Source organism: Tenrec ecaudatus, chromosome 16 (genome assembly GCF_050624435.1).
Source record: "Tenrec ecaudatus isolate mTenEca1 chromosome 16, mTenEca1.hap1, whole genome shotgun sequence".
NCBI classification, from domain to species: domain Eukaryota; kingdom Metazoa; phylum Chordata; class Mammalia; order Afrosoricida; family Tenrecidae; genus Tenrec; species Tenrec ecaudatus.
This window is the reverse complement of record NC_134545.1, coordinates 29,907,170-29,977,150: the sequence shown is the minus strand read 5'-3', so window position 1 is coordinate 29,977,150 and position 69,981 is coordinate 29,907,170. Positions and strand designations below refer to the sequence as shown.

At 51.5% G+C, this 69,981-nt stretch overlaps 2 protein-coding genes and 1 pseudogene across 3 annotated transcripts; 1 reads left to right on the top strand and 2 right to left on the bottom strand.

Moving 5' to 3' along the window:
• Window positions 1-15,845: 15,845 nt before the first annotated feature.
• Window positions 15,846-46,913, top strand: PRODH (proline dehydrogenase 1). Its single transcript, XM_075533882.1, has 14 exons — window positions 15,846-16,118; window positions 28,176-28,384; window positions 37,148-37,182; window positions 37,544-37,693; window positions 38,692-38,756; window positions 38,905-39,021; window positions 39,528-39,607; window positions 40,237-40,318; window positions 42,172-42,264; window positions 42,375-42,521; window positions 42,641-42,816; window positions 44,462-44,560; window positions 46,213-46,301; window positions 46,387-46,913. The coding sequence occupies exons 1-14, from the start codon at window positions 15,846-15,848 to the stop codon at window positions 46,572-46,574; spliced, it is 1,803 nt and encodes a 600-aa protein (XP_075389997.1). The 3' UTR covers window positions 46,575-46,913.
• Window positions 46,914-47,362: 449 nt separating this feature from the next.
• Window positions 47,363-52,535, bottom strand: DGCR6L (DiGeorge syndrome critical region gene 6 like). 2 transcript variants are annotated; one of them, XM_075533883.1, is made up of 5 exons: window positions 52,377-52,535; window positions 52,133-52,293; window positions 48,832-48,932; window positions 48,018-48,170; window positions 47,363-47,771 (listed from the first exon to the last, which is right to left on the bottom strand). In XM_075533883.1, the coding sequence occupies exons 1-5, from the start codon at window positions 52,484-52,486 to the stop codon at window positions 47,688-47,690; spliced, it is 609 nt and encodes a 202-aa protein (XP_075389998.1). In that variant the 5' UTR covers window positions 52,487-52,535; the 3' UTR covers window positions 47,363-47,687. The 2 variants fall into 2 exon arrangements, with proteins under 2 accessions (XP_075389998.1, XP_075389999.1); XM_075533884.1 differs by having other exon boundaries at window positions 48,018-48,158; window positions 52,377-52,533.
• A 6,428-nt stretch (window positions 52,536-58,963) lies between these two features.
• LOC142428569 (ferritin heavy chain pseudogene) lies at window positions 58,964-59,359 on the bottom strand (annotated as a pseudogene).
• Between the last annotated feature and the right edge of the window lie 10,622 nt (window positions 59,360-69,981).

Genomic DNA, 69,981 nt, shown 5'->3' with positions numbered 1-69,981 from the left:
AACGACCCCAGAAGGAAACTATTATTGTTCTCACTTTACCATGGGGACATCTCATTGGAAACTGCACTCTGCCTTGTTCCTGAGCAATGATTTGTAGCCACCTGGGCAGTAAGTGTTGTGTCTGGGAGGGAAAGGGGAGTTGGGGTTATCACTGCTGTTGTGTTGTTGTGAGGTGCCAATGAGTGAGTCAGTGCCAACTTACAGCGATCCCACGTATAACAGAACGACACGTTGCCTGGTCCTGGGCCATCCTCACCACCTTTGCTGTGCTTGAGCCCCTTGTTGCAGCCATAGTACCAACCCATCCCACTGAAGGCCTTCCTCCTTATCACTTGTCCTTTAATTTACTTGGAGGGCCAGCTCACAAATTGAACCAGGGAGAGAAGGGCATGGTTGCAACTGAGCTAGAGTAGAGATAAAAGACAAAGTTGGGGTGTAGGGGGCACAAGGAGAAGAGACTCCAAGGCTCAGCGCTTTATTAGAGGTAGGCTTATGTCATGTACCCTGCCTCCTGGGACAAGTTCTTATACAAAGAGCTTTGCGTTAGTCCAGGTTGACTAGAGAAACAAATCCATATGTGAGTGAGAGAGAGCTTTATATAAAAGAGCAATTATATATTGAGAAAACATCCTAGTCTAGTCCAGATCAAGTCCATAAGTCTGATATTAGCCCATATGTCCTATATCAGTCGATAAGTTCCTCTTCAGACTCACACAGCCATGCAATGATGCTGAATGCAGGAAGATCACAGGCCAGCGGGTGAAAAGTCTTGTGGATCCAGTGGTGGTGGAAGCATCTCAGCACTGGCAGGGGTCTCCACGTGGTTCCTCCAGCTCCAGGGATCTGGCTCCATCAACGTTGCTCCATGTGTCTTGTCAGCAGGAAGACAAAGCAGAGTGTGGTCCTGGCCTTCACTGAGCTATTTATCTCTGTTACGCCTCCAAACGAGGTCATAAAGCTGTGACCTAATGAAGGGGAGGAAAAGAGAGTGGAGCACATCCTGGCCAACCAAGCCTTGACGACTATATCCCTGCTCAGAGCAGCCAATGCACAGAGAGGATCATATGGTCAGTCCCACTATGAGACACGACATCCCTCACTGACCCATAGCCCTACGGGGTACAACACTGGAGACACAGTGTGGGAATAGCACCCGATCTGACTCCACCACACTGAGGCAAAACACCAAGGGCGTTCAACAGAACAGGAAGGGGAGCAGAGCAAGGAAGTCCCGAGGGAATACCAAAAATAAACTTTGGGGCCAGGGCGTGGCCTCCCGTCAGACTCCACCAGAAAACACTCCTAAAAGTCAACATATAGACCTTGAACTATTTACAGGCTTTTCTTCTTTCTTTTTTTTGTCATTGGTTTGTTGCTGCTGTTGTTCCGTTTTCATTTGTTGCTTTGTCTTGATCTGTCTTGTTTTGGAGCATATTATTATCTCCACAGGTCTGTCTCAATAAGATAAGAAGGATAAACAATCTGGATGAGAAAATAATGGGACCGATGGTTCCGGGGACGTGTGAGAGGGGGAGGTGGGGAAAGGAAGTGGGTCTTAACAAACCCAGGGACAAGGGAACAAAGAGTGATCCAAAATCTATGCCTAGGAAGGTATAGGAGGCCTGGTAGGGCTTGGTCAAGAGTAATATAACTGAGAGGAATTACTAAAACCCAAATGAAGGCTGAACATGATAGTGGGACAAGAGGAAAGTAAAGGGAAATAGAGGAAAGAACTAGGAGGCAAAGGGAATTTATAGAGGTCTAAATACAGGCATCCACATATGGAAATATATTTCCATGTACATATGGAAATATATTTCTATATAATATACATATATAATATAATATATTTATATATAAAAGTAGGGAAATAGATCTTTGTATATATATTTATAGGTTTAGTATTAAGGTAGCAGGTGGACATTGGGCATCTACTCAAGTACTCCCTCAATGCAAGAACACTTTGTTCTATTAATCTGACATTCCCAACACAATCGCTGAAGACAAAGCGGGTGCATAAGTAAATGTGGTGAAGAAAGCGGATGGTACCCAGCTATCAAAAGATATAGTGTCTGGGGTCTTAAAGGATTGAAGATAAAGCGGCCATCTAGTTCAGAAGCAACAAAGTCCACATGGAAGAAGCACACCAGCCTGTGTGATCATGAGGTGTCCATATGATCAGGTATCAGTCATCAAAGAACAAAAAATCGTATCATTGTGAATGAGGGGGAGAGTAGAGTGGAGACCCAAAGCCCATCTGTAGGCAACAGGACATCCCCTTACAGAAGGGTCTCAGGGAGGAGACAAACCAGTCAGGATTCAGTATAGCAACAAGGAAACATACAACTTTCCTCTAGTTCTTAAATGCTTCCCTTCCCCCACTATCATGATCCCAATTCTACCTTACAAATCTGCCTACACTAGAGGGTGTACACTGGTACAGATAAAAACTGGAAACACAGGGACAGATAACCCTCTCAGGCCTAATAATGAGAGTAGCAATACCAGGAGGGTAAGGGGAAAATGGGAAAAAAGAGGGAACCGATAACAAGGATCTCCATATAACCCCCTCCCTGGTGAACAGACAACCGGAAAGTGTGTGAAAGGAGACATCGGACAGTGTAAGACATGACAAAATAATCATAATTTATAAATTATCAAGGGCAGGGAGGGAGGGGAAAAATGAGGAACTGATACCAAGGGCTAAAGTAGAAAGCAAATGTTTTGAGAATGATGATGGCAACAAATATACAAATGTGCTTAACACAATGGATGGATGTGTGGATTGTGATAAGAGTTGTATGAACCCATAATAAAATGATTTTTGAAAAAAGGTAAAAGTTAAAAAAAAAGAAAATGGCTATTTTGGATTCAACATAATTGGGGATACATTAACTCAGAGGAAAATGCTCCATGTAAATAAGGAAGTAGGAAGAAGTAGGAATTCCCCAACCAAAGGATATAAGCAAATATAGATGAGATATTTAGAAATAAGTGTTCAGTTCACCTATTTTGATCCTTGTTTAGATTTCTACAACCAGGTTTGCTGCCAGAGTGAATTCTGACACAAAACAGCCCTGTAGGACAGAGTGGGACTGCTCCTTAGAGCTCATGAGCCAAAATGTCCTTTGCCTTGCCAGTGTCGTATGTCGGACTCTAGGTGCCACCCAGGCTCTGGGGACATAATCAGCTCACTCCATCCTGATGGGCTCTTTGGAAACGGCGTATTGCTTTTTGTCTGTGCTGTTTATTTTACCTTCTCTGAGTCACGGACTTGAGGCCCTCCGTCCTTTTCACATGTATCCCAGACAGTTCTGTCCACTTTTCATGCCCCCAAGCCCCGTGTGAGGTCGGAGCGCTCTGCCACCAGGAGGAAAGAGCATATATTGGATAATCTGCTCTAAGTGCTCCAAACCAGTTCTAAACAGACAAGGGAAACATGAAGAGTACATTGATTTATCTGGGGAATTAAAAAAAAATCAGGGGTAGGGAGTTGGGAAGTAATGGGGAACCGATCACAATAATCGACATGTGCCCCCCCTTCTCAGGGGGACAGACAGCAGAAAAGTGGGTGAAGGGAGATAGCAGTCAGAGTAAGACATGAAAAAAAGAGAATAATTTATAAATGATCAAGGGGACATGAGGGAGGGAAGGTGGAGGAGGGAGCAGAAAAAATGAGGAGCTGATATCAAGGGCTCAAGTAGAAAGAAAATGTTTTGAGAATTATGATGGCAACATATGTACAGATGTGTTTGACACAATGCATATATGTATGGCTTATGATAAGAGCTGTAAGAGCCCCCAATAAAATAAAATGAAAAACAAAACAAAACTGTGACCTGATTGACAGGCTGAACTCCACCCCTTCACTCTTGATAGTCTCAAGTTGACGCCAGATTTTTTAAGTACCACAGGCCTGTTGACGATTACCTGAAGGCAAACAAAGAGCAATAATATTCTAGCTAATTTGTCTAAGGTCTGGAAGAGAAGATAAAGATAACTGGTATTTTGCAGAAGGCTGTGTTTCAGCGGGCTCCCAGGGAACAGGAAGGAAAGTGTCCACTTTATTTTAGGCGAAGGTCAGACCATGCAGTGCATCAGCTCCCCAGGTTGCGCTGTCAGTTCCTTCCCACGAGCCTTGTCTAAACCCTGGAATGTGGGGATGGGCCTTTCCTACTTGAGGAAGGAAATGAGTTCAGTCTGTCCTTTTACTGCACTCTGTCACTCAGACACCCATGTTCTGATCCAGGTCCTCCGCATTCAGAGAATATGGCACCAATATCTCCAGGTGCGGGAAACAAAAAGATTTCTCCCAAGTTGTCTCCCCCAAATAGATGCCAAACTTAGCTGCTTGTTAATGACTATACACTTGGAGGTCATCAGGAGTAGTTCCGGGGTTATTCTCCCTAAGGGTTATCAGCCCTCTAGAGCAAGCAGTCACCACTGTTTATCCCACAACAAGTAGGGTTCACTCCCTTCTGATAAGGACAGTAGTTGTCTGTTTCCTTGTAGGAGACCCCTGAGAGGTCAAGCCCACCCAAGGGTGACCAACTTTAGGCCACCATCATGAATCTAGGGTCCGCCCATCTTGTCACATGTCGGAGGAGGTCAGATGCTCACAGGCATCCTCCCAGAGGGTGATCAGTTGCCAGACTGCAGTAGGCCCCACTCCCTGCTGTTAAGAACAATGGACGCCTGCAGACATCTATTTGGTTCCAGTAGGTGGGGTTTACACCCTACTGATAATGGTTCCTATGGAGATCCAGAGAACAGGTCAAGCAAGGTTAAGCTGCCATCTAAACCTAGAATCCACCCTTCTTGTCACATGTACATCCCCAATCCCTCCTCTTCCTATTGCGTGTATGTCCCCAGACCACCCCCTCTCATTACTGTATCACCTATAGGACAGCCCCTTCCTGTGATGTATGTCCTCACCTGTAATTGGGCGGCTTGCATGTCCCCAGAGAATATAAAAAGCCTGGGCTAGCATTAAAGATCTCTCTCTCTCCCTCCACGTGGACCATCGAGTGGGGCTGAGGTGAGCATGCTACCATGACTCCATTTATTTCAATACTTCACTTCTATCTCTCATGCTCTCTATAACTTTACTATGATCTTTACTTATTATCGCTGTACAATTGCACCTACCAGACCCGTAATGGTGTGTTAGGGGCTGGCTTCCCCTGACAGTCACATGTATACCTCTAGTCTCTCCCCTTCCTATGTGCACACCCCTAACTCATCCCCTTCCTGTCACATTTATGCCTATCGTACATCCCCTTCCTATGATGTGTATGCCTATTGTACTGTCCCTTCCTGTGACATGTAATCATGCCCCCCTAAGCAGTTATAACCCTTGGTTAGCAATAGAGTGGGACTCTCCTGCTTTCGCTCTCAGGGAGTTCCCCACGAGGCTCACCAAGCAGGGATGGGATGAGCACGCTACTATGAATTGTGTCTGACTCCATTACTTCCATCTCTCTTCTATCCCTCATGCTCTCTATGACTTCACTATACTCTTTACTTATTATCGCCGTACAATTGCGCCTACCGGACCAGTGATGATTTGTTGGGGGCCCTCCTTTCCCCCACATCCAGGTTCAAAGACTTTGGCACATATTCCTTTCTCAGAGTTCATCTTAAGACAATCTGCTGCCACACTTTACCAAGCACAATACTCTTCTCCAGAGACTAAGAGGCATCCCTGGTGGCATAGTGAGGTACACATTGAGCTATTCAAACCTGAGAGAGAAAGATGAGGCTGTCTGCTCTCATAAAGAGAAGCCCAAAGGGACAGGTCTAGTCTGTTCTATATGGTAACTATGAGTTGGGATCAACTCAATGGCAGTAGTACCTTCACGAGGAGCTGCCAGAGTTTCAGGCTGGATTCCGAAGAGGATGCGGAACAAGGGATATCATTGCTGATGTCAGATGGATATTGACTCAAAGTAGAGAATACCACAAAGATGTTTATTTGTCTTTCATTGACAATGCAAACTGTATGGACCATAAAAACTATGAATATCCTTGAGAAGGATGGGCATTCCAGAACACTTCACTGTGCTCCTGCAGAACCTGTACATGGACCCAGAGGCAGTGTGAACAGAACAAGGAAACACTGCATGGTTTAAAATCAGGAAAGGTGTAAGTTGTATTCGCTCAACATACGTATTCAATCTGTATGCTTAGCAAATAATCAAATAAGCCAGATTAGAAGAAGAATGTGGTGTCAGCATTGAAGGATGGTTAGTAACAACCTGCCATATGAACCTTGCTGGAGGTAAGGAGGACTTGAAGCACTTGCCGATAAAGATCAAGGACTGCAGCCTTCGGTACTGGTTACTCCTCAAAGTAAAGAATCCAAATCCCCACAACTGGGCCAATTGGAAACATCCTGATAAACGGAGAAATGACTGGAGTTGTCAAGGAGTTCATCTTGGCTTGGATTCACAGTCAAGGCTCATAGAAACAGAAGTCAGGAGATCGTGTAACATTGCATTGGGTAAATGTGCTGCGCCAAACCTCTTTAACATGTTGAAAAGCAAGAACATTACTTTGAGGATTAAGGTGTGCCTGACTCAAGTCATGGTATTTTCCATTGCCTCATGCGCATGCAAAAGTTGGGCACTGAATAAGGAAGACAAGAAAAAATATGTTTTTGAATTTTTTTAACTGTTGTCGAGTATGTTTTTGAATTATACTGCTGGCGAAGAATACTGAAAGTTCCTTGGACTACCAGAAGGACAGATAGATCTGTCTTGGGAGAAGAACAGCCCAAATGCTCCTTCTAAGCAATTGCGGCGTGCCTGGTGATTTCAGACTGCCGACCTTGCACCTCATGTACTTCCGACAAGCTGTCAGCGGAGACCAGTCCCTGCAGAAAGCCATCACGCTTGGTAAAGTGGAGGGGAAGTGAAGGGGAGGAAGGCCCTCAGCAAGATGGCCTGACACCGTGGCTGCAAGCATAGGCTCAGAGAGAGCAGCATTGTGGGGATGGCGCAGGACCACTGTACATACGGTTGCTATGGGTTGGAACAGGCTCAATGGCAGCTAAGAACAACAATAACATTTCTAAAGTATGTGAAATGAAGTCTCCCAGCCTTGCTTTTGGGAGCATTCTGGCTGTACTTCCTCCAGGACCAATTTGTTTGTTTATCTGAGAGTCCCCAGTACATTCAACATCTTTCACCATCACCACCATTTCTGGGTGTTGACTCTGCTGCTATTGCATGGTAGCATTCTGGTTCTCAGGTGTTCAGGCCTGTACCAACCCAGGAGAGGGTTTCAGGACCCAAGCCGGCCACATTTCACACACACAGGATCCAGACATCACTGAGCACCCATCTTCAGCTGTAGAGGTACTGTTGAGCACGTGAGAGGGCCACCCTCCCAGGCTCCCTGTCACCTGGTCCTGGGGCTCCCTCCGGCCAGGACTCACCTGGTGCCAGTCCCCTGGGGTCCCCAGGAAGTTGGCAGGCTCTGTAGGTCAAGTGCACACCTGACTCTTGGAAAAGGTAGAAGGTGATCTGGGGACAGCAAACCTGGCTTCAAATACTGTGCTTGGACAAGTGGATTCTCCCCTCAGAGCCTCAGTTTCCCTGCATCCAAAGGGGACAGCAATCATAGTGATGAGGTGGCATTGAACAGCTCTAACTGCAAGGTCAGCAGTTAGAAATGACCAGGCACATCTCGGGAGAAAGACGAGGCTTTTTACTCCCGGAAAGAGTGACAGTCTCAGAGACCCACAGGGCCAGTTCTGCCCTATAGGGTTGTGCTGAGTCAGAATCGACTTGATGGCAGTGGATTTTGTTTTGTTTTTGAATCATAGTCCCCAGATGGGAAGACTGTGGAGCACACGCAATGTGTTAGTATATAGATGACACCTTGCTTTTATAAAGAAAGAATCTTGGGGGACAGGGGTGGTAGAAAACATCAAAATAGCTTTTCTTATCCAGGGATGGAAAGTAATTATATAAAGTGGTTGGCGTAGCAAAGCGTGATTGTGTCCATGAACACATAGTAGCAGATTCTGGAATCTAATAAACAATCTTGGCTCTGGAAATAAGCATTGTATTTTTATTAGCCCCGATGAGGTGGGGGCGGGGGCGGATACAAGTACCCAGCTAAATAAAGCTTGAATACAATCTGTGGATAACAAGAGAAAGTGCTGCTGAGGGAATTTATGTGTAGGGGTGGAGGGGGGCGGAGAACCAAGATTGGCACTTCTTGGGTGCAGTCCAAGAGCGGCCACCGGGACGTGGAATCAGACAGCAGCTGTCTGTTTCTCCAAGTGCAAGTCAGCCCCCATGACAATGCATAGTAAGTGCACCTCAAAATGCAGGGGGCCACGCACCTCAACTCCTGTCTCAGGATTTACAAGTATCTTTGACAGGGTTCCCATGCCGTGCATGCCTGGGGCTGGAGGGCAGACAAATATTCATAAGGTGACCAGCCATTCCAGGGAGGTCCTATATTTGTTAGAACTGCCCACCAGCTGAGGACGGAAGTGCACCAAGCATTGCCCAGGGAAACCGCTTGGACAGAAGGCAAGAGGCAGTGAGAAAGAAGGACGAACGGAAACAGACGAGGCAGGGAGGTGTGCTCCCGTATGGGGATGGCTATGAGTGACATGAACCAAAACACGTCTGGGCTGTGGGGTGGAAAATGGATCTGCTCCGTTCACTTTCACTTCCTTCACAATAAAATGTTAGCAACAACAGATCCACTGAGTTTTGTTACCTGGCAGGCAAGAGGAGCAATTCTGACTTGTGGCCACCCCAGGCGTGCAGACAACTGTGCCCCAGCCAAAGATCGGCAGACCTTTCTTCCGTGACATATCAGGGAGTGGTCAATTGCTTAATACTTGTCCCCACCCCCCTGGGCCTCCTCTCAGAACAGCAGCATGATGGACAGGGGTCTGCATGTATCAGAAAGTTTGGGGGGGGGCATCTCTCCTTGGCCACTCTATCAGCAGCCTTTTGTCTTGCTGATTGGCTTAATTGCCAGGTGACTCAGCCTGGCTGATGCTTTTGAGGTCCTCCATAGCTGAGCTAGCTCAGATTGGACACTCTGGGGTCCACTGCCGTCTCCTGGCTGCCCAACCCTGCTCTAGTCCACATCCTGGATAGACCCAGCCAATGGGGGAGAAGGGTCCCTTAGATTGCCTTGCTTTTTGAGGGAACACAGGAAAGCAGCCACATCACTGGGGCCTGCCTACTGTGAGTTTCCAGCAGGGCACAGAATTATTTTCTCAGCCCTGGTTGTGCCCCAGATTAAGCATGGGACTGCCAACAGACAAGTTTGCGGTTCAAATCTACCAACTGCTTCACAAGAGAAAGGGGAGGCAGTCCGTAATGAGTCATCATCTCAGAAGCTCTAGGGAGGAGTTCCACTCTGTCCTGTGGGGTCGCTATGCGTTATTGGAATGGACTTGACACTGGCAGTCATGTGTATGGCCTTGGGTTACTAACTTAAATGCTGGCAGTGAGTGACCCGCTGGGCTGCTAACTAGAAAAGCTGGTGGTTCAAACCCAGCAGCGATTCCAAGGGTGTCTGCTCTGGTAATGATTGCCAGCCTTGGAAAGTCGCAGGGGAAGTTCTACTCTGTCTTAGAGGGTCACTCCGACTTGGAACCAGCTAGGAGACAGGGGTTGGGAGGCACTATTCTTTGATTCACGGTTATACTCAGCTGGCAGCTTTGGGGCCAGCCTGCTGCCATGGCCATGGGAGCCTCCAAAGACGACGGAAAGAACAGAGTCCCTGTACCAGAGAGAATCAGCGGACATGCCTCCATCTCAGGAGGTAGCAGATGAGCTAGAACCAATGGTGCTGAAGGAAGAAGTCCAAGCTGCACTGAAAGCATGAGACAAAAACAAGGCTCCAGGAATTGATGGAACACCAGTGGAAATGTTTCAACAGGCTGGTGAAGCACTGGAAACACTCACCTGTCCATGCCAGGAAATTTGGAAGACAAGTACTTGGCCAACCGACTGGAAGAGATCCATATTTGTACCCATTCCAAAGAAAGGGGACCCAACAGGATGCTCAGATGTAGAACGATATCCGTGTTAGCATATGCAAGCAGAATTCTGCTGGAGATCACCCAACAACAGTTGCAGCAGTCCATTGTCAGGGAGCCGCCAGAGGTTCAAGCCGGATTCAGAAGAGGATGTGGATCAGGGCATATCAATGCTGATGTCAGGTCAATCTTGGCTAAAGCTAAGAATATGAGAAAGATGCTCACTTGTGCCTCACTGACCGTGCAAAATCATTCGACTGCGTGGATCATATTACACTCAGGATGACCTTGAGAAGAATGGGAATTCCAGAATATTTGTGGAACCCTGCCCATGGACCAAGAGGCGCATGAGACTAGAACAAGGGCACATTGCCTGGTTGAAATCAGGAAAGGTGTGTGTCAGGGTTGTGGCCTCTCTCCCTAGCTCTATGCTGATCAAATTATTAGAGAAGCTGGATGACATGAAGAGGATTCAGCAGCAGGACTGTTGGAGGGCTCACTAGCAACCTGCGACATGCAGATAACGTGAGGAGCACTTGAAGTCCTTGCAGATGAAGATCAAGGATTGCAGCCCTAAGAATGATTCCAGCATGGATTGCAACTCAGTATCACGAAGACCAAAACCCTCCACAACTGGACCAATAGGTAACAGCACAATGAATGGAGAAAAGATTGGAGTGGTCAAGGATTCTATCTTACGGAAGCAGCGGTCAGGAGATCGAGTGCTGCATTGCATTGGGAAAGTGTACTGCACAAGACTGAAAAGCACGGGTGTTACTTTGAGGTGCGCCTGGCCCAGGCCATATTTTCGATGGTCTCATACGCCTGTGCACGTTGGACATTGAATAAGGAAGATCGAAGAAGAATTAATGTATTTGAACTATGGAGCTGATGTAGAATATTGAAAGTAGCACGAACTGCCAAGAGGAGTCCTGGTGGTATAGTGGTTACATGTTGGGCTTAGCAGTTTGAGACCAGAGGATTAGCGGTTTGAGACCAGCAAGCACTCCTTGGGGAAAGGCAAGGCTTTCTATTCCTGTAAAGAGTGTCAGTCTCAGAAACTCACAGAGGTAGTTCGACATCGTCCTATAGGGTCATTTTGAATTGGCATTGACTCAATGGCAGTGAGTGTGTACTGCCCAAAGAACAAACAAATCCATTTTGGAAGAAATACAGCCAGTGTTCCTTCGAAGGATAGTGAGACTTGGTCTCGTGTATTTTGGACATGGTATCAGGAAAAACCAGTCCCTGGAGAAGGACATCATGTTTGATACAGTAGAGGAGCAATGTGATAGTTAGGTGTTTTGCGCCGACATGGCACAAAAGATATGGGTGGAGTCTCACCTGTCAATCAACATGTAAGAAGATACGGGTGGAGTTTAGCTGGTCAATCAGGTCACTGCTCTATGATCTTATTTGGAAGTGCCACTGAGATAAATGGTTCTCTCTCTCTGACTTCACTTCCCACTCCGACTCCTGTTCAAGCTCCATGATGCAGCCACTGCCATTGGCTCCATGCGACTCTGCACCCACGCCTTGTGATCTTCCTGCATTCTGCATCACTGCATGAGGCCGTGTGAGTCTGAAGAAACACTTATGGACTAGTATACAAGTATCGGACACATGGACTTGCACTGGGCTGGCATGTTTTATTGATGCATGGTTACTTTTTGAGATACAGCTCTTTTTCACACATATATGAGAGTCTCTGGATTTGTTTCTCTAGTCAACCCAGCCTAACATAGGCGGTGAAAGAGACAATTGACACAGTGGCTGCAACAATAGACTCAAACATAACAACATTTGGGAGGATGAGGAAGGACCAGGTGATGCTTCGTTGATGTTGTCCTTAAGGTCGCTAAGAGTCAGCACTGATTTGATGGACCTAACACCAACTGCCAAGAGAACACACAGTCGAGCATTCTCCTCCCTCCTGGCACATGCCTTCAGAAGGGAGTGGATGGTCTCCTCAAACATGATTTCTGGTGTCCTCGCTCTTGGCAAAAGGAGCCATGGTGACATAGTGGTTATACATTGGGCTGTGACCCACATGATCAGCAGTTCAAAACCACCAGCAGCTCTGCAGGAGAAAGGCTGAGGTTTCTACTCCCATGAACACTTACAGTCTCTGAAACCCACAGGGCTTCACGATGAGTCAGCATTGACTCAATGGCAGTGAGTTTGGGTTTGTTTGGGGTTTTTGGTCACTCCTGGCAGCCTGACACCTCCTCTGGAACCTCTCCAAGAGCATGCTGGGAGCAAATGCCACCAACACAGAATGCATAGGAGGCCCCCAGTGTGACGCTCACAGTTGCGAGGCAGCCATGAGGATGACTTGGAGGACTGTGTCCTGAGGCTGCGTTGCCAGTGCGCTGAACCCTGCCTGCTGAAGGCCGGCTAACCTGGCAGAGGGGCCTTCACCTGGCCACACACACCTTGTGTGAACTTCACCCAGCACTCTGAGTCACAGTGGGAGGGAGGTGGCTAAGTTCTGGTCTGGAGTTGATCCTGAGTGTTTTGGGGGTGGTGTGACAGGCTGGCTAGCTAGGTGTTCATGCATTTTGTCAGGAGTGTGAGGTTGGGAAGGTTCATAAGTTTTCTTCATCAGCAGTGCTGTCACAATCCCAGCCCCCCCAAATAGACTTGCATTAGACAGGGGCCCCTGGGCAGGTTGGAGCAATTGTCCAGAAAATGGGCTGAACTGTGTTTGTGAAAGAAATCGAGTCTGCTCTGGCTGCCTTCTCAAGCCAGAAGGGGTATCTGGGAGCATCTGCCCTAATGGGCAGTTTCTCTGGTCACCTGGTGCCTGGCATATGCTAAGTGATTCCCCAGGGGTGGAGATGGGTGGGGGTCAGGCCCCGGGAATCCTGTTTGGCCAGCGGGTGTAAGAGGACCTGCCACCCAGGCTAGCCTGACAGAGATGAAAGAACAAAAGGGGAAGGGGAGACAACACCAGACAATATTGGGAAGCTGTGTTTTGGCCTCCTGCCTTGCTTGCAGAGGGACCTGGCAGGCTGGCTCAGGACACTTTGGCCTCAGGGTGCTGGGTGAAGGCTGGTGCGTCCAGGGTGACATGGGAGCCAGAACAGCACCTGGAGGATGAGTCTGGCTACGGACCTGGTTAGGAACCCAAAGCCTGAACCAAACCTCACACCATTTGCCCCGCATCCTGTCTTTCATCCAACATGTTGACGTGGCAATGTGATAAACTCCATCAGAGTCACCAGCAACAAGTGAAGAAAAGGGGGGTGGGGCTGAAGAGGGGTTGCCAAGCCATGGGAGTCAGGGAGGATCTGCCAGGCATATTGGCACTAAGCAGGAAGAGGAAGGAGCCCAGCACCAAAGGGACACGCCTAGGCTCAGAGGAGGGCTCAGGCAGGAAACGTGTGCAGCCGTGGGCCAGGCAGCAGCTGGGGTCCCTTGAGTATTTGCAGGAAAAGGGAGGAGGGAGGATTATGACAAAAGGACAATGGGGAGACCCCTCCCCAAGGACAGTCTTCATCCCTGAGAATCTGGTGGTCACTGTGAGTCCCCGGGCTGGGAGATTTAAGGAACTCTGAAGGTTTAGGGGGTAATCTGCTGGCTGCTAAACACAGGGTCAGGGGTTCAAACCCACCAGCTGCTCTTAGGGAGAAAGATGAGGCTGACTCTTCCTGTAAAGATTTAGTCTTGGAAACCTAGGGCAGTGGCTCTTATCCTTCCTAATGCTGCAACCCTTTAATACAATTCCTCATGTTGTGGTGACCCAAACCATAAAATTATTTTCATTGCTACTTCATCACTGTAATTTTGTTACTGTTATGAATCGTTATGTAAATATCTGATATGCAGGATGTATTTTCATTGTTACAAATTGAACACAATTGAAGCATAGTGATTAATTGTCATGGGAAGCCAGCCCCTAACACATCATTACTGGTTCGGTAGGCGCAATTGTACAGTGATAATAAGTAAAGATCATAGTAAAGTTATAGAGAGCATGAGAGATAGAAGTGAAGTATTGAAATAAATGGAGTCAGACACGATTCATAGTAGCATGCTCACCTCAGCCCCACTGGATGGTCCACGTGGGGAGAGAGAGAGAGAGAGAGAGAGAGAGAGAGAGAGAGAGAGAGAGAGAGAGAGAGAGAGATCTTTAATGCTAGCCCAGGCTTTTTATATTCTCTGGGGACATGCAAGCCCCCTAATAACAGGTGAGGACATACATCACAGGAAGGGGTTGTGCTATAGGTGATACAGTAATGAGAGGGGGTGGTCTAGGGACATACACTCCACAGGAAGAGGAGGGATTGGGGGTATACATGTGACAAGATGGGCAGATCCTAGGTTTAGGATGGCGGCTTAACTTTGACCTGTTCTCTAGATCTCCATAGGAACCATTATCAGTAGGGTGTAAACCCCACCTACTGGAACCAAATAGATGACTGCAGGCCTGTCCATTGTCCTTAACAGCAGGGAGTGGGGCCCTCTGCAGTCTGGTAACTGATGGCCCTCAGGGAGAATGCCTGTGAGCATCTGACCTCCCACCACAATTAATCACAAAAACAATATGCAATTATATATTGTGAACTATTTATTTCTAATTACAAATAAAGGAGATGTTGTCTTGAAGCAGTGTAGCATGGGTAACAGTCTTCATGCTGGGTACTTGTATGTGGGTGTATCTGCATGTGGGCGGACCGCCTGGAGACTAGAGGAGACATTTTCGATGGTCTTAGGCGACCCCTGTGAAAGGGTCGTTCGACACCCAAAGGGATCGTGACCCACAGGTTGAGAACCGCTGCCCTAGGGCGCAGTGTGTAATCTGTCCTCCAGAGTAGCTAGTTGAGTCTGAATCCATACAGCTTGTTGCCGGGATGCCACTGACATCTAGTGGCTAGGGCTACCAGTGGACATTCCACAGCGCCAAGGACAGCGGTGACACAGTCAATATGTCCCAATCAAATGCACTGGTGAGACACAGAACGAACGGTAAGCAAGGCGCGGGGCGGGGGCGTCCCACCGAGGGGCCCACCTTGCTCAGCACCTGTGGGGTGCAGGCGGTGGAGCGAGGGGGCGTGAGCGCTGGATGGGAAGGGGCAGCCAGGGGTGTGTTTGTCTCACACCACGTGAAGGGGAGGTCTTCAAAGCAGAGGTGGGCAGTAGGGGGAAGGCAGGGAGGTGGCCAAGGCCAATAGGACCGGATGCTGGGAGTTGAAGAGGCAGTAGGGCGGTAACCAAGGAAGAAGCCAGGGGGCTGCGGGGGGAGTGGGAATGGGTACTAGTGGGGTGGAGGGGGGGGGCAAAGGGAGACTGGGGGCGGGGTTCCAGTGGGAGAGGAGTGAGGGATAAAGCAAGTTTCTCCTTCTCACGCTCCTGACTCAGGCCTGGTACAGCAAAACTCCTCAAAGTCCTTGTAAACGGGAGGCAGCCTATGAGCCCGTGCCGTGCGACCATGCGGGAGGGGCCCAGTTGTGCCAGATAGGCGGTGGCACCAATAGGCGTGCTCCGGGCCCACCCGGCCAGTTCCCGAGCCTGGACAGCCCAGGAGAAGCTGCGCACGTGGGCGCGAGCCCGTCTTCGAGGAGCTGGGTCTGCGACGGGGAAAACGGGGGGATCGGACAGCCTAGAGGACTCGGTTTCACTCCCGAGGTGGCCTCGGGTCAGGCCGGCCGGCCTGCTGGGCGGGGCTTGCGGCGGGACGCTGATCTTCCGAGCGCGGCCGGAGGCGGGGTAAATGGTGGGCGGGGCGTGGGCGCGGCCGGGCTCGCCGCGCTCGGAGGGGCGGGGCCAGGGCGCGATGCCTACTTAAGCGGCTCCGAGGCGCGCGCGCGCGCTTCCCCGCGCCATGGCTCTGAGACCGGTGTGCGCCCTGTTGCGCGCCGGCGCCCCGCGCGTCGTCAGGCTGTCCACGGCCTCCGCGGCCCGCGATCGCCCGGCCGACACCCCACGGGCCGCGGCGGGCCGCGAGGCGGCGGAGAGCCCGCGGCGGCCGTTCCCAGCGGTGGACTTCAGCAACCCGCAGGAGGCGTACCGCAGCCGTGGTACCTGGGAGCTGGTGCGCAGCCTGCTGGTGCTGCGTCTGTGCGCCTCGCCCGCGCTGCTGGCGCGCCACGAACAGGTGCCGGGGGCGCCCCGGGACGCGGAGCGAGCGGCTGGGGGCTCGGGCAGTGGGGGGAGCCGGCCACCCGCTGTGGGACCCAATGGATTGCCCTCCATGTGAAAACGGCTCTGGCGGTTGTATACTCCGCCGCTAACAGCAAGATGGGTAGTTGGAACCCACCCAGGGCTCCTAGGGAGAAAGAGCCGCCTCTCTGTAAAGGTTACAACCATGAAAACGCTGAGGGGCTTTTCGACTCCATCCCCTTGGGTCTCTGTGAGTTGAAAATTGATCCAGTGGCGTCCAGCGACAGCAAAACGAAAAGATCAGCGTGACTTTTCAGATACATGTCGTTGAGGAGGCTCACTGCCCCTGTGAGCTTCTGAGGCTGCAGCTCTTTATGCGAGTGAAAGCGCCATCCTTTTCCTCGGCAGGAAGGTCCTGCCCGGTGCAGTCTCCTCACAGTGGCTCCGTGAAAACGCGACACTTGCGCGGGCCTGTGCTGCCCCTCACAATTGTTGTTAGGCTGAAGCCCACTTGAGGGCTGCACCCACATCCTCTACTTCGCAGACCCTCTGCTTTCCAACCAGCTTGACGGCCTTCTCCAGGACGGGCTCTTTGCGTGTCTAAAGTCCCTGAGCCGGAGCTCGCCATCCTCAGTTTTAAGGCACATTCTGGCTGTACTTGTTCTTGCACTTCCAAAATGTGTTTGTTCCTCTGGAATTCCAGGGTGCGTTAAATATTCTTCACCAGTACCCTGATTCCTTCTTCTGACTGCCTGTTTCCCTGCCCAGCTTTCACATATGTATGGAGTGATTGAAAAGACCATGGCTTGGGTCAGGCACACCTTTATCCTAAACGTGACAGCTTTGCTTTTTAACACGATGTAGAGGCATTTTGCAACAGACTTGCTTAATGCAGTGTGTCATTTGATTTCTCGACTGCTGCTTCCACAGGCACCTACTGTGGATCCAAGTAAAATGAAACCCTTGACAACATCAATAGTTTAGCTCTCTGTCATGATGTTGCCTATTGGGTCCACTTGTGAGGACTTGACTTTCTGCGTAATTCACATTGAAGCCTTCAATTTTCATCAGTAAGTGCTCCAAATCCTCTTTACTTTTAGTGAGCAGGGTTGTAGCTTCTGAAGATCTCAGAAGCTCCTAGTCCAGTGGTTCTCAACCTTCCTAATGCCATGACCCTTAATACAGTTCCTCATGGCGTGGTGACCCCCAACCATACCATTATTTTCATTGCTACTTCATAACTGTCCTTTTGCTACTGTTATAAGTCAGGCAACCCCTGTGAAAGGTTCATTGGACCCTCAAAGGGGTCACGACCCACAGGTTGAGAATCACTGCTCCAGTCCTAATGTCTGGTTCTTCTTGGTGACGCCGAGGGTCTCAGATTATTTCCTCAGCATATGGAGGGAGGGAGCCTGGTGAGAGGATACAGCCTTGCCCACATGTTTCCTGATTTTACACCATGCAGCATGCCTTTGTTCCGGTCTGTGTACATGTGAGCACAGTGAAGCATTCTGGAACTGTGTTATTTAGCCAAGTTAGTATTCTTAAGACACGGCATGGGAGGCAGGGGTAATAGGGAGCTAATAAGAAAGAGTACAAAGCAGAAGAAAATATTCTACAATTGATCGTGCTGATGATTATCCAACTCTTCTTGATATGAGCGCACTATTGAAGGATATCATTTGAATGATGTCTCAATAAAACGTTGTTAAACATTAAGTTAAAAGAAACAAAGCAGACCCATTGCTATGGAGTCGATTCTGACTCAGGGGGAGCCTATAGGATAGACTACAAGGGTTTCTGAGACGGTCAACCTTTACAGGAGCACACAGCAGCGTCTTTCTCCTGAGGAGGACCCATAGGATTCCTTGTTAGGTTGTTAGGTGCCGTTAAGTCCGTTCCAACTCATAGCGACCCTGTGTACAAAGAACGAAACACTGCCTGGTCCTGCTCCATCCTCCCAGTTGTGTGTGGGCCTGTGGTTGCAGCCACTGTGTCAGTCCATGTCATTGAGGGCCTTCCTCTTTTTCACTGCCGCCCTACGGAGGTCCTTCTCAAGGGACTGGGCTCTCCTGACGGCACCCTAGGGGTAGCTGTTAACCCCCTGTTATTGAGTCACTTCTGACTCAGCAACTCTGTAAGCTGGAGTAGCATTGCCCCTGTGGCTTTCTGAGATTGTACATCGTTATAGGGGCAGACAGTCTCATCTTTCTCCCTTACAACAGCTGGTGGGTTTGAGCCGCTGACCTTGTGGCTAACAGCCCAATGCCTAACCCACTGAGACACCAGGGACTCCTTAAAACAACGGAGTGAAGGCAGACATCATTTGACAGCGTCCTGGAGTGAAAACCATCTGTGGGCCTTGGAAGCCTCGGAGCTGAGGGTAGGATCTGGCACTCAGCTGACAAGGGGGGCACGGGGGAAGTGGGGTGCTGAGGGGGGCACTTCTATGGTGGGACGCGTCAGCTCCTCCAGCCTTGGGACCTGGTCACACTGCATGGCCCAGGAGGAGACTGACTGGGGGAGGGGAGGGGCTTTTCCCAGGTGCTCCTTCATAGCCCCTCAGTGCCCTGGGAACCCCTCTGGGTCCCCTTGTGGGGGACCTAGCTTGTAACTATTGGGCTCCCCCTCTAGCCAGAGACCTCAGTGCACAATGCTGGAGCCGAGGGAGAGGAGACTGGGCCATGGGTCAAGACCAGTCTCAGCCTGAAGGAGACGCTGCTTGGTCCCCCTCAGCCTCCTGTGATGCCTGAGGCGGGGCCAGTCTTCCTGAGAGCCCCAGGCACCCCTGTGCTGGAGACCATGGGCTCTTCACATCACAGAGCCGAGGGAAGACGGATGCCCTGGACTGGGTGCATCTGAGACCTGCCCTCCTGGCGGAGTCTTTTATGAGTTGGGCTGCGAATTGCATGTAAAACCACGGGCAGTTCCACCCTGTCCTTGTGAAGTCACTGTGAGTCAGCATCAACTCAATGGCGGAGTTTGATTTCTTTCCAGTAAGCAATCTTTTGTTTTTGGACAAGGATTAGGGACATCCATGACCAGAGTCTCTGGTTGGAAGAGTCAGTGGAGACAAAGGCAGTGGAGGGGCCATGGTGGCAGGGAGGCATGGGCGGGGGACAGGCCCAGTCTTACCTTGTGAGAGCCTCTTCCAAAGACTGCTGCTTTCACAAGATTCTCAAGTTGAAAGTGAAAGAGCCGGAAACCAGGGAAACCAGACAAACCGTCACCAAGAGGCTGCCCCAGGCAACACAGGACAGGCAATGGGTTTGGCTTGCTGGTTGGCTGGAGAAGCATTGTGCTCTTAGTCACAAAGTAGGAAATAAGCATACAAAAGCACCAAATGCCCCAGGGTTAAAGGTGGCCCTGAGGGGGGACCTAGAGAAGGGTGGGGAGGCGGGAGGGCAGCGTCTGAGTCCAGGACTGGGTGCAGGACCCCCAGACCTGTGGTTCTGGAGTTGCTGCGCCATAACCAGCTCTGCACCCCCCTGGGAGGGGCCTCAGGAAGCTCTTGAGTGCATCTTAAGTGGGATACGTGGGATACATGGTGAGGCCCCACCCCCTGCTGCTGTTTGAAACAGTGACCGAGCCTACCCACACTTGCTACTTTGGCAGAGGGGACTAGCCGGGGCCTGTGGGGACTGTGGCCCCTGGCTGACAGCATCCAATGGTAGTCATCCCCCGCTTGCAGGTCTCTGAGGAGCCTGCCAGAGCTGGCATGTAGGACATGGGGCCTCTTTTCCAAAGCTGAGCAGTGGTTTTTCAGGCCCCTGATCCTGCCCTAAGGAGTCCTGATGGCACTGTGGGTTAGGCATTGGGCAGCTAACTGTAGGCTCAGCCGTTTGAAGCCATCAGCTACTTCTTGGGAGAAAAACGAGGCTGCCTAATGAGGCTGCCTGCTTCTGTAAAGAGCTCTGGTCTCAGGAACTCAGAGGGCAGTTCTCCAGTGTAGGGTCCATGGGCATTGGAATCAACTGGATGCCAGTAGGATTGGTGTTTTGTTGGTATTGGGCTATGGTAGCACTGTGGGTTAAGCACTGGGCAACTCACTTGCCCACCTTGTGGAACGAGATGAGTGTTTCCTTCCTTAAAGATTGACGCCTAAGGGAGCAGTTCTCTGTCCCTTAGGGTCAGTATGCATTGGAATGGACCCAATCATAGTAGAATTTTAGTTCGTTGTCCAGATGGGAGCCCTAGTGGTACGGTGGTTGAAATGCTTAGCTGCTAAGCAACAGATTAATGTCGAACCCACTAGCTGCTCTGTGGGAGAATGGAGAGGCTGTCAGTCGGGAAAGAGTAAACACCTGGGCTGTTCTACTCTGCCCTAGAGGGTCATTATGAGTCAGGATTGATCCTGCCCTGCCCCTCAGGCGAGGTGAGCTGAGGGTGGCTCCAGGCCCTCTTCTCTCTCCCCTCCTTGTCAGCACAAAGTGTACCAACGTAATCTCAGATATTGTGCAAGTGCTGACCTAGGACAGGGGCCATGGCCTGCGACACCCTCATCCCCAGGGGCCCACAGGGATGTTACTCAGTCGGGGAGGATGCGGTGGTCGAGGTTCCAGGCACCTTTGGGCTGGGGCTGGGCTCCAAATGAAGGCAGTGGATTCACTCATTAGTTTCCTTAGAATTGTTGTCAGTTGTGAGGTGTTGTTGAGTCGGTTCTGACCCATAGCTACCCACAAGACAGCCCCTAAAACTAGACCCTTCCCAGTCCTGCGACATCCTCCCCCTCGTGATGTTGGAGCCCACTGTGTCCCTCCATCTTGTGGAGAAGGGCCCTCCGCTTTGTCGCTGCCCCTCTGCGTGCTCAAGCCTGATGTCCTTTTCCGGGGTCTGGCCCCTCCTGACAGCATGTCCCAAGTCCATGAGACAAAGCCTCGCCCTCCTTGCTTGCGAGGAGCATCCTGATGGTTCTTTCAAGACAGATGTGCCCCCTGCTGGCTCTTGCCGGGCACCACCATTGACATGCCCACTTCTAGAGGGAAGTTTCTCCAGGAATAGTCCCCTTCTCCCGAGATGGCCCCTGAAAGGAAGGGTGTGTGTTCATTGGGTTTGAGGAATAACCGGCTGTCAGTGGTAGCAGTGGACACAGGCTTCCTGGCAGAGTAGAGGTAGGGGTTGAGGGGACCTGGGTTGCCTTGGCCTCCCTGTGGTAATTCTTCCCATCCCAGAACTTGTCCCTTGTTCCTTTTCTGCCCTGGCTGTCTCCATCACGCTATGCCTCCAGGACACTGCTGGCTAGTCAGCCACTGTCTGCCATGCCTCCTCACACTCTTCTCTGTCACTTGAGGTGTGAACGAACTCTGATCTGCTTTGGGAATCCCACCCCCCGCCACCCGCCCATCCTTCTCATCCCCCCACCCTCCAGGGCACACGTTCCTCATCTGCACGGACCCCTTGTTTCTCATCCCAGAAACTGTGCTTGCTATTTCAGAGGTGTGAAGAAAAGGCTTTGGGGCATTTGGACTGTGATGGGAAAGTGTCAAACCACTCGAGTGAATTCGAACTCACAGTGACCCTGTGGACAGAGTCGAACTGCCCCTGTGGGTTTCCAAGGGAGGAAATCCCTACGGGAGCAGAAAATCTCATCTTTCTCTCTCAGAGCAGCTGGTGGATCACACTGCTGACCGGGTAACCCACTACACCAGCGGTTCTCAACCTGGGGGTCAAACGACCCCTTTCTACAGGGGCCGCCCGATTCATAACAGTAGCAAAATGACAGTTATGAAGTATCAATGAAGATAATTGTATGGTTGGGGTCACCACACATGAGGACTGTTTTAAAAGGTCGAGGCATTAGGAACGTTGAGAACCACTGATCTACCCATCGGGGCTTCTTACAAAACCCACTGCCATCAGATCAATTCCAAGTCACAGTGACCCTGCGTGAGGTTTCTGAGGCTGTAAATCATGACAGGAGCAGACAGCCTCATCTTGGTCCCTGGGAGCAGCTAGTGGGTGTAAACTGCTGACCTTGTGTTTAGCAGCCCAATGCTTATCCTACCTAAAGCACAGGACACAGCCATTGGAGCTGCCTCCAGCCGCCACAGGCAGCTTGTTCCCCACCTGCCGTAGCCGAACACGCTCAAGTACCTGCTTGTGGAAGGTGGGACTTCCCACCACAGACTTGTGTAAGCAGGTCACTGGCTTCCTTCCAGGGGGATTTCCCTGTAGCCACTGCAGCTCACCTGAGCTCCCAGACGTGTCCTTCTGAATGAAATCACTCTGTAGCATAGGTAAAACCAGAACCCCAAACAATGCTGACTCATAGCGACCCCGTAGAGCAGAGTACAACTGCCCGCTAGGGTTTCTGAGGCTGTCGGTCTGCAGGAGGAGACCACCTCATCGTTTTCCTTTGAGTGGCTGGTGGGTTTGAACTGCTCCCCTAAGGGTTAGCAGCCCAGCAAGAATAATAAGCAGAGTAAGGCGCCCTGGCGGCGTAGTGGTTACACTTTGGGCTGCAAACCACAAGGTCAGCAGTTCAAAACCACCAACTGCTCTGTGGAAGAAAGATGAGCCTTTCTGTCCCCTTAAGGTTCACAAAGCCCACAGGGAAACTCCCAGTTGTCCTATCGAGTAGCTAAAAGTCGGAATCAAGGTGATGGCATGAGTTCGGAGTCAGGGAATCCCAGGGCTCCCATCCTGGGAAGCGGCACCATACCGTCCTCTTACTGGGACCAGTCATGGTGCAAATCCAGAAACCACTTGCCACCAAGTGCTGGAGAGGATGTAGAAAGATTGGAACGCTCATACATTGAGGGTGGGATGGCAGAATTGTACAGCCACTAGGGGAAACGGTATTAAACAAATCCTTGAACAAATGCAAATACCCTGTGACTATGCAGTCTTTCTACTCAGTCTAATCCTAAAGAAATAAAGAACAGAGCTCCAACAGACATATGCACAACCGTGTGTATTGCAGAAACTTCTATCATAGCACAAAGATGCAAGCCATCAAGAACCCTGCCAGTCGAAGCACGATTAAACAAACTCTGGCCCATTACTAACGATGGAAAACTGTGCATCTTTAAAAAAAACCAGGGTGAGTCGTTCCGAGTCCTCATGACATGGACAAAATTGGAAGATCGTAGACTCAGCAAGGTGAGCCAGTCTTATGAAGATACACGTTTGATGACTCCATGATTCTAAAGGAAGAAATGAAAATGATTTTTACATCAAAAGACAAGACTTTACAAACTACAAGGCCAAGATCAGAGGGAGGGCGGGGGAAGCAGGAAGGGGACAGGAAGTCAGGGAAGGGAAGAAAAGGGGGAGGGGGAGGAAAACAAGGGGAAAAAGAACCACATAGACTATTTTTGTTTTTATAAAAACGACTTCATTAGTCTTTTAATAATATGATAACGCTAGAAAGGAATGATTTTGTTCTCTGTCTTTCTTGTCTGTGTGTGTCTTATAAACAATTTTATTGGGACATAATCTGAATAGCATACAATCCAGTAGTTCAATTAATATATGGAGGTTTAATAGGAAACTGTCACTGTTTCGATGAAATGAGCTGTGTGGCTACATAGAACACGTTTTTCTTTGTATCTGTTACATTCCACAAAAGAAAGGGAATTCCTAAATAAAGACAGAGAAAGGAAAAGTGAGAGAGAAAGGTCACAGCCCCTTAAAAAAAGGCGCCACGTTTTTTACTCATCAGACCCACAAACTGGTCTGAGTGGTTCTAAAAGGAGAAGAAGTGAAACTGAAACTGACGAATTGGTTTGTGACTCACAGGCTGGTTCCACACAAACAAACAAAAAGACCCCCGGGCATATCAGAGTTGAGCCTTACTCTGTGGGGTGTTCAAAGACTGCTTAGTGTTGTACATGAGCCGGACAAGAACAACTGAGACGTGAGATTGGAAGAATTAAAAATAATTTATTAACGAAGGAGAAGAAGCAGAAGCAGCAGCAGCAGAAGAACAACAACCTGCGCAGGGACCAGCAGCCTGAAAGGAAAAGCGAGCTGGCCGGTCCCCCTGCTTACAGACTTAGACTTTTATAGGGTTTCGTCCAACAGTTGAGCTGTCCAGCAGTGCAAGCAAGCTGGTACAGAAGCAGACTTTGCGATTAGGCGGTTTAGAAAATTTCCTGGTCCAGGATAGTCTATTGCCAGTTCTAAGAGCAAGGGGGCTATTTGGTTTTTCTGAGAATGCTGTAAGGCCTGGGGTTGCACCTTAGGTCTGGTGCAGAATGTTTGCGTAATATAAAATGGCTTTACTTAGCTAACGATTACGTTTCCCCCTGTTTTTGTTCCACCTGTGAATCTTCCAGGTGTGTGCCTTCATACGACAGTGGCGGCGGCTCACTCTGGGGTAGTTGCTCGTAAGATTTGCTTAGCACTAACAACTTAACAGATTGTATTCGGTCCTGCACAACTGGACTAGCTTGTTGATGAGTGGCCCGCAGGTCAGTCCTAGTAAAAGTATGAGCAGCGTTCATGAAGTCTTTTTCTGAGTAGGGTTAGACTATCTTTAATTATTCCTGAATGACTGGCATAAAAGCAACAAGTTTTTCCAGGGCCATACATAAACCCCCTTGCTTGAGGAATACGAGGTCAAGACCCCGCCTATTTTGCAGTACTACTTCAGCTAAAGAGTTAAGAGACCTCTCTAAATAGCTGACAGAGTTTGCGAAGTCTTGTAAGTCATTTGATGGCTAAGTATTTCATAGTTTTCATTTCCTTGTATTGGGGCAGCTGTGCTCATTGAGGCGGACCCAGCAATGCCCAACCCCATGAGCAGGGAACTAGGATGGGTGCTTTTTTTTCAACCTGTGAGTAAGTATTGAAATACTGTTATTTAGCTTCCCCAGAGTACAAGTACACTTGGGGTAAAAGATGTACCAACATGCACAATTCAGACTGTTTAGAGGCACGCAGGGTTAGGGAGAACAAACAGGGAGTGCTTCTAATGGAGCAGGCAAACCACATGCCTGCAGGCGCAACCAATAGGTATGGGTCTGTGAAGGAGGGGATTACAGAGACAGTAGCACAATACTGACGGTACTGGTGGGCTCCTGGGGACCCTTGCTAACAGTGCCCTTCCCCTTGTAAGCCTTTTAGGGTAAAGGTAGATTGTTTTCCAGCCTCTCTCTATCGGCACATACTGCTGTAAGTTTCGGATGGTCTGCAGGACCTAAGTATAACTACCACAATTAGGGCTGGGATGAGAAGAATATTACCTGTGTTTCCACATTTAAGAAAGATTACTGTTGTGAATACACACACTCAAAGCTATACAAAGCTATACACCCTATAAATCATATACAGAAATATAAACAGCTTCATCTACTTGAAAATAAAACTTTTACAAAAATAAAATTACCTAAAATCCAGCCCACCATTGAACTTAAATATCCGGTTCCACTTCCCAGGTCAAGAAAAGACACTCCTGGCTGAAGTTGCAATGCTTCCACAACTTCAGAATAAATGCATGGGGCTGCTAAGTGAATGTTGCCATGCTTCCAGGCCAAGTCTTTTTAAGCATTTCTCTGTAGCCTTCCAAACAGTAATCTCCACGGTCAATAGCGCCGAAGGCTTGTTCCATTCTTTCTGTGCGGATATACTGAGCTTCTTTTAAGTTATTGATTAAGTTATCATGATTTTCTCCAGCAATTACAACTCCCCCATTACTGTAGTCAAATCAAATCATAAATTACAAATAAAATACAATAAACAGAAATGGCTTCAACAATTATGTGACTTGTTTTCCTCTCAATAATGCACTTGATATCCAAAAATACATTAATCCTGGTAAGGTCCTGTCCACCCTTGACCCAGACCCAATACAGAGAGGTCCAGGCTTTCCAGCCCGGGCTGGCCTATTGGCCAGATTGGGTCCAGCCCCTCCTGGAAGGTGGTGATGATTCCACTAAGGCGTTGTTGGTGCTGTGGATTTCTTGGACTGCCTGTACAGATTTTAAAAGTTCAGCGTTAGTAAGACAGGTTAACTGGTTGGTAAGAGAGGAGGCGGCTGGCCATATAGAATTTCCAATAGTGTTACATTTTTGAAGTAAGGAGTACACCGCGCACGCAGCAGGGTAAAAGGCAAAAGTCTGACCCCGTTTTTGCCAGTTTCTGTGCATATTTTAGTTAAAGCTTCGCTTAGGGTTCTATTTTTTCTTTTTCCCTGCCCTGAGCTTTGAGACCGGTAGGCACAGTGAAGTTTTTAATTAATGCATAACGCTTTGCTGATGGTTTTAGAAATTTGAGCTACAAAGGCCGGGCCATTATGAGAGCCAATTTGTAAGGGAATGGCAAACCTGGGGAGGATCTCAGTTAATAGCAGTTTGCATACCACGGTAGCTGTCTCTGCCTTGGTCGGGATGCTTCTGTCCATCCTGAAAAGGTGTCAACAAAGACTAACATACTTATAGCCATACAGTCCTGGTTTAACCTCAGTGTAGTCCACCTCCCAGTACTGGCCGGGGAGTGGCCTCGCTCTCGATGCTGAGGTGGTGGGCGAACCTGCTGGGGGGCATTTACTTGGGCGCAAGTGATGCACTTTCCAGCAGCTGCTTGAGTCCACTCTTGGAGGTGTGGAATTTTGTACCTTGTAGACAGATATTGGTACAGCTTGGTTCCCCCCAAATGAGTGGTTTTATGAAGATGGTCCACTAGTTCTTGCCCAACTGCTTCTGGCACTAGCCTGCGGTGGTCGGGCAGGATCAGCTATCCGTCTGGGTCTTTGACGCAGGCCAGCTGGGCTGCCTTTTCCGCCAGCCGTTGGGCTAACTTAAGTTCAGATTCAGACTAGACAAGGTGAACAGGCAGTTTAGGTTGGAGCAGAGTAGGCGGTTTCTTACCTTCGACTAGGGCCACTGTCACTCCCAGGGTTTGAGCACCCACGGCTGCTTCCTTGGCCGCGTGGTCACACAGGTTTTCTTTAATTGCTTTTGAGTTTCCTTGGGTTTCCGCGCAGTGATGGATTGGCTCCTCGGCCAGCTTGTCGGGCCACGGGGTTGCAGGGTTGCGAGTGGCTGTTTTGGAAAACTAGACACTGGGTGCGTTTAGCAACAGTACCTGGTATTGGAGCACGTGGGCATTTGTTATCCAGCGGTCAGGTGAGCTTCTTAGCAGGCTTTGCACTGAGTGTCCTCCGTGACAGTAATGCCCTGGCCCAGCATGAGCTTTGCTGCTTCCTTTACCAACACTGCAGTAGCTGCTATGGCCCGCATGCATCCCATCCAGCCGGCAGCTACTGGGTCCAGCTTTTCAATAGGTAGACCACAGGTCTTCTCCACGGTCCCAGGTGCTGCGTGAGGACCCCCTTGGTGACCCCCTTACCTTCTGCTACAAGCAGCTCAAATGGATTTTTGCAGATCTGGAAGAGCTAGGGCTGGGGTCGACAGAAGGGTCCTTTGTAATTGTTTTTAAAGGCAGCTTCTTGCTCAGGAGTTTTCAGGACGTCCTGCCCCTCTTCCTTTTTGCTTTCATACAGTAGCTTGGCGATTTCTGCAAAACCAATTATTCACAGACGACAGTACCCCAGCGTGCCCAGGGATTCACATAGATTGCCAGGTCTTTGTTCCAAGGTGCTTTGGGTTGTCTAGAACCACCAGCCTTTAGATGAGCACAGTGACCCAGCCACTCCTTGCACTCAGAACCCAAGCCAGACCCCCTGCCGTGGAGTCCATTCCAACTCCTAGTGACCCTATAAGACAGTGTCCATCTGTTCCGTGGCGTTTCTGAGGCTGCAAATCTGCATGGGAGCAGACTGCCTCATCTTTCTTCCTCTGAGCAGCTGGTGGGATTGAACCGCCAACCTTACAGTTAGCAACACAATGCTTTATTGACTGCACAAAGCTTTCTGAGAGGGACCTGATCAGCCTGTGCCAGCAATGACAATGAGCACTCCTGGCATCCTGAGGGACCCCGGGTGGTGTTGGGAGTGGGAAGACCACAGGGAGATGGTTTCCATCTGCTATGAGTGGGGCCCAAAGTTGGTCCTTCCCGCCCACCCCCCCCAGAAATGCAAGGCTACAAGCCCAGTGGTGGGTTCCATGGGGAGGGCGGGGCTGGAACAATGATGGCTTCTGTGTTACAGCTGCTCCATGTGGCCAGAAGACTGCTGGGCCAGAGGCTGTTTGACAGACTCATGAAGGTGACATTCTACGGGCAGTTTGTGGCTGGGGAAGACCAGGAGTCCATCCGGCCCCTGATCCAGCACAACAAGGCCTTCGGGGTTGGCTCCATCTTGGACTACGGTGTGGAGGAGGACCTGAGCCATGCGGAAGCCGCGCAGAAGGAGATGGAGTAAGCTGACAGCCCCATGCCCTCGCCCTCCCTATGCTTAAGCTGCATATGCCACTGTTGGTCAGCCAGATGCCAGCCTGGGGCCCCTGGTGATCAGGTGGAGATTTGTCCAGCTTCTGGAGTGCCTGCCTGGGCTTCTTGTATTCATGTGGGCAGCTCTGCGACAGCCAGGACAGGGTCTGCAGATAAGGGCCGTGGCCAGGTCTGGCCCCACCTGACTGGCCAGCTAAGCCCGGCATTCGAATTTGGAAAGGATTAAAAACAAGGAGATTTTGTAACACTGGAGAACAAGATGAAAGCCAAATCTCACTGCTTGTAAAAAAAAAACAAACAAAAATAACTGTCCACCCCCTCACCCTACCCCAACCCCAACCCCAACCCAGCCATGCCCATTTGTTCCCAGTGGCCAGGGCTGCCGTGGCCTGGCAGCGCCGTCTCAGAGCCACTGTGGCGGAGATGGAATGACCCTTCCAGGTTGAAGATACTAGGAGTCAGTCCCCAAGAGAGCCTCCGATCCTTTCTGCCACTGTGGGGTCACTGTCTTTCCTGATCTCCTGGAGTGGGAACTGTCTTGTCACCTCCGTTCCCAAGACACAGAGTATTGATCCCGAGGTGGGGCTGGAGGCCTTGGCTTGAGGTCACCAGTGGCTGGTGACCCTGCCTGGATACAGCCAGGATGTGCTCCTGACCTCTTGGAAGTGGACTGGCCACCGATCTGTGACAACCCCTTTGATTCCCAGCTTCGAGCCCTGGCAGCAGGGAGTCTGACGCACGTGAGGCTGTGGACAGGCTAGTTGTGTAACCTTCCCTGGGGGTCAAGGGGTGTGTGTGTGTGCCCTGCTTTTCCCCAGGTGGCTGGCCAAGGAGGAGAGAAAGAGGCAGTCACATGATGCCTCCCTCCCTGGGAACAGGAACGGAATGTCCACGCCTCTGTCTTGGGCTGGCTGCTGACCAGGGATTGGCTCAGGGAGATCAGTCCCTGCCTTCTGACTGGCCGTTGTGAAGGTGGGGTTCCTGGGGGAGGGGGCTTATTCCTGAGGCCACTGTGGGGCTCCTGCCAGCTGGGGCTTGGCTGCACCCTTGTTGACACTGCCTATTAAATAATAGTTGTGGGTCTCAGCCAAGATCCAAAAAAAAGGGTGAGGACTGAGCTGATTCCCAGGACGTTCACACTGTCCCCACCCCCCGAAACCCTGCCCTACCTCCCAACACACACACACACACACACACACACACACACACACGCTCATGCGTGTGTGTGTATGTGTGTAGAGATCAGTGAGCTGTGTCCTAAGTGCACAGAGACCTGTTCCTCCCCAGCTGTGGGTCCCCAACCCCTAGGCTCCAAAGTGTGCTGGTTGGGCCCCTCCCTGCCCAATGCCCCGGACCTGTAGGGTCCCGGCAGCTGAGCCCAGCTGGCAGGCAGAACTCAGAACTCACGCTATCCCATATTGTTCCTGGCTGGCCACAGTCGCTCCTGACTACATTTGTACAGGGGGCCTCTTTAGTATTTTCACGGCTACCCCCTTCACCTGCAGGGCCCATCTATCCCACGCTGGGGAGTGGTGGGGAGACCTCAACCCTGGGTGGGTGGTGGCAGACTTGCTCTGTGGACTCTGGAGGCAAGCAGCCTTGGTGCAAGCCCCAGCTCTGCCCGTGGCCAACTGTGTGACTTTGGCAAATGATCTAGCCCCTGTGCCCATCAGTGTCTTTATCTATTACTCTCCTAGAGTAAAACCATCACAAGATTACAGGAATGGGGGTGGGGTGGGGGAGTAACAAAATTTCCTTCACCATATGCAAAGAGAAGAGAGAGATGGGAGCGAGCCTGATGTCTGTCACAATTTGTCCGCGAGGGCATTTGGAGTGGTTTAGTTCTTGAACCAGCGCAGACAAGCATGAACTGTAGCTTCTGCAGAACTTTTGTCAAAGGCTTCATGATAAAGACAGAAGGGTTCCTTTGTTAATTAATCAGGCCGGAATTGGGGAGGACAAAAGAGATGGCTTCTGTTTTCATATGGAGGTGGTGAGGGAGAGCTTCCTTTTTTGTGTGTGTGTGATCCGAAAGGTCAGCAGTTTGAACCCACCAGCAGCAAGATGGAGCTGTCTCCTCCTTGAACGAGGTCCCATCTTGGAAACCCTCCGGGGCAGTTCTGCACTCTCCTATAATGTTGCTATGAGTCAGAGACAACGAGCCAGCTCCTCTGTGTGTGCTCCCCCTTCCTCTGTCTTCCCCCCAAGCAACCTGCTCCTCCCTGCCCTCCCCGGTTACCATGGAGATTGCTCAGGGCTGCTGTCCTTTCCTGTCTCCTTGGACTTCGTTTTTGGTGGCTTGGTGGTCAGAAAGTGAACGTGGGGGACTCAGGATGGCATTTGGACCGACTTTAAGGCTTGGGATGAATCTGGGGCTCTGCCAGGGGTGACTTGGCTTTTAGACACTAACTCAATTAACAGCCAGCGAGGAGAATAACTGTCTGCAGCAGAGTGGGGTGGCGGTTGTGCTACGCTGCACTCATGCTGGTTCCACCTCACAGCGACCCTAAGCAGAACACTGGCCAGCCCCACACCGTCCCCACAGTTGAGTTGGAGCCTGTGGTCACAGCCACTGTGCCAGTCCCTCACCTCGGCCCCCTTTGCACTGACCGTAACCGTGTAACAGCAAAACGGGCTCCTCTTTCCCCCTCTGGATGCCCACAGCCTTTGCGACTCGTGGGCGTCACTCCCAGGAGTCTTCTCTTGGTTGGTGTCAGCGAGATATCTGGAGTGTGGAGGGGGCTGCTCTGGGATTTCGGTTGACAGTTGGGAGGTTGCTGTCCCCTAACGACATGGAGTTTGTTATGGACCCCCTGAAAGGCAGCATCAGACACACAGCCCGCCAAGCAGTGTCCCGAGGGAGCCCAAGGGCCCTCTCCCGCATCTCAGCTCTCGGGCTCCAGGACCATGCAGTCCCCGTTGAGAGTGCGTGGGCACATATAGGTAGCGAAGGCGGCTGGCTGCTGCGGGGAGGTCAGCCCAGTTCTCCGCAATTGAGTGGCGGACTCAAGGACAGCTGGGTCCCTGGAGACAGTCACATTGAGGACCAGCTGTGGAGCTGTGGGGACGGTAAGCTGTTGAAAGATCCAAACAGGACTAAACAACAATCTAAAAGGCCCCAGGAGCGCCCGTGGAAAGATAGGCATTCTTCAGGGCGGTCATGGCTGGCCCTGAGGCTGATGTGAGCGTGTGGGTTCCATGAGGGCCACGGTCCCCGCAGAGCCTCAGGCTTCTGCTGTGTGTAGACTAGTCAGCTTCCGGTCCTGTGACTAGGACAGGGCTGTCATCTTTCCCAGCAGGTGGCTCTCATTTCAGCATCACCCTAAGTGGGTTCCAAGGAATCTGGCAGATGGTCTGCCTAGGGCAGTGGTTCTCAACCTGTGGGCCACGACCCCTTTGGGGGCCAAACGACCCTTTCACAGGGGTCGCCAGATTCATAACAAGAGCAAAATTACAGTGACAAAGTAGCAACAAAAATAATTTTATGGTTGGTGGGGTTACCACCACATGAGGACCTGTCTGAAAGGGCAGCGTGAGGAAGGTGTGAAGTCCCTTGCTCAGGTGTGATGGATCCACAGGGCATGCCCTGTCACTTTAAGAGCAGTTGGAGTGACCAGTATTATGGTCACGGTCCATGCAAGCTGTGAGGGTTCCTGTTTCCAGTTTTGACCCCCACTGAGTCAGCCGGCTGGAAAGGGTGGACAGATTTCCCAAGAGGACCTGACACCTAATTAGCACGACAAGGTAGATGTCAGGGCAGACTAGCCCCTAACACTTCATCACAGGTGCCCCTAACACATCATCATGGGTCCAGTAGGCACAATTGTACAGTGATAATAAGTAAAGATCATAGTAAAGTTATAGAGAGCATGAGAGATAGAAGAGAGATTGAAACAATGGTGGCTTGTTCACCTTAACCTCACTTGGTGGTCCACATGGAGAGAGAGAGAGAGAGAGAGAGAGAGAGAGAGAGAGAAGATTTATTGCTAACCAAGGCTTTTATATTCTCTGGGGACATGCAAGCCCCTAATTACAGGTGGAGACATACATCACAGGAAGGGGTTGTGCTATGGGTAATACAGTAATGGAGGGGGGTGATCTAGGGGTTCATACACTATTGGAAGGGGAGGGAATAGGGGTGCACATGTGACAAGATGGGCGGATCCTAGATTCAGGATGGCAGCCTAACTTGGGATGTCACTGAGCAGGTTTGACCTGTTCTCTGGCTCACTATAGAAACCATTATCAGTAGGCTGTAAACCCACCCTGCAGGGACCAAACTGATGGCCTTTAGGGCGAAGTAGCCCATTGTCCTTAACAGAAGGGAGTGGGACTGGACAGTAGTCTGGCAGCTGACTGCCTTCAGGGAGGTAATTTGACAATCATTTACCATGAGCTGCAAGCAGTGTCCTCAGTCTAACATCTATTTGGGGGAGAAGATTTGGGAGAAATCTGCTTCTGTCCACAGGTGGATGTTCTTGAGGGCAGCTCGGAGGGCTTAGAGCACTTCACTGGGGCCTTGCAGCCCAAGGGAAGTGGGGTCACCCCTGAGCTGTCTTACTAGGGGTTGGGGTCTCCTAAACATTATCTCAAAAGGAGAGTATCTACGGGGTTCCAGGGTACACTGAGCCCGGAGAAGAGCACAAGGCCATTTGGGCCATTTGAGCCTAGTTTCCTGACAAACCTTCCCGTGTTGCCTTCGGGATCCGGTTCATGTGCTCTATTTTCCCTGAGCTCTCAGGGTGGTAGGCTGCATGTAACTTCTCCTTTATCCCCAAGAGGGTGCTTAGTTGTAGGACCACCTGTGCTACAAATGACAATCCATCGTCACTTTCTGTAGCCAGAGGCATTCCACACAGAGGGGTGATTTCTTAGAGGAGAGGTTGGTCCCCTCTCGGGCAGGTGGCGAAAGCGCAGCCTATTCCTAGCAGGTATCCATGTCCTTCAGCTTTGGGCATGTCAGTGAGGTCTACCTGGCTGTCAGGCAGACCTAGAGCAGGGGCCTTGGTGAGAACCCATTTTATGTCAGTGCAGGCTTGATCTTGAGCCTGCATCCACTCAAAAGGGGTGCTTTCCGGCACCATAAAGGCAGCATACAGAGACTTTGCCTTTTGCGCGAAGCCAAAACTCCTGCCACAGCCAGAAACCCCCATAGCTGCTTCCTGGTGAACAGTGGAGGAATGGAGCAGCAGACCTGTTTTCTGCCAGAGGCATCTCTTTGCAAGGTGAAACCCGAGGACTCGAATGCATTGCTGGCATATTTGTGCCTTTTCTCATGATACCTTGCAAGTGTCCCCGTCCAACAGTCCTCCCTGGTGTCGCTCAGAAGGAGCAAACCATCGAGACTAAAGGAGTAAGCAGTTTAGCTTGTCTCCAAGGAAGCTGGCCAAGTCTGATTTTTAAGGCCTCTCCTAACAAGGTAGGCAAAGTTCTGTACCTTTGGGGGTAAGCGGGTGTGGTCATTTGGCTCTTAGCTCCGAAGGTTGGCTTCTCCCATTGAAAAGCAAAGATGAGCTGACTGATGGGTGCTAGTTTTAGGCAGAATAGGGCGTCTTTCAGGTCGAGGCAGGTAAACCAGGCGGCCTTGGGCGGAAGGAGGCTCAGCAGTGTCTCTGGGGTAGGGACCACAGGGTGCAGGGTGGTTGCAGCACTGCTGATGGCCCATAGGTCTTGCATAGGGAGGTACCCCACCCCTCCTCACCCCCACTCCCCACCTAGGCTTCTTCACAGGGAGGAGGGGAGTCTTCCAGGCTGACTGCATCCTCGAAGTATCCCGGCCTCTCAGAGCCTAACAGTGTGCTCCTGAATTCCCACATGGGCCTTGGGGGATATGGTTCTGTCAGCTCCTGATTGATTGAGCTCCTGGCTTAAGTTCAGCCACAGCTGGTGCTTGGCTAACTGCAAGTTTTCAGGTGAGCGCTCAGCCCAGATGTTGGAAAGGCATTGAGGAGCTCTTCTGGGTTCTCGTGACTGGCAGGTGACATGAGTGGAGTCTACTCCTTTTTTCAGGGGACAGTAAGGGCCATGACCAGGTGCTCTGTGTTGGGTAGGGACAGCTGAATGGGGCCCTCAGGCACAAAGGTGGCTTTTGTCCCCAGTTTGGACAGGAGATTCTGACCCAGCAGGGACAGGGGGTCGTCAGGAACATAGAGGAACTTGTGGACTACTTCATGCCCCACTAGCTGGCAGGTCCAGGGCCAAGATCAGGCTTGTGCGGCACGTTCCCCAGTAGGCCTGAGGAGAGTGACACTGCCTTTGCTGAGAGGGGCTCTTGGGGGACTGACCACTGAGAGGCCACCTCCAGTGTCAACATGGAAATTGACTTGGACTTGGACCAAGGGCTCTTGGGAGCCAAGGTAGTAGGAGCCCAGTGGCCCTCAGTCTGTGTTGTCCCCCACCAGGCCCACAAAGGGAGTATTCTTTCAGGGCCTTTGAGTTTGCAGTGTGCACACTGATCGATCGGGTTGCAGCAGGGCAGTGCGCTTGTGTGGGTGCCCCCCTTTCCAGTGGTCAGCTTCTCAGCTAACGCAGAATAATTGGGGTTTCTCTGCATAGGGGGTAGGGGAATACTATTTTTTTCCAGTTAAGGTCAGAGTGCTAAAGGTAATAAAATATGGGCTGTCCGGGTGCCATCGTCCCGTCATGCTGCACAGCCAGGTGGCCAGGAATTGGCCAGCAGGTAGAGCCGGATGGCTGGACTCAGTGGAGGAGTCAAGTTGCCTCCCAAGTGGCCTGGAAACAGCCTGGTGGACAGGAGCAGCGAGGTCAGGTGCTGGAGCTGGCACCAGAAGCGGCGGGGGAAGTGGCTGCTGCAGCTGGTGGGGGAGAACTGTAGGGCGGTGGGAAGGGCTCTTCCTTAGGGGCAGCTTGGTGGACTTTCTGCCACATTCGGCTTGTCTTTGGAGCAATAAAAATCTGACTCTTCCCCTGCCTACTGCAACCATACCAGACTGTGGAGGCAAGAGCAGGCCATAGTTAGAGGAAAACTGAGCAGGGTGGCCAGGGCGCCCCAAGAGCACATTACACACCGGCTGGACTGTGAGGGGTTTGAGTGTACCCTCCAGGGGCCAATCAACTTCAAAGAATGGCCATCGGAGTTGCCCTGGTTTTAGTTTGACATCACAGTGCTGAGGGACTTTGTCAAGGTTTCTGATCCTACAGTCTAGCACGGCGGGCTGCGCCTGGTGTCTGGAGCTCTGGGATGGGATGGTAGCATGGCAGACAAGGGAAGGGGTTGCTCGGAAGGAGACCACACAGACAGCCATGCACTTGACCGTGACCCTCTCGAGAGCGAGGTCTGCCATGACTAGGAAGCGCTTGTGTAGAGCCTGGGCCTCGTCAGCCTCCCTCTACAGGAGAGGCGTGTCTCCATGATGCTGCATGAGGAGACCAGTGTTGCATGTTAGGACTCAGGCTCCATGGCTTGGAGCCTTCAGTCTGTGGAGCCACACAGACCAGACTGCCCCAAGCAGCAGTTGCGTACACACACACACACACTCACTCACTCACTCAGCAGTTGCTTACACACACACACACACACACACTCACTCAGCAGTTGCTTACACACACATACACACACTCACTCACTCACTCAGCAGTTGCTTACACACACACACACTCACACACACACTCACTCAGCAGTTGCTTACACACACATACACACACTCACTCACTCACTCACTCAGCAGTTGCTTACACTCACTCACTCAGCAGTTGCTTACACACACACACACTCACACTCACTCACTCACTCAGCAGTTGCTTACACACACACACACTCACACTCACTCAGCAGTTGCTTACACACACACTCACTCACTCACTCACTCAGCAGTTACTTACACTCACTCACTCAGCAGTTGCTTACACTCACTCACTCACTCACTCACTCAGCAGTTGCTTACACACACACACTCACTCACCAGTTGCTTACACTCACTCACTCACTCACTCACTCAGCAGTTGCTTACACACACACACTCACACACACTCACTCACCAGTTGCTTACACTCACTCAATCACTCACTCAGCAGTTGCTTCCACACACACACACACACACACACACACTCACTCAGCAGTTGCTTCCACACACACACACACACACACACACTCACATACACACTCACTCACTAACTCACTCACTCAATCAGTCACTCACTCAGTCACTCACAGTTTAAACCGTTCCTCCCCACTTCTGTAGCTCGCTTCCTGGAGCCAGTAGTGACCCTGGCTGAGGGGTGATGGGCTGGGCCTGACTGAGGTGGGACAGGGTCTTACCTTGTACAAATGAACCTCCGTTGAGTCCACTGGGCTGAGGCGGGCGCCGGCAGCCTCGGTGTCCGGGTCTCCCCCCAGTTCAAACTGTCCAGCTGCTCTGAAGGAGGACGATGAGGCCATTTGTTGTCTGACACCCTGTGGTGTGGTTGTGTTCTATCCTATAGTGTGGCTAAATTGAACTTGAACATCCCAAGTTGGTTGACCATTCCTCACTCGTTCACTCATTGCCTTACTTCACTGTATGAAGCCTGAGGCCAGGGGAGGGCCATTAGCTTGTCAGCAGGCTGGAATCTGTCCCCAAGGCAGCCCAGAGGTCCGCGGAGGACTGGTGTGGAATGGAGTACACCCCAGTCACTCTGCAGCCCTCAGCTCTGCCCCACAGGTAGGAGCCTGTGTATTTGTCACCTGTCAGGAGCTGGTACCACCCCGAGCCTTCTGTGTCCTTCCTGCAGGTCCTGCACCTCGGCAGCAGAGAGAGATGGCAGTGGTGAGTAAGGGGCCAGCTGGCCCAAGAACGCATGCCCGCATTGTGGACACGAGGACCAGCTTCCTGGGCAACCCCTCACAGATACAGGCCACCTGCATGCTCTGTGGTGAAGGACAGACCTCCTTGCCCCCTGGCAGATGCTGCCCAGGCTCCTCTGAGATGCAAGCTCTGTCTTTCTGTCCCAGGCAGGGCACATGGTGCTTCATGCATGATACACGGTGCTTGGCACAGGACCCTTGCAGGGCATAGGGCACAGAGCTGACCAGCAGGGTGGGTCTCAGGACTATCAGGGGGAATGTGGCAGGTCAGTGTAGTGGGGACAGGGCCTGCAGCCGAGGTGCATGCTTGTTTGTTTTTGCAGGTCTGAGTAAGCGGGAGAAGCAGTACCAGGCCCACCGGGCCTTTGGGGACCGCAGGGATGGCGTCATTAGTGCCCGTACCTACTTCTATGCCAATGAAGCCAAGTGTGATGGCCACATGGAGACGTTCCTGCGCTGCATCGAGGCTTCAGGTGCTGTCACAGTCCTTGCTGACCGAACCAAGCAGCTGGCCTGTCCCCTACAAGTGGGGAGGGGCAGCCCTGCCAGGCAGTTCTAGAGGTGGCCTCAGAGGACTTGGGTGTTGGGTTCCCCGCCTCTGCTCTGGGTCCCTCACCTGGTCAGCAAGAGTGTGGTACCCGACAGGAAGGCTGCCAATGGGCCAAGGTTCTCTGGCCCAGGGAGTGCATGTGGGGACTTCCTAAGGGCCGGATGCTCAGCATGGAGCCCAGCTCCCAGAGACACCCCAAGCCTCCAGGGAGCCAGCAGTTTGCCAGAGCCTGAGGGCCTCTCTGGGCTCCAGAAACCAGCCAAACCCCAGTGGGCAGACTTGGCCAGCCCTACTCCCCTTCATGGGCACTGTGCCTCCCCCAACTTCCCGAGTATCGAAAGAAAGGGCAGCAGCGTGTTCCCAGAGAAGCAGTGGGGGAGTCCTGGCCACTGGGGCAGTGGGCACTCTGGCCATGCCAGCTTGTCTCCACTGAGGTGGCGGGCACCTCAGCTGTGCCAGACTCAGCTCTGTGCCTTCCTGTCTGGGGCCAATGACAAGGAGGGTACCCAGAAGCAAAGGGCCCGGGAGGGCTCCTGAGGGGTGCCCCCAGAGCTCGCTGCACTCAAGCCGGGCTCAGCATGCGGCATACACATGCAGCCAGGGGAGTGCTGGTGGTGTAGGAGGGGAAACTGAGGCCTGGACTCTTTGACCTAGCCGACTGCCCATCTTCGTGTACCTGCGAGACAACAGACCCTGACTATGTGGCTGTCCCATCTCAGCAAACAGTCTCCTGAGCGCCCAGGTGTGCCCACGTGCATGCATTTCTGGGGCTGCGATCTGAGTGGAAGGCCAAGTTGTGGGGCCACTAGCCTCCACAGGTGCAGGCTTAGGTCCCCTACCTCCTGCCTCACCCTCCCTGGTGTCCAGGTCCCTGCCCACCTCTTCAGGAGTCCTCATGCCTCTTTCTGTGGCTTCTAACAGGCGGAGCCAGCAATGACGGCTTCTCAGCCATCAAACTCACGGCCCTGGGGAGACCCCAGTTTCTGGTAAGTGCTAGAACCTTCTACCAGCACGAACTTGCAGCTGCATTAGCGCGAAATGAAAGTGCTTGGGCTGCCCCTTGCCTTGGCCTTGGGAGCCCCGGGGTTGAGGGCTGGGCGTGTGTACCCGAGGGGCTCAGGCCTGCCCTTGCAGCTGCAGTTCTCAGAGGTGCTGACCAAGTGGCGACAGTTCTTCCACCAAATGGCTGCTGACCAAGGAAAGGCGGGGCTGGCGGCCAAAGACATGAAGCTGGAGGTGGTAGCCTTGCAGGTAGGTGTGGCTAGGGGGCCAGAGCCCTTTCCAGGCTCTCTGGGGGGAGGGGCCAGGCAGTCAGATTCAGGGTGCGGCTGTTCAGGAGCCTACAATCTGCCCGATTGCCTCCATCTGCTGGGCTCACCGACAGGTAGGGGCGTCACGCTGAGCTGCCAGGGGGAGGGACTGGGAGCAGAGCTGAAGGGTGGTAGCCCTGAAGGAGGAAAGTATGATGGGAGTTGGAGTGACAGGAGTGGGCAGTTGACTGACTAGACCTGATCCACCCTGGATAGAAGCACAGCCCCATCTTTTTCGATTGTGTGTTCCAAACTACCTTATGTGTCACAAAGAAATTAAGCCTGTTTCGATTTTACTTTGACTCCTTTTATAACCAACAAGCCCCATCTTCACTGCCTGTGTTGGGGAGTCAGATTTACCATCGCAAGCCAGGGGAGGAGGAGGGCGCAGGAGATGCTAGTGAGTCGGGCTAGGTATCACGGATGGACGGCTTCTCAATTCTTCAGGAAAGTGTGGCAAAGATGGGCATCAGAAGCAAAACTGAGATCAAAGACTGGTTCACAGCTGAGACCCTTGGGGTGTCTGGGTAAGTGAAGGTCCTGGCTGGTAAGAGGATGTGTGCCGCTTGCAGACCAGGTCAGCCATGACTACCTACGTGCCCAACTCTGGCCCCCGTCCTGGAGAGCACAGGCCTGGTAGGGGCGGGGGTGACGACCTGTTGGAGTAGCCAAGAGGGAGTCTGGGCAGGAGGAGTTCCTGGCCCCAGCAGGTTTCCTGAGATGGCAGGCTGAGGTGGCCTGGACCTGCCCCTCCACCGGGTCCCCATAGTTGAATCAGGGAACTGAGTTCAGGGCAGTACAGCAGGGTTAGCAGTGTGGCATGTGCCACGGTGTGGCATTCGTGGCCACACTCTTCCTTGGCTCCACTGCCATCTCCTTGGTCTCCTCTACAGTGCCAGAGTGACTAGCTGTGTCCTTGTCTTATCCCCCTCCTGCACACTGGCCCAGCCATGTGCTTACCGCCACCATTCTGCTTGTAGCAGTGATGCATGGTGCCCGTTAGTTTCATTTGAAATGCAATGCTGACAGATCACTTGTCTTTGAAAATGGACATAGATTTTGCTGTGAGTCCAGGGTGCTCTTTGAGGGGACAGGGCAGATTTGGGGGCCAGAACTAGACACCATGCCCATGGCTGACAGTGGCTTCTCACCTCAGCACTGTGGACCTGCTGGACTGGAGCAGCCTCATTGATGGCAGAACCAAGCTCTCTAAGCACTTGGTGGTCCCAAACCTGGAGGTAAGACTCCCACTTTGATTTCTCTTCTTCCGTTGCCTGGGTCACTGTTCCCACCAGCTCCACTGAGCTGTGATCCTGGGGGGGGGGGGGGACAGAAGATAATTTTTTAATACACAAGTGTTTGGAGTGCCACAAGGGGATTTTGCCAAGGTGAGTTGGCAATCCGGGAGGCCCTTCCTAGGATAGTGTTTAATCACTGTGATCACCCCAAATCTCAGTGGTCTGTAATAACAGCCACCCTTACGTGATCACTCTTTATGGTGCTGGGTTGATGGGGCTCCGCCGGAAGGTTCTTCTGCTGGAAGAGCCTTCAGATGGCAACTGGGGTGAGGGTCATCTGGAGGCCCCCACACTTGCACGTTTAGTAGTTGATGTTGTGTGGAGGCAGCCAACTCCCCACACTAATCGCAGGTTCAGGAGGCTCAGTTGTACGGCAGTGATATGTAAAGATGATAGTAAAGTCATAGAAGGCACGCGCTAGGGGTGTGCACATAATAGGAAGGGGAGGGACAAGGGGTATACATGTGACAAGAAGGCAGACTCTAGATTCAATATCAGGGAAACAATCTACTACTATCCTTATCAGAAGGGAGTGGGCCCTACTTAGGGTGGGACAGACTATCCAGTCTGATTGCTCTAGATGACTGGTAACCCTCAGGGAGAATAACCTAGTTTCATTGACCTCCAAGTATAGTCATTTATCATGTGTAGCAAACAGCTAGGTTTGGAATATACTTGCGGGAGACAACTCGGGACAAATCTTTCTGGTTCCCACAATGTTGGCTCTCAGATTGGGATGTTGGTAGCTGGGTGCTCATGGTGAGCGAAGCTCAGAGAGAAGCAGGCCGAAGTTATGCCACCTTTTCTAACCTAGGCTTAGGAGTCAGTGTCAACTCTGAGAAATCCCATTTGTTAAAAGCCATTTGTTAAGACCGCTTGCATTCAAGGGAAGGGACATGAGGTTCCACCTGACCTGAGGCCACTGCTGGATGAGGTGACCATCCTTTGGAGAGTTAAGGACATAGCCAGGGACAAACCTGTGGGGCAAGGCCGTAGAGAACCAAAGGCAGTCCGCAGAGGTCAGACTGGGAGCACAGTGGGGCACTTGGAGTGCAGGGCTCTGCCTCTGCGTGCTGGCTGACTGCACCCACGTGGCTCCTGGGAGGCCCTGCAGCCTGGCATCCCACGTCCACAGCCATAGGTTACTCCCAGCTGAGCTGACTGGGCAGGCACCCCTCCTGTAGCCCCTTTGTTGGGAGCAGCTGAACAACCTGAAGTGTGGTTTCTCCACCCTCTGGGAGTCGTTGGGAGGACACGCTCCTGGTTGGGACACTGCAGGGTGGGCAATGTAAGAGTGCCAGGCGGGTCCCTGGGGAGCACTTTCACACAGATAGCCCAGGGGGAGGTGCCACCAGTCTAACAGTAGAGGGCTTGGCTCTTGTAGTAAGAGCTGAGGATGCCAAGAGGGTGCTGAACAGGCCTGGCACAGTCTGAGGCCAGCAGGGCTACTATGGTAAAAATGTATGGGGGTGGTGGCAGTGGGCAGGGATGTGCCCTCCAAGGAGACTGCTGGCCTAGCGGGAGGGCAGAAGCTGGAATTTGGGACCAGTGGAAGTAGAAGAGCCTTCCCAGTGCTCAGAGGCCCTGGGTGGATCTGGACAGCAACTGCCTTGATGCACAGCATCCCCTCCTGTGCATGGCGCCGTGTGCAGGGGCTTGTCCCTGTACCCCTGCAGCCAGTCTGTTCTATGCTCGGCATGATGGGAGAGTGGGGAGGCGGCGGCACTGCTGGGCCTGGAGACCAGACCCTGGGGGTGCTCAGCACGTGGTGTGAGGGTGCTGTGTACCTCCAGACAGGACAGCTGGAGCCACTGCTGTCCCGCTTCACAGAGGAGGAGGAGCAGCAGATGACGAGGATGCTGCAGAGGATGGATATCCTGGCCAAGGTCCTATGCCGGCCCAACAGGCTGGGCAGTGGTCATCTCCACTTGGGGTGGCTGGGTTGGGGAGGAGGGGGGAGCTTGGCTCATGCACTGTCACCCCCTGTGCCTCTCAGAAAGCCACCAAGGTGGGCGTGCGGCTGATGGTGGATGCCGAGCAGACTTATTTCCAGCCCGCCATCAGCCGCCTGACGCTGGAGATGCAGCGCAAGTTTAACCGGGAGCAGCCACTCATCTTCAACACCTACCAGTGCTACCTCCAGGTACGCGTGACGCCCCACTGGGCCTGGGGAGGCTCCAGAGAGAGCAGGCTCTAGGGTAGGGGTTTCCGGCACGGCTTGGCCCAGCCTGGCTCCCTGGGACTTTTTACTGGCCCTGGCAGGACGCTTACGACAACGTGACCCTGGACGTGGAGCTGGCTCGCCGTGAGGGTTGGTGTTTTGGAGCCAAGCTGGTCCGGGGAGCTTACATGGCCCAGGAACGTACCCGGGCTGCCGAGATCGGTTACAAGGACCCCATCAACCCCACATATGAGGCCACCAATGCCATGTACCACAGGTATGCTGCCTCGGGAGTCTGGGCACTTGGTCTGCCACAGGTGAGGCTTTTCCAGGGAGGGAGTTTGAAAACCTCAGGGGCAGGACCAGTCGTGGTCAGGAGCTCCCACTGGGCAAGCAACCTGCAGGCGTGCAGTCTACAGCCAGAGCCGGGACTTCCCAGCTTTTGTCTCTCTTGGTCTCCATGTTCAGCACCATTCAGGGTTTTGAACTTGGAATAGCCCTTGAACAGAACAGAGGTGACCCACAGCCTGCTCCTGCTGCTTGCCAGAAAGTGCACCTGGCTTTCTCCTGGCAGCGTCCTGGTACCAGAAACCATCTAGGCACACACCAGGGCCTCAAGACATTCTGTAGGGAAATGCTATTTATTTTCATTTGGAGGCCTGATAATCCCCACCCCCACACTTGTCATGATGGAAGGAGCACTTACCCACTGAAGCCAGCACTGGGTTGGACTCTGGGATTAAACAGACACAGTCCTTGCCATCAGGAGCCTAAGCTAATAGCTATTGTTCTGGTTGCTAGGTGCAGTCGAGTCAGGCCCGTCCCCACAGCCACCCACGAGACCCCACACAACCTGGTCCTGCACCCTACTCACATTTGCTGCTGTTAGCTTCTGCCAGATTGGTTCAGACTCATAGTGACGCCTTATGACAAAGTAGAACTGCTTCATAGTTTTCCTTGGTTGTAAAAATATTTTTTATAACCTTATTTTTTAATAATTGTCTTCAAAAAAGAAAAACAACTTTTTATTGTGAATTAGGTGACGGTTGATGGCACAGATCAGGTTGACGTCCAACAGTTCACACACATTGTCATAACCCAATCGGGGTGACACGCACGCTCCCGATTTTTCTCCTTGATGGCGGCACCCACAGCCTCCAGGGACCTGGTTCGCCTGAGTCCACATGGGGTGAACGGCCTGCTTAGCCGTTGCTCTGTGGTGCTGTTTCGCAGCTGGGAACTAGGTTAGGGCTCGGCTGGCCCCCTAACTCATGGTCATCGAGGTGACCCTGTAGGACAGGGTACAACTGCCCCTGTGGGTTTATGGGAGTAGAAAGCCGCCTCTTTTCCTGAGGAGCAACGGAAGGTGTCGAACTGCTGACCTTCCCCGCGGAGCTCGGGCTGGCCTCCAGGGAGCTCTTGTAAACGTGTTCTACCCATGTGGCACAGTGGGTCAGGCCTGGGGCTGACCAGAAAGTCAGCGACTCAAAGCTACCAGGAGGAACATGAAGCTGTCGAGCTGGATGGTCTCAGCCTTCTATGGGGTCACCGAGAACCTACTCAGTAACAGAGGCCTTGGCTTCTGGTCTCCCTGCAGGGTATGGGCGCACGCTGACCCTGGGGCACCACACAGCAGGACACACTTCCAGCAGTTGCAGCCGGTCTCTATCTACACCCTTGTGGAACAAAGTTCAGAACCAGACACCTCAGCTGCTCGGAGCCTTTCCTTGCACTTTGGGGGCAGTTGCTCTGTCGGCCTTTGGGACTGCCCAGTCCTCAAGATGGCTTAATTTCTCCTGGCTGGCTGTCCCTCTTGCTAGCTTCTGTCACCGAGGAGTGACAACCAGCCCATCTCTCTGCCCTGATGTTTTCGAGAGCCTCTCTGAGGGCAGCAGACCCAGCTTACCCAGGAATCTCCCCAGGTGCCTCGACTTCGTCCTGGAAGAGCTCAAGCACAATGCCAAGGCCAAGGTGATGGTGGCATCTCACAATGAAGACACCGTTCGCTTCACGCTCGACAGGTACATGTGCTCCTCCCCCAGCCATTTTTCTGCGGGTCCAGGACGTATGCGTTGAACACACACACATCTGCTGCAGCAGACCTTTTTGAGATTTCAATTCGGTCAGCAGTTCAAAATCACCTGGTGCTCCTCAGGAGAAAAATGAGGCTGCATGTGCCTGTAAAGACTGACAGCCCTGGAAATGCACAGGGAAGCTTCTACTGTCATGTTGGGTGACTGAGTCGAAAGTGGCTTGACAGCATGAGCTTGAGTTTTTGGAGAGCCCTGGTGGCACAGCAGGTTAAGTGTTGGGGCATTATCTAAAAGGCCAGTGGGAGAAAGAGCAGATGGAGAGTGTTGGTCACTCAGAAGCAGCACCACCGGTCCTGTAGGGTCACTGTGACTGGGACCAACTGAGCAATGGGAAAGCAACATTTTGTTTCACTGCATCGGCAATTGTGGTTTTGCTGACCCTTTCTTAGCAGAAAAAAATAAATTGGCTGTGGCCATGGGGGGTTAGGCCTTTTATAGACAAGCCTTAGTTCAGGCATAAGAAAAACCTTAAGGCCAAAGTAAGTCATCTGCTACTCGTTTCTTCTTTATCACTCTTGACAAAGTTGTCCGGGAAGCGCCTGGCTGCTGACTGCCAAAATCTCCCTGCGGCGACATCCTCAGAGGCTGCACCCAGGCTCTCTCCTCTGGGTGGCCCCAAGCTCACGCTACTCTTCCTCATTGCCCAGCTGCCTCAGCCCTCTGTCTGACCCCAGGATGGCTGTTCACACTAGTCACCACCCAGCTTCTGAGGAGGGTGGGCCCATCTCTCCAGGGGAAACCCCTCTGGGACCTTGCAAGGAGCTTGCACTGCAGAGGGTCAACCTGGGGGGTCAGAGTTCCAGAAGCCCCGGGGAAGGGCAGACTCTGCTCCTACAGCCTGAGCCAAACCCTAACAGCCAGCAGGGTGCCGACGGCAGGGCCACAGGCTACAGCTAGCTCACAGAGGAGTGGGCACTGGTGGGGCCAGGGTCGGCAAGCATCCTGGCAGGCCCAGTCTGATACTGTTGAGCAGAACACCAGCTGCCCAGATTTCCTTCTCGGGGTTCACTGTGATACAGCCCAAGGCCCTGTTAGCCTGAGTGGTCTGCTCATAGAGCCTGCTCCTGAGGGAAAGGGCCCCAGGGGGCACGTCTAGTACAGAGGTCTGAAAACCAAACTAAATAAAACTGCCACCGAGTTGACGCCCACTCACAGTGCCCTGTAGAACAGGTAGCACTGCCTCTGGGTTTCTCAGGCTGGAAACCTTACCCCGGGAAGCCATCCTCTCTCCCATCTAGCAGTATGCGGGTAGGACCCGGGGATCTTTGGTGAGCAGCCCCACCTGAGCCCTGTGCGCCACCAGGGCTCACTGCACAGCCTGAGATGGGCAGGGTACTTGGGTGCTTAGTCCTCTGGGCGGGCTTGGGTGGGACCAGAAGAAACTGTGACACTGGTTGGGGACAGGGAGGTGGGTGGTTGTGGGAAGACATCTGAGAACACCCAAGCCCACCCTGCAATGGGAGGCAGCTAAACTGGAGATTGGGGGCTGTGTGATGGAAGGAGGGACTTGGGGGCCTCTCCATGTGGGCAGTATCTTGGGGCTGCCTCAGCTCCTGAGCATCTGGCCTCCGCTCTGGCAGGATGGAAGAACTGGACCTGCATCCCTCTACACACCAGGTGTACTTTGGACAGCTGTTGGGCATGTGTGACCAGATTAGCTTCCCATTGGGTGAGCATATCCCTGGGATGGGGGTGTGACCAGCAGGGTGGAATGGGATGGGGCCTGGCCTTAGCCGAAGTCTCCTTGCGCACAGGCCAGGCAGGCTACCCGGTCTACAAGTACGTGCCCTACGGCCCTGTGATGGAGGTACTGCCCTACCTGTCTCGCCGGGCCCTGGAGAACAGCGGCATCATGAAGGGCGCCCAGCGAGAGCGGCAGCTGCTGTGGCAGGAGCTGATGCGGAGGCTGAGCACGGGCAGCCTCTCTTACCGCCCAGCATAGAGCCTGTGGGAGACCCACTCAGCACCACTGCCTGTCTCACTCCTGGACTCTTCAAGCACCCTCAGGCCAAGGCGTGATTTGGAGGCAGGTTCTGGGCTGCAACTTTTCTAACCCCAACCCTCCTGCGTACACCCACAACTTGGCGAACGACTGGAGGCGGGCTGAGTGGTCAGAGTGACCCTGGGCAGGGACACTTGAATTCGGGTAGGGGCAGTGCCCAACAACCAATGGGCTGCATTCTGGCAGGTGTGCCTTACATGCCCTGAGCTTTGTGGGCCTGGACAGTGCCAGGCCAGAGGAAGCAGGCCTGGGTAATAAACCACAGACTGGCTGAGACCATCTCTGAGGTCGGTGTAGAAGGCAAGGCTCAGTTAGGCCTGAGGTGCTCCACCTTTGGGACCTGTCCTCCCAGTATCCTTTGCTCTGGAGGTCAGGCAGAGATAGGTAGGTGGGGGACAGGGCCACCGGTGCCACCTGTGTGCAGTTCCAGCCACCTCCTGCCCCTTCCAGAATCCAGGCCAACAGCACAGACCCTTCCCTGGTCAGGCCCAGAACAGATGCCTCCTCCTCTCATTATGTCCTGGGCACGCCCACCTTCTGTCACTCTCCCCCCACTGGATCCTTCCTGTGCCTCAAGGCCCATCACCCCTACAGCCATAGTACCCCTTGCTGGAGAGCTCAGGCCCATGCGTGCCTCTGCAGTCACTGGGCTGGGTTGGGTTGCGGGGGTAGAGGCCCAGTTTTCAACTGCCTCCTCCACAGGCTTCAGAGCTGCCACATCAACCAAGGGCAGGTCACACTGAGGCTTTATTTCTCCGTGGCAGCAGCCGCCAGTGGAGGCACCAAGGTCTGAGCAAGTCTGAGTCTGAAGCCTACTGCTGAGGCCAGGCTGGGGCATGCCCAGGGGCATGAGGTGAGGGGCTGCAGGGTCCACAGCACACTGAGCACAGGGCAGGGCTCACTCCCCTCGACGACCCCACTTAGACTGGGGCAGAAAACCCACTTGATGGAGGGTGGCAGGTGCAGCCCCTCTGGGTAGGTGACCAGACACCAGGAAGACCAGCTCCTCTTGACCCAGGCTGAGCAGTTGTGAGTACTTGTGGGGCCACCTGGTCACAGGGCTGCCTTCCCCACCTGGCAGCCCCTCTGCTGCAGCTTCCGGATGAGCTCTAGCAGGTTCATCTGCAGCGTCAGCTCCTGGGGTACATGGGGGTCCCCTCAGAGGCAGCCTTTCCCAAGGACTTGGGAAAGAGGCAGCCTAGAAGGGTGCTGGGAAAGGAGAGTGGCTGGCTTCTAGGGTAGGGTCTGGCCCAATACACGCACAAGTTCATGCAGAGGGGAGGGCTGGGTCCGGCAGGCTGCTTGATGGCTGTCTCCCCTTCCCCTAATCCCATCAGTACCCTCACAGCGGCCACCGGGGCACCCCCCAGTGTTATTGCTGACCTGCGGGTTGGTGGTGACATAGAAGCCAGCGACCCCTGCCTTCTCCAGTGTGCTCTGCTGGTCAGCCACCTTGCGGTCCAGCTCTAGGACGATCTTCTCATCCATTGTCCGCTGCTCTTCACGGATCCGGTGCTCCACTGCCTGCCAGGGCAGCTGAGAGAAGCTCTGGGGCCCTCAACCCCACCCTGCCCCACCAAGGCCACTGGCTTCCCAGGCTCCTTGGCTCACCACTGCACCAGCCAGGAGATCACCCCTGAACCACTGCCCTGCTCCTAGGCTACCCTGAACCCAGGCCAGGGACTGCACAGCGGCCAGCCCTCTGTGTTCTCCCTCTCCCCTCTGGGAGCTGCGGCCAGTGTCCTGGTGTTGACAGTGGGTCTCTTCCTCAGGCTCCCACACCCCTGGCTGCAGCTGCCCTGCTGCCTCACATATGTCTCTAGGGGCCACCTGCCTGTTGGCACCTCTCCCCTTCCCCCCTCTACCCCTGGTCCAATCTGCTAGTTCCCACTAGCAGGAGCCAGGTTTACCGATCAGAGGGAGATAGAAGTGGGGATGGGCAGCCCTATCACTGCATTTTTCCTTAGACCTGGGATGTGCATGCGGGAGGGTGGGACCTGCCACATGATGCCCCACCTCAGTGCCTGCTCTGGGTAAGGCCCCAGGAACACTGTCTTGGGGATCAGGTGGCAGGGACTGGGGAAACCACAGAGCGGGGCTCCAGGCTCCACCCCGTTCCCCCATGGAGACCTGAATGCAGGCCCCACAGGAAAGACCCATGCACTTGGGGGCTCCCTGGCCTCCAGTCACCCCTCACCTCCAGCTCTCGCTGCTGGGCCGCCTGAAGCACGGGCAGGTTGTGGGGCCGGCAGGTCTGCTGGGCCTCTTCATGCTTCTGCCGCAATGCCTGTCTGAGCACTGGGGATGGACGGGGGCCTCAGTGGGTGTCTCAAGCCTCCACCACCCAAGTGGCTGGCACTGGCCTCCAGCAACCCGCCCCCCCCCCAGAGTGCTCCCTCTTGGGGTAGGGGTCAGTGGTAGCCCAGGCTTAACAGCCCAAGGGGCTGGGAAGAAGCGGCAGTCCAGAGACTCCTGGACTCGGATGACTCAGGTCAGCAGTCCTAAGCGTGCCCTGTCCAGTCACTCAAAGGTACGCAGGGTTGTCCAGAGATCCCCATCCCAAGCACAAAGGATGAGGAAAAAGGGGTCCCTCAGTGGGGTAGAAGGAGGCCTGGTGGCACAGTGGCTTAAGCATTGGGCTGCTACCCAGAACACTGGCAGCTCAAGCCCATCAGTTGCTCCATGAGCAAAAAAGGCGGCTGTCTGCTTCCATAAGGATTATCCACCTCAGGAACCCAGAGGCAGCTCTGGTCGCTCCTACAGTTGCCCCTAATGAGTCAGCATCAATTTGACAGTAATGGGGTAGACGTAGGATGGAAGGCGCTGCCATCCCTCCAGGGGACATGACTCTGCTGCCCTTTGATGCGCCAACATCCCTACCGCCCTCCCCTCCCATCCATAGCTCTCAGCCCTCTCACCACAGCCAGAACAGAAGGATGGGCACAGGTCCTGAGAAGCATGTGGGCATCCTGACCCCACAGTCCCGGGAAAAGCACACTGTCTGATAAAGTCAACAGTCAGATGGAGATGATGCTACCCAGGTGACAAGGTGATTCACTGGCCTAAAAATACAGGCAGGTGAAGGGCGCCCCAGCTGGGCTAGGTGGGAGCTGGGGTCTTCCGGGTTGATAAAGCTTAGTGTGGTGACTATGTGGCTCTGCATCCTGGGACCCGCTGAAGCAAGTCAAGTAGGGACTTGTGTAGGAGTGAAGGTATCAGGGTTGACAAGAAGCCACCAACATAAAACGGAATGTCAGAAATGTGCCTGAGCTCCAGACCCCTAAATGTTAAATGGCTGGGTCTCTCTCCTATCAGGAAAGGTCCCAGCTATTAGTATATGAGAACCCACCCCTCTTGTCCCTGGGAACAGGCTCCACCCACAGCTGCTCCTTTAGACACCCTAGCTCCTGCCTGGGCCCATTGCCTCCCTGTCCTGTCTCTTGACATTCTGGGTATCCCTCCACTAGAGCAGTTGGCATATAAAATGTGCTTAAAACCAAGCTCCACCCTCAAGGCAGCCTCTAAAGAAGGGTAAAGATACTTAGTAATTTAATGGCTACCAAAAGGTCTGCCTTTTGCTTCTACCAGACGTACCTTGGAAGAAAGGCCTGGCAATCTACCAATCTTCCCCGCTTTAACAGTAAAACAGCCACTTAAGTCCCTAGGGATCACCGACTGTACTCAGATGAGGGGTTGCCTGGAGTTGACAGCCAGTGGTGAAAGTATATACATTGTGTTTGCAGTGCACACAGCATGTTTGCAACTCAGAAAGAAAATGTAAGGAAATATACAAGGACAGCAGCAGCAGCTTTGCTCTGTAGCAAACAATGCTACAAGTCCCAGGTCAAACCCAGCTTCCACTAGGTAAGCAGCCAAAGGCTTTGAAGAGAGCCTCCGGGCTCACTCCCAACCAAGAAAAGCTGAGAAAACGAAAGTACTGGCTAAATCAGCTCATGCAGGGATGCCCAGAGTTGGCTGGAACCTTGTGAATGACAAGGAGCAGAGAGGCCAGAGCTTTCAAATCTGCCCCGCCTAGAGGAACCAAAGGAGGCCTGGTGGTCACACATCAAGCTGCTATCTGAAAGGTTGGTGGTTCAAACCCACCAGTTGCTGAGTGGGAGAAAGATGAGGCAGTCTGCTCCCATAAAGATGTGCAGTCTCGGAAACTCCCCGGGGCCGTTCTACTCTGCCCTGTGAACTCACTAAATAGACTGAGTCGACTCCGTGGCTGCCGAAGAGAAATGGCAGTTCCAGGGTTGAGGAACTGAAAGAACAAGAAAACCTTCCCATGCCAGGAAGTAAGAAAGGACTCTAGTACAGAAAGCCACCAAAATTCTTTCCTGGTCATACAGGGTACAAATTAAGCATGGCCAAGAATAATCAGTTGTGATCTTCAGATGTGCGGACTGTATGCATCGTACAGCTCAAAACTTTCTTTTAACAACCACCCAAATGTTTGCAGAAGAAATTCCAATTGTACACGAGCTTCTCCAGATAATTATAGAGAATTCTAAACTCCATTATGAGGAGTTAATGTGACATCTAAACCAAACAGAACAAGAAAAAACTAAAGACCAATGTTCCCCATAAGCACATTGCTATTGTATGCCATCAAGTGATTTCCAATTTATAGTGACAGAGTAAGGAGCCTCCTGGTGGAGTGGGTTTTGGCTGCTACCGGCAAGAGCAACAGTTCAAACCCCTCCAATCAGTCTGTGGAAGAAAGATGAGGCTGTCTACTCCTGTAAAGATTTGAAGCCTCGCAAAACCCTTGGGGAGTTCTCCCCTGTCCTATAGGGTCACTATGAGTCGGAATTGGCTCCATGGCAGTGGGTCTGAGTACAGGACAGAGTAGAAATGCCCCAAAACGCTTCCTCATATGTCTTTGTAGAAGGGCCCCCAAGGTCATGGTACTCAGGAGTGGGGATGCCAGGAGGGGCTGAGAAGGCAGGATTTGGGGCTGAATTTGTTGCCCTGGTGGAGAAATAGCTCAGGTGCCACAGGGAAGTTCGATGTGGAGCCTGAGAGGAATCTGGTCCTCAAGGGCAGAATTAGTTTTGTTCCACATTTTCCTCCCACTCTACCCAGCACCCTCTCTTGTGTTCCTTTTCACACAAGTCAGGCACCATCTAGTTCTTCTGGTCTCAGGACAGTGGGTCACTTGAGCTGAAAAGACATCACCTGCCACAAAGGCCAAAGTTCAGAAGGGGTAGGGAAGAAGGACGGACGAATGGAAATGGGTAACAGAGGAAGTGGGGTACGTGATGTGAGGAGGGCAATCAATGACATGACAATGAAGCAATGTGTCTGAATTGTTGAATGGAAAACTGATCCGCTGCAAACTTTCACCCAGTCACAACAAAAAGTTTAATAAATGCCAAAACTCAGCCGCCACTATAAAAAGCATTATCAATTTCACGGGCCTCTCGCGCGGCGTCAGGGACCCAAGGCTCCCCGCCGCCCGTCTGGTGGAGCCCTGACGCCGCCCGGCCCCGTACCTCGGTGGTCGTTCTGCAGCCGCAGCCGCTGGTTGTACAAGCTCTTCTCGGTGAGGTGCTGGATCTCCAGCAGCCCCTGCACGATTTCGAACACGGTGCCGTCGAGGAGCGCCAAGGCCAGGTCGCTGAGCGTCGTGTAGGACAGGCGCTGCTGGAAGGAGCTGCCGGCAAGAGGGGGCGCTGGGAGCGGGCGGGTTCCGGGGTGCTCCGTCCGTCCCGCCCCGCCCCGCCCCGCCCCACGCACCTGGGCAATTCCTTGACCAGGCTCTGCAGCGCCGACAGAAGCTGATAGTGTCGCTCCTGCTGCCGGGTCCCATCCGCCGGCTCCTCCAAGGCGCCGGGAGAGCGATCCATATCGCCGAAGCCCCGCCCGCGGCCGGCCGCAGCGACGAGTCGCGTCCTTTATACGTCAGCCAGGAGCGCGGGGCGCTCCGAGGCCCTGCCGCTCATTCCGAGGCTCGCCCCGCCCCTAGGCCTCCCAAACGAGGCTCGCCCCGCCCCTTGCGTGAGCCCAAAGACGATAAGCCCCGCCCCAGCCCGCCCACTCCCGAGGCTCGCCCCGCCCCCTGTGTTACCCAGAACGAGGCTCACCCCGCCCCTTGCGTGCGCCCGAAGACGGTACGCCCCGCCCCTAGTCCGCCCACCCGCGCGGCTCGCCCCGCCCCTGCGTTACTCAGAAGGAGGTTCGCCCCGCCCCTCCGCGGCGCCGCCAAAAGGAACTCTGCCTCGGTTCATCCCTCTGCCCTGCTGCCCCACCCGCTCGCCTCAGCGGAGAAGACCTCTTGGCTGGACCACGCAGACTGGGTCACTGCAAATGTGTGTCGGGTTCCCGCGGCTTCTGGCGGCTTGAACCCGCTTCGCTGGCATTCCCCAAACCGCCCTTGTATCACGGAGCCGGCGACATCCCACCTGTGCCAGTGACAAATGACTTTGAGCCATGCACGTGGCCTCTGGGGTCTGGGTCGTTTTGTCTTTAGTGTAAACCGCCGCCTGCTTGTGAGGATTAGGTGCCTGGCCCAGCCACCTTTAGGTCGGGGTGACCTGTGAGTCTGGGAGCACTAGGCAGGGAGGGCCTGTGACCTGGAGGAGCTGCAGGAACCCCTGGCTCTGAGGGAGCCCCAAGCGCTGCGGGGGCACCTAACAACAGAAACCAGTCAGGGCTGCAGAGGGCAAGCTGCTACTTGTTAATAATCACTCATTTCCTATTTTTAACAAAAAGAAAGGAGTTATTTAAACCCAGGTCAACCAGTTCTTGCCTGTCATCGCAGTTTCCTATATTTTTGCTACTACAAAACCCTGACACTTTTTTCTTTGTCCTCCAGAACTTCCAGTCTCTTAGGCCAGGTGATTGCCAATTCACACATCCAAGGAAAGCATGTTCTGTAGATTAAGCTTGTGAAAGATTTTATTTTCACCTTGTTAGAAGTGGATTGGTCGGCGCCCAGGGCTTGGCCATATGGCTCTAAAAGACAGCCCACACAGAACTGTGCTTCCTGGAACACATTGTCCCCTCTGGGAGCCTCTGTCCCCCATGCCTCTGACTCCTGGAGCTTGTAGGCAGGAAATGATGGTCTTTGGTGTCCTGTCAAGACTGAGGTGTGTATTGCTGTTCATAAAGTGCCTAATCAATTTGGAGAAGAAGAAGTAAAAAAGATCATGAAGAAAAAGAAAAGTGAGTCTCCTTGTGTGGGGGCTTGGACTGATGCAGTGCATGTAAACTCACTGCCATCCAGGCAATTCTGATCAGCGATTCTACAGGACAGGGTAGAATAGCCCCTGTGGGTTTCCAAGACTGTAAACTGTACAGGAGTAGAAAACCTCATCTTTCTCCCACAGAGTGGCTGGTGGTTTTGAACTGCTCACCTGAGGTTAGTAACCCAACTCATAACTACTCCACCAAGACTACACCTCTGCAGTGTATGTAGCGTTATCAAAATGTGTCATCCATGCATTGTTCCTAGAGTTAGAAAACATCTTCTGAGACCCCCAAGTGTTTGTTGTAGCCATGAAACCTGGGGGGAGGGGGGAGGCTGAGTTTCTGGTTAGACTGAGAAACCCCAAGAAAACTCAGGACCCTTCAGCCAAGTGCAATTGTCTTGAAACGAAGTAGGGAGGTCCCCCTCTGACAGAACAGCTGTTGTTTTTTTTACAACATGAAGCATTTAATGGTCCTGATACAAAACCCATGACTCCTTGAAAAACTCACCTGTGCTCCAAAGGGCTTGGCCTGACCCACTCCATCTAGATTGGACTCCACAGGGTTGCCAACGCCCTCTGAGAGAAGGATCAGGTGCTAATGCTCTTTGGAAAACAGACAAATGAAACGAGATTGACAGGCAAGGTGTGTAACAGGATGCTGCGTGGGGGCAGTGGACTTGGTTGCTAAAGGTTTTAATGACCAGGTGGCCTTTGGCTGTTTCCCTGTGATTGCCTGCTGAGTTGCATAGATGGCTAGAATTAGGGGAGGTAGGCCCTGTCCAGCTAAGGAGAGCATTCTGTGTTTGGTGATTACTCTTCAGCACCTCCAGGGAAGTCATCTTGCTGCTTCTAAGCAGTGCCCGTGACTGCGGACCACACACAGGGCTGTCCTCAGTCAGGTCTGTTCTTCCAACGAGTGGTCATGCAGGGACCCGAGAGACTGCCCAGTGGGACTGACTGTGGTAGTTAGTTGATCTGCCTGGCACTGAGGGGACCCTGCAAGTCTGATGGATGAGAATGAGTAGAAATCACTCGGTTTGCCCTGACCTGGCCTGGCTGTCATCGCCTTGCTGATGTCCTGGGCACAGAAGGAGAGCATCTAGAATAGATAAATCTATAGAGAAAGTAACTGGAATGGTTGGTGGCTTCTTGTGGGTATGGCAGGAGAAGCTGTGAGGGAATGGGGAGCTAATAAAATGAGTACAAGAAAGAAATTCTGGAATTGATTGTGAGAATGATTGTACAGATCTTAATAGGGCTGAATGGTTGGATTATATGATAAGTGGATTATATACCAATAAACTGGTAAAAGAAGAAGAAAAAGGACCAATCTAGGTTTGCTTCTTGCAGGGGGCTTCACGTCCACAGTGAAATGGTCTCCCATCTGATATGCATTTGTGGATGACAGCAGAAGAAGCCCACACTCTCAGAACTGCTGTCACCCTGCTCTGGGTTTCCGAGAGCCCTGAAACCAAGATTGCTCTCCAAAATCAGACAGACTGGGGTGCTCACTCAGCTCCACCAAGCAGCCAAAGACAGTAAGGTCTTCTCTTGTACCTCAGGAAAACCTTTAAAAAACTGCCCAGCCAGTGGGCAACCAAGGAGTGATTACACAGGGGGCTGCTGATCGCCAGCTCAGCTGTTCAAAATCACCAGCCTCTCTGCAGGAGAAAGATGAGGCTTTCCACTCTCCTAAAGAGTTACTGTCTTGCCTATCCCCAGGGCCGGTTCCACCCTCTCCTATAGGGTCACCATGAATCAGCACGGACTCGATGGCAGCGAGTTTACTGGACAGCAAGCAGCACAGAATGTAAGCCTGCCCACAAACCCTCTTGCTGAGGTCTCTGCTTCTCGGCCTGGTAGTCAATCCAACACCTTCGACTCCCTGTTTTGGCCCAGACCTTGCCCTCTTCAAGAACTGGATTTGGCCCAAGACCCCTCTGTTCCCAAAGGAGACTAGAGGATTCCTATATTGGCCAAAGTGTGTTGGGAATCTTGATGACAACCAAGGTTTCCGGAGCTTCCCCACCCATCTGGACACTGGCACTTAAGTCGCCGTGATACCAGGAGGCACTCCTGGCACAGATGGACATTTACTTCAACTGAACTAGGAAAGTAGGGACTGGTGGCAAACTGGTTACGTGTCAGGTTGCTAGCTGCGAGGTTAGCAGTTTGAAACCACCAACCTCTCTGAGGGAGAAAGATCAGGCTTTTTATTTCCATGGAACTTGGGCAATTGGATCCTATTCTATAGTGTTGCTTTGCATTGGAATGGACTCAATTGGCAGTGAGTCTTGCTGTTTTCTGAGTTTTGAACTAGGAAATGACTCTCAGATTCAGTGATGGCCTGGTTCACTTTGTAGACCAAGTGATTGTGATGGATGCTGTAGAAGGTATTGTGGGAAGAGTGTGTTCAGCATCTGTAAAGCGTTCTTAACTGGCAGGATTCTTTCCGGTGGGGAAATACCATGATTGCAGCAATGGTAATGGGTGGAGTGCACAGCCTGGGCCTCACCAAGCTTCTCCAGCTCAGTCAAGTGGCTACTATGGACCTTGGAAAACTAGTGAGGGGACAGAGGTCACTCATGTGACCAAGGAGCAAACGCAGGCAGGATTCCTTTCAGAAATCAAGTCACCTTGTAATAGCCTCACCTGCCCAGTGAAACAAACCCTTGGAACGTGGTGCCTCCCAGTGGGCTACTGTTAACTCACGTGGCAGTGGTTTTTCCCGAACCTGCAGTCTAGAGATCATAAAAACCTAGGAGTCCGTTGTGCAGAATGAAAATCCAAGGCAGGTGTGGAGCAAGTCTCTGTGCAGAGAAAAACAGATGTGGTTTGCACTTGAGGGGACGTTCTCGGCTCCACCACCGAGTCCCTACCCCACAGCTCCACAAAGATTAGTCCACATATTCTCAGAACACATCTGTCAGCTCCTCTCAGCCCCATCCACTCCTGCCCAGGCCTTAAAGAAGCCTTTTGCCTCCCTAACGGGGCTCCAGCCCACTGCCTCATCCAGAGCCACAAAACACATACCCCCCTTTGTCCGCCCCCAATTCAGGAGGCCCCAGTCACAGACTTAGTTTCTCAGAGGCTCACCTACAGAAGCATAAAAGAGCCAAACTCCAAGCACGCCTCAAAACAGCAAGCTCTGCCCCAAACACTCAACTCACCTCACGTCTCTGACTCCCTCTGACTTGTGGAGCTCCATCACTGCCCTTTCACCCCTTCCTATCACCTTCCGGGACCCCCTCAAGCTCCAGCCCTCCCTGAGCCTCCAATTCTCATTTTTTTTTTTTTTTTAGGAAAGGTGGGAACCTCTGGGCTGGACCATACCCAGTTACCCCCACAAGTTCACAGGGAGGTTCTGCGAGGAACCCCCTAGTCCAGGTGAAGAAATAAGATTCCTTCCTTCCTTCCCCTGGCCAAAGCCCCTCACCTTTTTGCTCTCACCTCTGGGTAGCCTAGACCTGAAATTCAGATAACCTAACTTCCAGTAGCTGGGTTACTGCCACACTGTCAGAGAACCCCCTTCACTCCTGGCATATGCAGACTCGGCTGTGTTCTGCCCTAGTCCTGGCTGTGTTCTGCCCTAGTCCCATGCAGGAATGGACAATCCCTCTGTCACCTCAGACCCCAGACTTGCAGGAGACCGCCTCGGCTACCAACAAGGCCACCACACCCTTCAGAGATCCCGTTGTTTTTGTTTTTTTACATTTTATTAGGGACTCATACAACTCTTATCACAATCCATACATATACATACATCAATTGTATAAAGCACATCCATACATTCCCTGCCCTAATCATTCAGAGATCCCATTCTTCACAGAGGTACCTGGACTCCTGTGGGCCTGACCCTCAGCCACACCTCCGCTGGGTCTGGAGGGTGCTTCCTGCTTGCCCAGGGAGCGTAGGCAGATCTGGCCCTGGAAGCCCAGAGAACTTCTCTGCACCAGGAGGCTGAAGCCACACCTTCCACAGTGAGGCCTGCAGTGGGTCGGGTCTCTTCCCAGTGATTCTGGCCTGAGTATCTCCCTGGGAACAAACCTTTCAAGTTCTCCAAGTTGCTCTCATCTCTCTCTTTTTTTTTTTTTTGCTCTCATCTCTTATCCAAGTTGCTCTCTTATCACCACTCAAAAATGCTTTAAATGAAAACGGACCGAGGACACGAGCAGACAGTTCCCCAAAGAAGACATTCAGATGGATAGCAAATATAGAATGAAATGCTAGTGATCATTAGCCATCCCAGAGCTGCAAATCGAAACAACAAGACGTCTCAGCATTGACAGCAAAGCTCGGTATGCAAACAAATAGTCAAAACAGGAAACAAATTCTCATGATGATACGTTCAGAGACTAGAACTGTCATACAAGGGTGGTGAAACTGTAAAACGTACAGCCACTGTGGAAAGTGGGGTGGAGTTTTCTCTAAAACCTGAGACTAGAAATACCACCTGGCCTTCCACTTGGTGGAGGGGTACCCCTGTATATATATAAGGTGATAAGGTTGCTTTATAGAGTATTTAAATACATAGCTTGGGAGGGGGGGAATTCTGGTTTTTGGGGGGTAGCCCCTCATTTATACATAGTGAGGGGGCTTCCAAAAATCCTTGGGGAAGTGGGGTGCAAAAATAAAGGAATTTTTCGATAAACTTGTTGAAATATCCATGTGTATGTCTGCATATATATTTCATATCTACTCTGTGTCATAGCTAAATATATATCAAGTATATACTGTGTAGACATCATATACATAATAAAAGATATACTGTATATATCATGATTTCCAGGTTTTCAATCATAGAATTTATGGTATGATATGGTGGAGGGTTTATTATGTTGACTTACTTTTTTTTTCTGTGCAAGCTCCATTTTATTAAGTGGAATTTTGCAGTGAGTGGAACTGGGGCGCTTAAAAAAATTCAACCGCCTGGGCCCTGGGCAGCTCTCTGGCCCCTCCCTACCAAGACCTCTGAGGCAACAGCTGGGTATCAAATGACTTTAGACTTTATCCGAAGGAATGGTGCAAATGGAAGAACGGAGCGGATGCGTAGGTACAATTTCCAGAAAAGGGTTGGGCCTACCCCCACATGCATGTGCTGTCTTGGTGACTTGGGGAAGGCCAGGCTGCCATTTAGCTCTCGCGGTCACCGGGCCCCATCTTGCACAGGTTGGATTTCACCTGCTCGTCCAGCTCTTTGATGGATTTCACCTGCTCGTTCAGGTACCGTGTCTCGATGAAGTCATGGAAATGGGGGTCATTCTTGAACATGGGCAGGTGGTGCAGCTGCAGCAGGGACTGGTGACGCTCTTCTCCAGGTGCAGCGCACCCTCCGTGGCCCTGAGCTGCTCCCCCAGTGTGACGTCTGGTGTCTTGATATCCTGTAGGAAGAGGATCCGAGCCTCTCGCTGGTTCTGCAGCCTCCTCCGTGTCGGTGTGTTCTTGCTCCTCGTGAGACTGGGGCAGAAAGTATTTGGCAAAGTTCTTCAGAGCCACATCCCAGTTGAGGTGGTAAGCCATGGACAGGTATAAAATAATTTTGTTTTAAAAAAGGACGATGAACCATTTTCCTGGTCAGCACTATCGTATGTTTGAGCCCATTGCTGCGGCCACTGTGTCAATCCATCATGCCTTATAACCCGAGGTACTCGTGTTCAGGTATAGTGCTGCTATTACAAGGTTCACAGTGGCCAGTTCTTTCAGAAGTGGGAGACCAGGTCCTCCTTCCTAGTCTCTCTGTCTGGAAACTGCTGAAGTCTACCTGCAGTGAGTGACCCAGCAGGCATTCGAACTACTGGTTGCAAAGTTTCCCCCATTACAGCCAAATGCAAGCCACCACAGTACAATAGACAGTACCAGCATCTTCACACCACACAAAGGCTCCTCCCTGGGGAGGCCACGTGTTCAGGCAATTGGTGCTGTTACCCATGTAAGTGGGGGCTACATGAAGCCGCACCATCTCCTGTGGCCCTTCCAGGAACAGGCCATTCTGCTGTTGCTTCTACTGGACTTAGGCTCAGCTGCCAAGCCGCCCTCTGCATGCATTCTTCTCCTTACCCTTCCATGGCACCTTCTCGGTGCCCAAGCCACTAGTACTGGTCAGTCAGCTCCTGGTGGATGCTTGCTCTGGGAAGTTTCTGAACTAGATTTCCCCATGGTTATGAGACATTGCTGCTGCCATTGAGAGCATTTAGCAGGTTACTTGACACCTTCAGTGAGAAATCTAGTGGAGTAGAAAGCCTCTTCTTTCTCCCGAGGAGTGGGTGGTGGTTTTGAACTCTTGCCCGTGAGGTTAGCAGCTCAATGTGTAACCCACTACACCACCAGTGCCTTGGTGGCACTGTCCAGCAATTATTAGACTGCTAAACAGGTCAGGGGTTCAAAACTACCACCCTCTCCCTGGGAGAAAGATTAAACTGTCCTCATAAAAGACTTACAGCTCCAGAAGCCCTCTATAGGGTGGCTATGAGTTGGAATTTTGGGGTCATTTAGGGTTTTTTGGTGGCATGTGATTTTTTAGGGCTTTAAGGTTGTTTGGGGATGTTTAAGGTGTATTTTGGGCATTAGGGTGGTTTGGGGCTTTTTGGGGTTTGTATAAGATTTTAGGGTGTTTTTAAGGGATTTAGGGGTTGTTTTTTTAGAGTGTATAGGTATTTTTAGCATGTTGGGGTGTAAATCTGAGGTGCTTTGCTTGGATACAATGTAATGCTCCAAAGTTACACAGCACCACTCTATGTGGTTGTATGTCTTTTTAAAACTTACCCTTTTGAATATCTAGCCCAGTCTTGCCCTCCTGTGGTTATGCTCCACTCAGAGAACAACACTGCAAAGGGAAGCAGTTACCCTCATTGGCTGTCTAACAATATCCATAATATTGTAACCAAATTAGTCATTTTTTGTGAAGTGAACAATTTAATAATCAACGAATATTAGTCTTCTCACATGAAGGTTCCCAACAATGGAGTTTCAAATAATTTATTCGTGGTCCAACACCATTTCTTCAGGCTAGTGCCACCAACCCCTGAATTATCATCAAACGCAGAACTTTCCAAACGTCACCTTTGTCCACTGCATCCTTTCTGATTCTTGAAAAATTTTGAAGTAGAGTAATGGGTTGTTGCTCTTCAACCTGTTTCTTCTGTAATAATTTTTTTGATGACCGCATGAATCAGAAATAATCATAGGTATGACAAAAGATTGTTGTAGTCAACATCTACTTTCATACTAGGTGCTCCAGTGAATGGGCAGCTTGGTGGAGCTGGCTCATCCATACCAGAACGTAATAGAGCACCTAGTTTGCAAATCACAGAACTCAGGGCCGCAATCTTCCTCACTATCATCCAGTATCTGAGCAATGTCAGTGTCAGATTATGAATTTCCCGAAGAACCCCTACTTCAATACTGCTCATAATGCTGAGTCAGCTTCGCTGTTATTTTTCTGCCTAAATCCCCGTTTTGGCTAAAATGACATGTTTTTCATGCCATGGACTAAACTTTCCTGTCAGAAAAATTTCCCAATTACATTAAAAGGGCAAGCAGGCACTGGAGACTGCTCTAGGGATAAATCTGAGGTCCTTTGCTTGGATGCAATATAATCCTCGAAGGGTACACAGTACCACTCTATGTGGGTGTATGTCTTTTTAAAACTTACCCTATTGAATTTCCAGCACAGTCCCGCCCTCCTGAAGACAAAGCGGGTGCATAAGCAAATGCGGGCACGTTTTCTTGATGTGCACTCACCCTTTACATGCAACTCTCTTATACATACGTGTTTCTGTGGATTTGTTTCTCTAATGCACCCAGACTAACATAAGCAGCGTGGGACGCATTTAAGAAGCCTAGACAAGGGCAGGGCAGGATATTCGGAGGGACTGGATCCAGAATTGGATTGCAAGGAGCCCTGGTGGTAAAAAGGGCTGCTAGTTCCCTGTCCCAAGGGGGACAATGAGACTGCTGGTTCCCATGAAGATTTACAGTCTTGAAAATTCATATAGGGTCACTGTGGTTGGAATCCAGTTCATGGCAGTGGCCTTTTGGGATTGAAGGTGGAAGCCACCAATGACTTCCTGCCATTGAGCCAAGGAGCCTCCGGAGAGTGTGTGAACTTCTGGAATGCAGTGAACAACCTCTGCACATCTGCTTTTCGTGCTGCCCAAGTCATGCCCTTGGCCTTTGCTTAAACATATTCATCCAGAAGTGAACCATCACAGCCGCTCCCTCGGGAAGCTGGGGGCTGAGCTCTTTGGTTCCACTCCGTGAGCATTTCTGGTCAGGGTACCTGCCCTCTGCCCCGGCACAGGCAATGTGCTTTTGGAAGCAGTGTTCTCTGTGTAGTGAGTGTGATTTGGCTCCTCTGGGCTAACATGATGAATGCTGAGAAGGGGTGGATACTAGGGGTTAAGTTCCCTGACCTTTCCTAGCCCAGGGGAAAACTTACTGTTTAAAGTAAGTTTTAGAGAGAATCTTTAGAAAGATAAATTGTTTACTTAATGTACACAATTACTCCCCAACACATCTGTTTTGTGTCTGACTCAACTCAACCTCATAGGTTGTGGATGACCTTGAGCAGGTGCTCAAAGTCACAATGGGTTTCTATCAGGATTGAGAGTTCAGCTCTCAACTCTACAACTGGTTATTAGCACCATAGTCTCGTTTCTATTTATGTATTTACTTTGTTTTTAGGGGGAAAAGACTCCCAATTCAACTATATTTTATTAGGAACTCCTTTGCTAAGTTTTACACAAGAAAAAGGCACAAACTGCTGTTCTGGATGAAGGAGAGCATCCGCATGAGGCCACAATGGTGTCGGAAGGACCCACAACCACAGTTACTTAAATAAAATGACACCCATTCTGTCCTGCTGACTCTGACTCATAGTGACTCTGTGTAGGGATCCTGAAGTTGCTACCTTTACAGGAAGCAATAACCTCATCTTTCTCCTGTGGAATGACTAGTGGCTTTGAACCAGCGACCTTGCTCTTAATAGTCCAACACTATCCAGCATTACCACCTGGGCTCCTGAAAACTTAAATAAGACATAGAAAACAAACAACTTTGTCACAAAATTGTGACTGAAGACAGATCAATTCATGGAGTTTCAGGAGGGCCTGTGAGAGCATGAGCGGGACCTTCATTGGGATGTGCACACTACCGTATATCGTTGAGTCTGGCCCGGGGAGTGGACGCAAGCACACTGCCTGAGGGACAAGCTTTCCACTGCCAGTCAGCAGTAGGAAAGAACTCAATGGCGGCTGAATCTGTGGCCCCTCAAAATGGATGTAGGGTCTCCACATAGACTCTCACTGTGAGCCACAGCCTATTGCTCAAAATTTAAGCTCAAATATGACTTAAACGCCAAACATTCTGTTTCCTTAAAATAGGGTACTGCCAGGATCAGCTAGAAGTCTGTATGACCTATCAGGTCTGAACACCGATCTCAAATCACTTCACATGATCCATTCCATGAGTCATGTCAAGGACAACTAGAGGGCTGCATGAGCGAGCCAAATCACCTCCTCACTTACCCATTCCAGAGGCTGTGCCTGTATAACCTGTCGACTAACACATTTCCATGTGCCGTGATTATGAAACCAACCATCCTGCTGGAATAAGGACCAATCACGATGCAGGGGTCAGGGTCAATGGGAAAGCAAGATAGGGGCTGAGGGGAGGCAAGAGGGTCCCTTCACTCAATCCCTAAACCTGATCTAATGTCACTAGACTGGGGTCTTCCTCGCATCTCAAGGGGACTCAATTCATGATTGAAGTGAATTGTGCTTATTAAATCTATGTTCTGCTTACTGTCCTGCTGTGCTGCATCCTCTTCTTGCTTTATGTGCGTGACTCCCTCTGTTGTGGTGACAAATGGCTTGTGAGGGACTTGACATAGGGAGAAAGCCCACCCACATCAACTGTCACCAGAAGCAGACACTAAGTTCATTTCTCTCTTTTTCTTTCATCTCACAGTACTGTGCACATCAGACACTGGTAGAGCTGCCCAGAAGGGGAACCCTTAGTGCAGTGGTTCTCAACCTGTGGGTTGCGACCCCTTTGGGAGTCACGTGACCCTTTCACAGGGCTCACCCAATTCATAACTGTAGCAAAATTACAGTGATGAAGTAGCAAGAAAATAATTTAATGGTTGGGGGGTCACCACAACAAGAGGACCTGTGTTAGGAAGGTTGGGAACCACTTCCCGAGTGTGTTTAGGACTTTGCTGCCCTCAGGGTCACCAGACATTCCTGAAGGCAGAGCCACTGCAGGAAGCCCTTCTGGGAAATGCCCTGAAGCCAGGTCTCAACCAACTCCATCCACCCTCACCCTCCGAGATCCTAATCATAGGCCACATGGAACTGCTCCCTGCCACTTTGAACACTCTAAGTCCATGGGAACAGAAAGCCTCCTCTATCTCCCTTGGAGTGGTGGCTGGTGTGCTGAAACTGCTCACCTTCTGGCTAACATAACCCACAGACCAGCTCCGTGTGAGCTCAGTTTGGTTTGCCGCACACATTGTTTGGAACCTTCTGAAGTAGCTGTGCACATGTGCAGGTTGGGGGGATTTCACACAATATACAGATTTCCACCCTCTCTTGGCAAAAATAATTTTTGCAAAAGGCTTGTATTCTCTTCTGGATCTGAGTAGCAGCTACTCTCATGAAGTAATAGCACATACATGCATGCTACAGTCCTCCCAACTCCCTCATGTCTTACGCTGAGTCTGCTCCATGCTTTCCTGTGTCCTATGTGGTGCTGTAGGCACCCAAGGCACGGGCTCTGCAGCCTGGGTTCAAGTCTCTCCTTTCCACTTACTCACTGTGTGGTCAAAGGCTCATGACTTTATCATCCGGTGCCACTGATTTTTCATCTGTAAACTGAGGCAAGAATAGAGTCCATACATAGGCTTGTTGAGTGGAATAATTGAATTATTATATACAAAAAGCTTAGAGCGGTGCTTGTCATCTTGCAAATACTGTTAGGTAGCTTAGCATAGGGACTAGGTCATCCATTACATATGCTCAGGTTCAAACTTCCGGCCAGGAATGGGGTAGGCGTTACTCCTGGATTGGCCCATCTGGGCCAGGTGAATTCAATCCAGCCATTGGGGTTGACCAGGACCGTCAACTATGCCTCCCTATGGAGGAATCGAAAAGGCAGGATCTTGACCTCTCCAATGTCTCCCTTCACCCACTTTTCTGTTGTCCGTCCCCCAGGGAGGCAGTCACATGTAGATACTTGTAATCGGTTCCCTCTTTCCAATCCACCCTCCCTCAACCCTCCCAGTATCACCACTAACAAATTATCAAGGGTTCATGAGGGATGGGGAAGCGGGGAGGGAGGGGGAAACATGAGGACTTGATACAAGGGGCTTAAGTGGAGAGCAAATGATCTGAGAACGATGAGGGCAATGAATGTACAAATGTGCTTTACACAATGGATGTATATATGGATTGTGATAAGAGTTGTATGAGCCCCTAATAAAACGATTAAAAAAAAAAGAAAAGGCAGGATCCCGGAGCCCACTGAGTGATTTTCTCTCTAGAGCAGCTTCTAGGTAGGCTGTGCAGGGGTGAGGGGCCCTGAGGTGCCTGTGTAAACCTGAAACTTCTTCTCTCAAAAAACTCACTTGGATCACAATCCAGGCTTCAGAGTGAATTCTTTCTCATGTGAAGCCAAGGACTGAGGTATATCTCTCCCAGGAGAGATCTAACAATAGTATCTCTTATTATATCATTAGGAGCCCAGGTAGTGGAGTGGACATGCATTAAGCTGCTAATCGCAAGGTCGGGGGTTTGAACTGACTAGCCCGTCCGTGGGAGAAATATGAGGTTGTCTGTGTCTGTAAGGCAGTGGTTCTCAACCTTCTGAATGCCGCCACCCTTTAATACAGTTCATGTTGTGGTCACCTCCAACTATAAAATTATTTTCATTGCTACTTCATAGCTGTAATTTACTATTGTTATGAATTGGTTGACCCCTGTGAAAGGGTTATTTGATCCCCAGATGGGTCGCGACCCACAGGTTGAGAACCGCTACTGTAAGGATTTAAAGTCTCAAAACCCCAAAGGGGCAGTTCTTTGTCCTATTGGGCTGGTATGAGTGGGAGTCAATAAAATGGTAGTTAGGTTTTTTTCTGCATCAGTATCAGATTCTGGTGGCAATCTCAGTCATCACGCATTGTGGTCTGGTTTGAACTCTGGTAGATCTGTGGGAAATGACTGCCCTGGTTTGAGGTGAGGGCCACGGTGCTTCAGTGGTAGATCTCTCATTGTCTTTCACCGGGAAGACCCGGGTTCGATTTGCAGCCATTGTGCCCCAGACTGTTTGTGAAGGTTTGTGTGTTGCTACGACCCTGTGCAGGCTTCAGTGGTGTTTCCAGACTGAAATAGAATAAGGAAGAAAGACCTGATCATCTCCATCCACACATGGACCTATGGCCCACCACGGTTGGCTTCCCCTCCCAGCCCTGGTGGTAGCACAGACGGGCACAGTTTGCTCCGCTGCCCATGAGGTGCCCATGAGAGGCTGACTCGACGACCATGGTCAAGATCAACAGCTTGAACCCCTTTCTGGGTCTATGGAAACAAGAACAACCTTTTGAAATGAGGTCGCATTGCTATTTGGGACTGGGAGAATGCCTCTGTGACATGGATTGCAATCTGGATCCCAAAGGGGACTTTTAAACACAGCTACATAGCAGCTCCGGAAATTGCCATAGTAGAAGCCAGATTAAAAAAAAAAAAAGCTTCTACCGACTTGCTCAAAGGAGGCCGGGGTGGATGGGGGTGGGGTGGGAGACTCCTCTGGAAATGGACAAATTTGTTTCCTTACATATCTGTCATGTCTCTTGGTCCTGAAAGAAAAAGAAAAAGAAAAAAGCAGACGAGAGAAGGAAACGGAGACCGACAGTCATCTTGTTTGTGTTCCCACAGCATCCCTTCCTTAAGCACTTGCTGCCATCTCATCCAACTCCACTCAGTGTATTTTCACCCGGCAATGATGCAGAAATGTCTGTGTACTCCAGTTTTATTGTAGTCGGGCAGTGTTTACGGGTTTGACTTTCAACTGACCATAGCAGGACGTCTAGAAGCAATTATAACCAGCACCTGCTCTGTCTGTGTGGTGGGCAGGCAGTGACGGATTCCCAGCTTCCGGAACACTAGTGCCCCCTCCCAGCTCAGGATAATGACGGTGACACTCGGCCTCCTTGTTGTCTGGGGAGCTCAAGGAGCTCTCCTCCGAAACCTCAACTTATGGGCATTTCTTTGAGTGAAGACATCAAATTAGTGACTGGAAAGGAAGGTATAGGAGATGATTATTGGTGACAAGACAAGCCTCAACCACCTCCAGAGAGCATGTCTCCTAAGTGCAAAGTATGGCGACAGAGGAAACAATTGATCACAAATGGAATAGACTCTGAGTCTTGCCACTCTGAGGCACCAACATTATGGCTGGAGGACGGATACTGTTTGTGTAGCCGTGATTGCTGTCCAGAACGTGCCATTTTATTGTGAAAAATGATTTTTTATCCTGAGCAAATCTCTACTTCCACTTGCTTTAATGCTTTGCCAGAGAGCAGGGGACTCTGGGAGGGGTAGGGGCGCACAGGGCTGGGCTGACCTCAGGAACTCATGTATAAAGGGCTTTTTCTCACTTGGAAGCAGGCTGGGTTCACAGCTGTTCTTTCTGGTAATAACTTGTTTCTGAACCCTGCCACGTCTGAGTCCGAAGAGAGAAATGAAGGTGACAAGTGCTGCAAGGAGCCCCGGGCATATCCTGGCCATAGTCCTGCTTAAGTCTGTTTCATTTGAATTCCAGGTCTACCTTTCCTCCTTTCTGGGTTCCGAAGCATCAGGTGGGTGCCAAACGCTTCCATGGACAACTAAAGCTGAACAAGGTGGAGGCAGATGAAGAGCAACGGGAGGTTGGTGTTTGGGAGACTGAATACTTGGGCTTCCTAGGCCAGTCCAGCAGGTGGTTAGAGCCCTGTTTCAGATTCCACTGAAATATCCTCGTGTCCAAGGACCAAGTGGCTCCTAAGTCCAGAATTTCTGTTACATGTGTCACCAAGGAGGAGCTGGGCCAAAATGCATTGAAGAATAAAGCAGGAGCTAGGCTTGTGAATCCACTCCCTGATTCAGAAATTTCAAAGGCTTTGTGCACAGACATTTCAATACTGAAAGCACAGCAGGGAAAGCCAAAGACTTGGGCTTCCTCCTTGTCCCTCTTTTTGGGCTTTTATGGCTTTCCAAGGTGCCTCCCTGAGCCGAGTGTTGTATAGGTCATGTTTAAAGATGTCCTAGCTCCGAGAGACTTGCTGTTCTGCTTTCTTTTGCAGGGAGACCTGGTTTCTTGTCTTGTGGCCAAACACAGAGCACAGATGTCTGCTGGCCTCCTCACTTTCCCCTGACCTTTGCTCTCTTCTCTGGATACCCTACTGACCTGTTCTCCCTGACAAGATCTGAACTGCTCACACACTTCGATGAATTCTCATCCTAGCGAGAAGCATCTGAGCATCTTATTAGAGCCTGTATGAGTTCTGTTCTGGATGCCTATTTGTGCAACTTCAGGTCTCTGGCATGGAAACGTCCCATGCCCACAGACCCACACAGGTAATATAAACTCCAACAGTAGTTTAAGGTTTAAGGTGGTTACAGGGAACGCTGGGACCTGTGGCTCCTGGTGAAACACACAGGCTGTCTAAAGGGCTAGTTCCATCTCAATGTAGCCATACAGGAATGTAGACCTGTTAGGTAGCAAGACAAGAGGTTGTTCCTCTCCATGCTTAGGGGGCCCCCTGCAGGAGGTTGGAAGCCAATGCGGGCTAAGGGGCATGCACCAATTGAAGCCCAAGCCAGGAGAGCTTAATTGACGCCTCCCAGCTGAAAGCCCTTAAAAGGCTGGAACCTGGAGACCACCTCCCCTTCCCTTCAGTGCTTCTCTGCCTTCCACTCAGCAGGGCTGGGTGTGCAGTGTCATGAGGGTGCCCGTGTTCAGTTTAGTGTAACGCCGGAACCTTCTTCTCTCGGATTACCAACCAGGCTTTGGTGTGAATTTCTTTCTAGTGTGTAGCCAAGGACCGAGACATTTCCCACCTGAAAATCCTAACAGACCCAGACTTACAATAAACCCATATTTTTATATCTAAGGCAAGAGGGGAACAGGTCTAGCCAACAATGGTGAAGAGGGCCCTGGTTTTGAGAAAGATTCTGAAGTAGAATCCATAACCCTTAGAAATGTATTGGCTTTAGGGGAGGGGCAAAGAGGGCTGGATTGAGAAAGTCTCTGGCATCCAGTTCAGACTTGACTTTTGGATCCTGAATCCTTCAGGGCCATGACCTTGCCCTCCAGCCAGACCTTCCAATAGCCATCTTCTCAGAGCCTTGTTGAGTTCTCATAATACGTTACACCTGCCATCCTGTGAGCAGCTACCAAACCCAGGCACTTTTTTCAAAGCCAAGCTGCTCTCTCTACCCCTAAGAGCAGGTAGTTTGGGGATGATGGATATGAGATACTGCAGAAGGCAAATCTTTTATCTCCCATGATGCACAAAACATGCTGTCACAACCAGGACTCGTGACAATCCCTCAGTTTCCTAAATTGCTTTACTGCTGCTTTTTAAATTAAGCCTCATTAACTTGTCATATATTGATAACAGGGATGACCCTGAACTAGATGAATAAATAAAAACTCTCCTCATCCTGTGCTTTTATATGAAAGTGTTAATTATTTTTGTCATGAGGGAGAATGACGGAGGGATGGAGAGATACCAAACGGAGTTTGACAAAGTGTTGGTGTTTTCTGCGGGAAACGTGGTGCGTGTCAGATACAATCCGTCACCCAGTGAGTCTGCAATTAACACCAAGGGACCAAGGTAGGATTCCCTGTAATAAATAGCATTCCTCCCAGATGCGAATGGGGACCCAGCAGGACCCACTGTTGTGTTGTCGCAGTTGTACAAGGCCCCTTAGAGGAGATAGAGCTGGTGTTTGAAATGAGTTTTGTTTGCCCCCAGTTGGCTCACACATTTGTTTTTTAAATAGCATAATCACTAACATTTAAACACAGGGTGATTTCACATAATAATCTGCAACTTCTGAGAAACGGAGAGGCCCGACTTTACTGGTGGACAGTGCACCTCTGGAAGACAAGGG

What these genes read in the sequence shown, in the direction of transcription:
- PRODH (XM_075533882.1), top strand. Translation starts at nt 15,846, where the DNA reads ATGGCTCTGAGACCGGTGTGCGCCCTGTTGCGCGCCGGCGCCCCGCGC. An exon ending in TGGGGAGACCCCAGTTTCTG is followed by an intron (nt 38,757 to 38,904) that starts GTAAGTGCTAGA and finishes CTGCCCTTGCAG; the next exon opens with CTGCAGTTCTCAGAGGTGCT. An exon ending in GGATGGATATCCTGGCCAAG is followed by an intron (nt 42,265 to 42,374) that starts GTCCTATGCCGG and finishes TGTGCCTCTCAG; the next exon opens with AAAGCCACCAAGGTGGGCGT.
- DGCR6L (XM_075533883.1), bottom strand. Translation starts at nt 52,486, where the DNA reads ATGGATCGCTCTCCCGGCGCCTTGGAGGAGCCGGCGGATGGGACCCGG. An exon ending in GCTGCAGAACGACCACCGAG is followed by an intron (nt 48,933 to 52,132) that starts GTACGGGGCCGG and finishes GTCCATCCCCAG; the next exon opens with TGCTCAGACAGGCATTGCGG. An exon ending in ATGTCACCACCAACCCGCAG is followed by an intron (nt 47,772 to 48,017) that starts GTCAGCAATAAC and finishes CATGTACCCCAG; the next exon opens with GAGCTGACGCTGCAGATGAA.